Source organism: Triticum aestivum, chromosome 2B (assembly GCF_018294505.1).
Source record: "Triticum aestivum cultivar Chinese Spring chromosome 2B, IWGSC CS RefSeq v2.1, whole genome shotgun sequence".
NCBI lineage: Eukaryota > Viridiplantae > Streptophyta > Magnoliopsida > Poales > Poaceae > Triticum > Triticum aestivum.
In genome coordinates, this window is record NC_057798.1 from 149,786,105 (window position 1) to 149,858,193 (window position 72,089).

At 46.5% G+C, this 72,089-nt stretch overlaps 1 protein-coding gene and 1 pseudogene across 1 annotated transcript; one reads left to right on the forward strand and one right to left on the reverse strand.

Annotated features, from left to right (window-relative positions):
- Positions 1–26,453: 26,453 nt before the first annotated feature.
- Positions 26,454–29,711, forward strand: LOC123044001 (gamma carbonic anhydrase 2, mitochondrial). The gene is made up of 5 exons (XM_044466616.1): positions 26,454–26,754; positions 27,672–27,815; positions 28,028–28,153; positions 28,396–28,547; positions 29,128–29,711. The coding sequence occupies exons 1-5, from the start codon at positions 26,640–26,642 to the stop codon at positions 29,413–29,415; spliced, it is 825 nt and encodes a 274-aa protein (XP_044322551.1). The 5' UTR covers positions 26,454–26,639; the 3' UTR covers positions 29,416–29,711.
- A 476-nt stretch (positions 29,712–30,187) lies between these two features.
- LOC123039126 (probable glutathione S-transferase GSTU6) lies at positions 30,188–30,943 on the reverse strand (annotated as a pseudogene).
- Between the last annotated feature and the right edge of the window lie 41,146 nt (positions 30,944–72,089).

Below are 72,089 nucleotides of genomic sequence, written 5' to 3' on the forward strand. Positions count from 1 at the left end.
GGCCATGTGGTTTGGATCAGTCTTCGGGTACCGCGTCTTCACCATGGCCCAGGCCTCCCTGGCGCCTTGACGGTAGGCCGATATCTTCCACAGACGGAGACGCTGCCACACTCCCTGAAGCTTCTCAGCAAGCCCTCCAAGACCTTCGGGTAGGGAGGCGGAAGGCCATAAAGCCTGAACGACGCCGCTCATCGCCTGCCGAACACGTTCGTGCAGTTGCAGCAGCTCGAGAAGAGGGCCTCCCGTGGAACCAGGCATCTCCTCCGCCGGACGACCCGTGAGCAAACCTACAGACAGATCTCTGTCAACCGACTTCCTCGCCGAACTCTTCTTTTACGGAGTTTGCTCAAGCACTTACTATAAATGCCGCGACGAAGCCGCAGATTCTCCTTTACGGAGTTAGACAGCTGGACCCGAACATCTTTTAGCTCTTCGCCCAGCTGGGTGTTGGCATCTTGGAGTTTATTCCTCTCCTGCTGCACCCTCATAAGCACCTTCTCGCCGGCTTTTAGCTGGCGCCGCAGATGTTGCTTGTCTGGATCTAGTCTCTGCAATTTTATTGTCAGACTGTACACAAATGCTGCACTTCATAAACTACTCTTCTTTTCAAAATATGAATTACCAGAGGGGGTCTCTGTGGCTCCCCCGGCAGCGGCCAGTGTGGCCTCAAGTTGGGCCTTGCATTCTTGAAGCTCCTGGGACAGGTGGGTATTCTTCTCTGTAAGATCCTGCATAACAAATGATCCTTAAATCAGTTAGTTTAACTATTTTAAGTCTCGGGGGCTACTGGCATATATAACTATTAAAAATTCCTCACCCTTATGTCTTTTACATACTGCTCCGTGGCTCTGGTTAAACCATCTTGAGCAGCACGGAGGTGCGCGTCTCCCGCATTAAAGGCATTCAACGCCTCCGGGGAGAAACACGCGTCATGAAGAACTGTCCGACGGCGCCGGTGATTCATGGCGCTCTCCACCTCACACCTGGTGGCGGATAGCCTGTCGGCATCCTCCGTTGGAGGAGCATCCGGCTCGCGCCTCGCGCTCGCCTCCCCTTCCGGACCAGGCGTTGCAGCCTGGCTGGCGGAGGCATGGTTGGCACCCTCTCCGGACTCAGTCCGACGAGCGCTCTTTCTCCTGGAAGAATCATGAGCATTAATATACCTCCCAGGGTTCCTCCCCCTAAAAGACGACGGTGCGCCATACCTTTGCGGCGACGTTTCGATTCACGCCGCACTCCTCTTTCGCCTGCTGGACCGCACCGGCCTTGGTTGGTCAGTCGCTACGGGCTCGACTTCCCGCCGTAAAGGCACCTCCTGCGAAGCACCGTTGGCATATGGTGGTCAGACATAAGCGTTAGAAACATAATGGTGTTGTGACTTCGGTCGTACTCACCTGGAAGCCGGAGATAAACCGGGGTAGTCAGCCATAATGGCGACTAAAGCGTTATCTATGCTGAGCTGGTGGAACACCCCGTCAACCAGTTCCACCGCTAAATCTGGGTCCTCTCCGGAGGCCGGATCAAGGGACCTTTCCGGATCCTCGGGTTGTGGAGCCGGGCTTTTTATGTCCTCCACGTCCCAGCGCAGTTCCTGCGTCGAAATCATGAAATAAGACACTTGCCTTTGAAGGCACGGATCAGATATGCAAACATCCGTTTACCCAGCTCCGAGGGTTATTCATGGAGAATCCATTCAATGGATTCGTACGGAGGAAGTCCTCCTTCTCCCCCTTGTACAAGCCGGACAGGATCTTCACCAGATCTTCGGTCGAGCCTGGCCCCTTGCGGCCGTGACGGGTGGCGTCATTCTCCCCGTTGAAATCCCACATGGGGTGGCCCCTATATTGGAGCGGCTGAACCCCTCGCATAATGCATGTTGCCATGACTCCGATCATGGTCAATCTGGAATGGGCTAGTAGCCGTATCCGGCCCATCAAATAATGGACGCTCCTATCATCTTCCCGTTGAGGGCTCCGTGGGCGCCAACTCAGGCGCTTCTTTAGAGGAGCGTTGCTGAACTCCGGGAGGCCAATCCGAACTGGATCCGGCAGCGGGGCGTCTTCCATGTAAAACCACTCCGAAGGCCAGTCTTCGGACGCCTTCTTTGGGGTTTCGGACAGATATCCGGTCCCGGCGATGCGCCATATTTCGGCTCCGCCCACTTGATATATCGACTGTTGGGGAACGTTGCAGAAAATTAAAAATTTTCCTACGGTTTCACCAAGATCCATCTATGAGTTCATCTAAGCAACGAGTCAAGGGAAGAGTTTGCATCTACATACCACTTGTAGATAGAGTGCGGAAGCGTTCAAGGGGATGGTGATAATGGAGTCGTACTCGTCGTGATTCGGATCACCGATGACCAAGTACTGAACGGACAGCACCTCCGCGTTCAACACACGTACGGGACGGACGACGTCTCCTCCATCTTGATCCAGCAAGGAGGAAGGAGAGGTTGAGGAAGGCAGCTCCAACGGCAGCACGACGGCGTGGTGTAGTTGGTACAGCAGTACTCCGACAGGGCTTCGCCAAGCATGTACGGAGGAGGAGAGGTGTTGGGGAGGGGAGGGGCTGCGCCTTGAGTTGTCGTGTTGCAGCCCTCCCCTCACCCCTCTATATATAGGAGGAGAGGGGCAAGGGGGCCGGCCCTCTAGGGGAAACCCTAGAGGGGGGCGGCGGCCAAAGGGTGGGGGGCTTGCCCCCCAAGCAAGGGGGGTGCGCCCCCTTTAGGGTTTCCCCCCAACCCTAGGCGCATGGGCCTAAAGGGGGGCGCGCCAAGCCCACTAGGGGCTGGCTGCTATCCCTACGCAGCCCAAGTGCCCCCCCCGGGAGGGGTGGTCCCTCCCGGTGGACCCCCGGAACCTTTCCAGTGGTCCCGGTACAATACCGGTATGACCCCGAAACTTTCCGGTGCCCGTTTAACAACTTCCCATATATAAAACTTTACCTCTGGACCATTTCGGGACTCCTCGTGACGTCCGGGATCTCATCCGGGACTCCGAACAACATTCGGTAATCACATACTTGTCTTCCTGATAACCCTAGCGTCACCGAACCTTAAGTGTGTAGACCCTACGGGTTCGGGAGACATGCAGACATGACCGAGACTCTCCGGTCAATAACCAACAGCGGGATCTGGATACCCATGTTGGCTCCCACATGCTCCTCGATGATGTCATCGGATGAACCACGATGTCGAGGATTCGATCAAACCCCGTATACAATTCCCTTTGTCAATCGGTACGTTACTTGCCCGAGACTCGATCGTCGGTATCCCAATATCTCGTTCAGTCTCGTTACCGGCAAGTCACTTTACTCGTACCGCAATGCATTATCCCGTGACCAAACACTTGGTCACCTTGAGCTCATTATGATGATGCATTACCGAGTGGGCCCAGAGATACCTCTCCGTCATACGGAGTGACAAATCCCAGTCTCGATCCATGTCAACCCAACAGACACTTTCGGAGATACCTGTAATGCACCTTTATAGTCACCCAGTTACGTTGTGACGTTTGGTACACCCAAAGCACTCCTACGGTGTCCGGGAGTTACACGATCTCATGGTCTAAGGAAGAGATACTTGACATTAGAAAAGCTCTAGCAAACGAACTAACCAACCTTTGTGCTATGCTTAGGATTGGGTCTTGTCCATCACATCATTCTCCTAATGATGTGATCCCGTTATCAACGACATCCAATGTCCATAGCTAGGAAACCATGAATATCTGTTGATCACAACGAGCTAGTCAACTAGAGGCTCACTAGGGACATATTGTGGTCTATGTATTCACACGTGTATTACGATTTCCGGATAATACAGTTATAGCATGAATAAAAGACTATTATCATGAACAAAGAAATATAATAATAATACTTTTATTATTGCCTCTAGGGCATATTTCCAACAGTCTCCCACTTGCACTAGAGTCAATAATCTAGTTACATTGTGATGAATCGAACACCCATAGAGTTCTGGTGTTGATCATGTTTCGCTCGCGAGAGAGGTTTAGTCAACGGATCTGCGACATTCAGATCTGTATGTACTTTGCAAATTTCTATGTCTCCATCTTGAACATTTTCACGGATGGAGTTGAAACGACACTTGATGTGCCTGGTCTTCTTGTGAAATCTGGGCTCCTTCGCAAGGGCAATAGCTCCAGTATTGTCACAGAACAGTTTGATCGGCCCCGACGCATTGGGTATGACTCCTAGGTCGGTGATGAACTCCTTCACCCAAATAGCTTCATGCGCTGCCTCCGAGGCTGCCATGTACTCCGCTTCACATGTAGATCCCGCCACGACGCTCTGTTTGCAGCTGCACCAGCTTACTGCTCCACCATTCAACATATACACGTATCCGGTTTGTGACTTAGAGTCATCCAGATCTGTGTCGAAGCTAGCGTCGACGTAACCCTTTACGACGAGCTCTTCGTCACCTCCATAAACGAGAAACATGTCCTTCGTCCTTTTCAGGTACTTTAGGATATTCTTGACCGCTGTCCAGTGTTCCTTGCCGGGATTACTTTGGTATCTTCCTACCAAACTTACGGCAAGGTTTACATCAGGTCTGGTACACAGCATGGCATACATAATAGATCCTATGGCTGAAGCATAGGGCATGACACTCATCTCTTCTTTATCTTTTGCCGTGGTCGGGCATTGAGCCGAGCTCAATCTCACACCTTGCAATACAGGCAAGAACCCCTTCTTAGACTGATCCATTTTGAACTTCTTCAAAATCTTATCAAGGTATGTGCTTTGTGAAAGACCTATGAGGCGTCTCGATCTATTTCTATAGATCTTGATGCCTAATATATAAGCAGCTTCTCCAAGGTCCTTCATTGAAAAACACTTATTCAAGTAGGCCTTAATGCTGTCCAAGAATTCTATATCATTTCCCATCAGGAGTATGTCATCTACATATAATATGAGAAATGCTACAGAGCTCCCAATCACTTTCTTGTAAACGCAGGCTTCTCCATAAGTCTGCATAAACCCAAATGCTTTGATCATCTCATCAAAGCGAATATTCCAACTCCGAGATGCTTGCACCAGCCCATAAATGGATCGCTGGAGCTTGCATACTTTGTTAGCATTCTTAGGATCAACAAAACCTTCCGGCTGCATCATATACAGTTCTTCCTTAAGATGCCCGTTAAGGAATGCTGTTTTGACGTCCATCTGCCATATCTCATAATCATAGTATGCGGCAATTGCTAACATGATTCGGACGGACTTAAGCTTCGCTACGGGAGAGAAAGTCTCATCGTAGTCAATCCCTTGAACTTGTCGATAACCCTTAGCGACAAGTCGAGCTTTATAGATGGTGACATTACCATCCGTGTCCGTCTTCTTCTTAAAGATCCATTTGTTTTCTATCGCTCGCCGATCATCGGGCAAGTCAGTCAAAGTCCATACTTTGTTTTCATACATGGATTCTATCTCGGATTTCATGGCTTCTAGCCATTTGTTGGAATCTGGGCCCGCCATCGCTTCTTCATAGTTCGAAGGTTCACCGTTGTCTAACAACATGATTTCCAGGACAGGGTTGCCGTACCACTCTGGTGCGGAACGTGTCCTTGTGGACCTACGAAGTTCAGTAGCAACTTGATCCGAAGTACCTTGATCATCATCATTATTTTCCTCTTCAGTTGGTGTAGGCATCACAGGAACATCTTCCTGAGCTGCACTACTGTCCCGCTCAAGAGGTAGTACTTCATCGAGTTCTACTTTCCTCCCACTTACTTCTTTCGAGAGAAACTCTTTTTCCAGAAAGGATCCGTTCTTAGCGACAAAGATCTTGCCCTCGGATCTTAAGTAGAAGGTATACCCAATGGTTTCCTTAGGGTATCCTATGAAGACGCATTTTTCCGACTTGGGTTCGAGCTTCTCAGGTTGAAGTTTCTTGACATAAGCATTGCATCCCCAAACTTTCAGAAACGACAGCTTAGGTTTCTTCCCAAACCATAATTCATACGGTGTCGTCTCAACGGATTTAGACGGTGCCCTATTTAAAGTGAATGTAGCTGTCTCTAGAGCGTATCCCCAAAATGATAGCGGTAAATCGGTAAGAGACATCATAGACCGCACCATATCCAATAGAGTGCGATTACGATGTTCGGACACACCGTTACGCTGAGGTGTTCCAGGCGGCGTGAGTTGTGAAACGATTCCACATTTCCTTAAGAGTGTACCAAATTCGTGACTTAAGTATTCTCCTCCACGATCTGATCATAGGAATTTTATCTTTCGGTCACGTTGATTCTCTACCTCATTCTGAAATTCCTTGAACTTTTCAAAGGTCTCAGACTTGTGTTTCATCAAGTAGACATACCCATATCTACTCAAGTCATCTGTGAGAGTGAGAACATAACGATATCCTCCGCGAGCCTCAACACTCATTGGACCGCACACATCGGTATGTATGATTTCCAACAAGTTGGTTGCTCGCTCCATTGTTCCGGAGAACGGAGTCTTGGTCATCTTGCCCATGAGGCATGGTTCGCATGTGTCAAATGATTCATAATAAAGAGACTCTAAAAGTCCATCAGCATGGAGCTTCTAAATGCGCTTGACACCAATGTGACCAAGGCGGCAGTGCCACAAGTATGTGGGACTATCGTTATCAACTTTACATCTTTTGGTATTCACGCTATGAATATGTGTAACACTACGTTCGAGATTCATTAAGAATAAATCATTGACCATCGGAGCATGACCATAGAACATATCTCTCATATAAATAGAACAACCATTATTCTCGGACTTAAATGAGTAGCCATCTCGTATTAAACGAGATCCAGATACAATGTTCATGCTCAAACTTGGCACAAAATAACAATTATTAAGGTTTATAACTAATCCCGTAGGTAAATGTAGAGGTAGCGTGCGACGGCGATCACATCGACCTTGGAACCGTTCCCGACGCGCATTGTCACCTCGTCCTTCGCCAGTCTCCGCTTATTCCGCAGCTCCTGCTGTGAGTTACAAATATGAGCAACGGCACCGGTATCAAATACCCAGGAGTTACTACGAGTACTGGTAAGGTACACATCAATTACATGTATATCAAATATACCTTTAGTGTTGCCGGCCTTCTTATCCGCTAAGTATTTGGGGCAGTTCCGCTTCCAGTGACCCTTCCCCTTGCAATAAAAGCACTCAGTCTCAGGCTTGGGTCCATTCTTTGACTTCTTCCCAGCAACTGGCTTACCGCGCGCGGCAACCTCTTTGCCGTCCTTCTTGAAGTTCTTCTTACCCTTGCCCTTCTTGAACTTAGTGGTCTTATTGACCATCAACACTTGATGTTCTTTCTTGATTTCAACCTCTGCTGACTTCAGCATAGAAAATACTTCAGGAATGGTCTTTACCATCCCCTGCATATTGTAGTTCATCACAAAGCTCTTGTAGCTTGGTGGGAGCGATTGAAGGATTCTGTCAATGACTGCCTCATCAGGGAGGTTAATATTCAGCTGGGTCATACTGTTGTGCAACCCAGACATCTTGAGTATGTGCTCACTGACAGAACTATTTTCCTCCATCTTACAACTATAGAACTTGTCGGAGATGTCATATCTCTCGACCCGGGCATGAGCTTGGAAAACTAGTTTCAGCTCTTCGAACATCTCATATGCTCCGTGATGCTCAAAACGCTTTTGGAGCCCCGGTTCTAAGCTGTAAAGCATGCCGCACTGAACAAGGGAGTAATCATCAGCACGAGACTGCCAAGCATTCATAATGTCTTGGTTCTCTGGGACGGGAGCGTCACCTAGCGGTCCTTCTAGGACATATTGTTTCCTGGCAGCTATGAGGATGATCCTCAGGTTCCGGACCCAGTCCATATAGTTGCTACCATCATCTTTCAGCTTGGTTTTCTCTAGGAACGCGTTGAAGTTCATGTTGACATGAGCGTTGTCCATTTGATCTACAAGACATATTTGCAAAGGTTTTAGACTAAGTTCATGATAATTAAGTTCATCTAACCAAGTTATGAACTCCCACTCAGATTAGACATCCCTCTAGTCATCTAAGTGTTACACGATCCGAGTCGACTAGGCCGTGTCCGATCATCACGTGAGACGGACTAGTCATCGTCGGTGAACATTCTCATGTTGATCGTATCTTCCATACGACTCGTGTTCGACCTTTCGGTCTCCGTGTTCCGAGGCCATGTCTGTATATTCTAGGCTCGTCAAGTTAACCCTAAGTGTTTTTGCTGTGTAAAACTGTCTTACACCCATTGTATGTGAACGTAAGGATCTATCACACCCGATCATCACGTGGTGCTTCGAAACGACGAACTGTAGCAACGGTGCACGGGGAGAACACTTCTTGAAATTGTTGTAAGGGATCATCTTATTTACTACCGTCGTTCTAAGTAAACAAGATGCATAAAACATAATAAACATCACATGCAATTATATAAAGTAGTGACATGATATGGCCAATATCATATAGCTCCTTTGATCTTCATCTTCGGGGCTCCATGATCATCTTGTCACCGGCATGACACCATGATCTCCATCATCGTGTCTTCATGAAGTTGTCACGCCAATGACTACTTCTACTTCTATGACTAACGCGTTTAGCAATAAAGTAAAGTAAGTTACATGGCGTTCTTCAATGACACGCAGGTCATACAAAAATAAAGACAACTCCTATGGCTCCTGCCGGTTGTCATACTCATCGACATGCAAGTCGTGAATCCTATTACAAAGAACATGATCTCATACATCACAATTCATCATTCATCACAACTTCTGGCCATATCACATCACATGATCAATCGCTGCAAAAACAAGTTAGACGTCCTCTAATTGTTGTTGCATCTTTTACGTGGCTGCAATTGGGTTCTAGCAAGAACGTTTTCTTACCTACGAATAACCACAACGTGATCTTGTCAACTTCTATTTACCCTTCATAAGGACCCTTTTCATCGAATCCGCTCCAACTAAAGTGGGAGAGACAGACACCCGCCAGCCACCTTATGCAACTAGTGCATGTCAATCGGTGGAACCGGTCTCACGTAAGCGTACGTGTAAGGTTGGTCCGGGCCGCTTCATCCCACAATACCGCGGAAGAAAGATAAGACTAGTAGCGGCAAGCAAGTTGACAAGATCTACGCCCACAACAAAATTGTGTTCTACTCGTGCAAAGAGAACTACGCATAGACCTAGCTCATGATGCCACTGTTGGGGAACGTTGCAAAAATTAAAAATTTTCCTACGGTTTCACCAAGATCCATCTATGAGTTCATCTAAGCAACGAGTCAAGGGAAGAGTTTGCATCTACATACCACTTGTAGATAGAGTGCGGAAGCATTCAAGGGGATGGTGATGATGGAGTCGTACTCGTCGTGATTCGGATCACCGATGACCAAGTGCTGAACGGACAGCACCTCTGCGTTCAACACACGTACGGGACGGACGACGTCTCCTTCGTCTTGATCCAGCAAGGAGGAAGGAGAGGTTGAGGAAGGGAGCTCCAACGGCAGCACGACGGTGTGGTGTAGTTGGTACAGCAGTACTCCGACAGGGCTTCGCCAAGCACGTACGGAGGAGGAGAGGTGTTGGGGAGGGGAGGGGCTGCGCCTTGAGTTGTCGTGTTGCAGCCCTCCCCTCACCCCTCTATATATAGGAGGAGAGGGGCAAGGGGGCCGGCCCTCTAGGGGAAACCCTAGAGGGGGGCGGCGGCCAAAGGGTGGGGGGCTTGCCCCCCAAGCAAGGGGGGTGCGCCCCCTTTAGGGTTTCCCCCCCAACCCTAGGCGCATGGGCCTAAAGGGGGGGCGCGCCAAGCCCACTAGGGGCTGGCTGCTATCCCTACGCAGCCCAAGTGGCCCCCCCGGGAGGGGTGGTCCCTCCCGGGGGATCCCCGGAACCTTTCCGGTGGTCCCGGTACAATACCGGTATGACCCCGAAACTTTCCGGTGCCCGTTTAACAACTTCCCATATATAAAACTTTACCTCCGGACCATTCCGGGACTCCTCGTGACGTCCGGGATCTCATCCGGGACTCCGAACAACATTCGGTAATCACATACTTGTCTTCCTGATAACCCTAGCGTCACCGAACCTTAAGTGTGTAGACCCTACGGGTTCGGGAGACATGCAGACATGACCGAGACTCTCCGGTCAATAACCAACAGCGGGATCTGGATACCCATGTTGGCTCCCACATGCTCCTCGATGATGTCATCGGATGAACCACGATGTCGAGGATTCGATCAAACCCCGTATACAATTCCCTTTGTCAATCGGTACGTTACTTGCCCGAGACTCGATCGTCGGTATCCCAATACCTCGTTCAGTCTCGTTACCGGCAAGTCACTTTACTCGTACCGCAATGCATGATCCCGTGACCAAACACTTGGTCACCTTGAGCTCATTATGATGATGCATTACCGAGTGGGCCCAGAGATACCTCTCCGTCATACGGAGTGACAAATCCCAGTCTCGATCCATGTCAACCCAACAGACACTTTCGGAGATACCTGTAATGCACCTTTATAGTCACCCAATTACGTTGTGACGTTTGGTACACCCAAAGCACTCCTACGGTGTCCGGGAGTTACACGATCTCATGGTCTAAGGAAGAGATACTTGACATTGGAAAAGCTCTAGCAAACGAACTAACCGACCTTTGTGCTATGCTTAGGATTGGGTCTTGTCCATCACATCATTCTCCTAATGATGTGATCCCGTTATCAACGACATCCAATGTCCATAGCCAGGAAACCATGACTATATGTTGATCACAACGAGCTAATCAACTAGAGGCTCACTAGGGACATATTGTGGTCTATGTATTCACACGTGTATTACAATTTCCGGATAATACAGTTATAGCATGAATAAAAGACTATTATCATGAACAAAGAAATATAATAATAATACTTTTATTATTGCCTTTAGGGCATATTTCCAAAATCGACCCCTCGTGAGAACGGGGGACGAGGCAAAACAGTCTCTTCCATAGCGCAAAATGGGGCTCGATGCCCAGAAACAACTCGCAAAGAGCTACGAAGCCCGCGATGTGCAAGATGGAGGCAGGTGTGAGGTGGTGAAGTTGGAGTCCATAGAACTCCAGGAGCCCCCGGAGAAACGGATGTATAGGAAATCCGAGTCCCCTTATTAAGTAAGGGACAAAGCATACCCGCTCTCCTTTGGAGGGATTGGGGATGCTCTCCGCCTGTTTCCCACCCTTGTAGGTGGCCAGTCCGGCTCGAACCGGAACCATAAAGGCTAGGGGAAGGTATCCCTCTGCTTGGAGCGTCACTAATTCGCTATGCGGGACTGAGCATCTCCTCCAATCTCCTGGCTGAGGACTGGGAGCGCGAGAAGAGGAGCCGCATCGACTATCCATGTTGGAATGGGTTTTCGCTAGATGCGCTTCGATGAGTACTCACGGAAGGAGGATGGTGTGATTTGGATCTAGATCTTTGCCTCTCTTATAGGCGACTTATTCACGCAGCTAGGGGTAAAACATAAAGATACCTTGGCTTTTCACATTCATGCGACACGTGGAAGAGGGTCATTATTGGACGCAGAAGCCAGGGAGCACAGCATTTATGAAGCCGCCGGACACTATTCGACAAATACAGGGAACGTGGAGGAGAACCCGCCTTGCAAACGCCAAAGACAACACGCGCGCCGGACTCGTCATCATTGAAGCCTGGTTCAGGGGCTACTGAGGGAGTCCTGGATTAGGGGGTGTCCGGATAGCCGAACTATCACCATCGGCCGGACTCCAAGACTATGAAGATACAAGATTGAAGACTTCGTCCCGTGTCCGGATGGGACTTTCCTTGGCGTGGAAGGCAAGCTTGGCGATACGGATATGTAGATCTCCTACCATTGTAACCGACTCTGTGTAACCCTAGCCCTCTCCGGTGTCTATATAAACCGGATGGCTTTAGTCCATAGGACGAACAACAATCATACCATAGGCTAGCTTCTAGGGTTTAGCCTCCTTGATCTCGTGGTAGATCTACTCTTGTAACACACATATTCAATATTAATCAAGCAGGACGTAGGGTTTTACCTCCATCAAGAGGGCCCGAACCTGGGTAAAAACATCGTGTCCCTCGTCTCCTGTTACCATCCGCCTAGACGCACAGTTCGGGACCCCCTACCCGAGATCCGCCGGTTTTGACACCGACACCCTGCAAAAGTAAGTTAGACGTCCTCTAATTGTTGTTTGCATGTTTTACGTGGCTGCTATGGGTTTCTAGCAAGAACGTTTCTTACCTACGCAAAAGATACAACGTGATATGCCAATTGCTATTTACCCTTCATAAGGACCCTTTTCATCGAATCCGATCCGACTAAAGTGGGAGAGACTGGCACCCGCTAGCCACCTTATGCAACAAGTGCATGTCAGTCGGTGGAACCTGTCTCACGTAAGTGTACGTGTATGGTCGGTCCGGGCCGCTTCATCCCACAATACCGTCGAAACAAGATTGGACTAGTAACGGTAAGCATATTGAACAAAATCAACGCCCACAACAACTTGTGTTCTACTCGTGCATAGAATCTACGCAATAGATCTAGCTCATGATGCCACTGTTGGGGAACGTAGCAGAAATTCAAAATTTTCCTACGAGTCACCAAGATATATCTATGGAGAGACTAGCAACGAGAGAGAGGAGTGCATCTACATACCCTTGTAGATCGCGAGCGGAAGCGTTCAAGAGAACGGGGTCGAGGGAGTCGTACTCGTCGCAATCCAAATCACCGAAGATCCTACCGTCGAACAGACGGCACCTCCGCGTTCAACACACGTGCAACCCGGTGACGTCTTCCGTGCCTTAATCCAACAAGGAGAGAGGGAGAGGTTGGGGAAGACTCCGTCCAGCAGGAGCACAACGGCGTGGTGGTGATGGAGGAGCGTGGCACTCCAGCAGGGCTTCGCCAAGCACCGCAAGAGACGAGGAGGGAGAGAGGTAGGGCTGCGCCTTGGGAGAGTTCATCTCGTCTGTTTTGCAGCCCCCAATACCTCAAGTATATATAGGGGAAGGGGAGGGGCTGCGCCCCCATCTAGGGTTCCCTCCCTAGGTGTGGCGGCAACCCCAAAAACCCATCTAGGGTGCGGCCAAGGGGGGAAGAGAGGGGGGCGCCCTAGGGTGGGCCTTAAGGCCCATCTGGACCTAGGGTTTTGCCCCCTCCCACTCTCCCTGCACCTTGGGCCTTGGTGGGGGGCGCACCAGCCCACCTGGGGCTGGTCCCCTCCCACACTTTGCCTATGCAGCCCTCTGGGGCCGGTGGCCCCACCTGGTGGACCCCCGGGACCCTCTCGGTGGTCCCGGTACGTTACCGATAGCACCCGAAACCTTTCCGGTGACCAAAACAGGACTTTCCATATACAAATCTTTACCTCCGGACCATTCCGGAACTCCTCTTGATGTCCGGGATCTCATCCAGGACTTTGAACAACATTCGGTAACCACGTATATCTATTCCCTATAACCCTAGCGTCATCGAACCTTAAGTGTGTAGACCCTACGGGTTCGGGAACCATGCAGACATGACCGAGACAACTCTCCGACCAATAACCAACAGCGGGATCTGGATACCCATGTTGGCTCCCACATGTTCCATGATGATCTCATCGGATGAACCACGATGTCAAGGATTCAATCAATCCCGTATACAATTCCCTTTGTCTACCGATATAGTACTTGCCCGAGATTCGATCATCGGTATCCCGATACCTTGTTCAATCTCGTTACCGGCAAGTCTCTTTACTCGTTCCATAACACATTATCCCGCGATCAACTCCTTGATCACATTGTGCACATTATGATGATGTCCTACCGAGTGGGCCCAGAGATACCTCTCCGTCACACGGAGTGACAAATCCCAGTCTCGATTCGTGCCAACCCAACAGACACTTTCGGAGATACCCGTAGTGTACCTTTATAGCCACCCAGTGACGTTGTGACGTTTGGTACACCCAAAGCATTCCTACGGTATCCGGGAGTTGCACAATCTCATGGTCTAAGGAAAAGATACTTGACATTTAGAAAAGCTTTAGCATACGAACTACACGATCTTGTGCTAGGCTTAGGATTGGGTCTTGTCCATCACATCATTCTCCTAATGATGTGATCCCATTATCATTGACATCCAATGTCCATGGTCAGGAAACCATGACCATCTGTTGATCAACAAGCTAGTCAACTAGAGGCTCACTAGGGACATGTTGTGGTCTATGTATTCACACATGTACTGCGGTTTCCGGTCAATACAATTATAGCATGAATAATAGACAATTATCATGAACAAGGAAATACAATAATAACCATTTTATTATTGCCTCTAGGGCATATTTCCAACACTTGGTTGGTATGATTGTATATTTTATTTATGGTATTGTCCTACGGTGCCCTCCGTCTCGCGCAAACGTGAGGGATCCCCGATGTAGGGTGTTGCAATACGTTCATGATTCGCTTATGGTGGGTTGCGAGAGTGACATAAGTTTAAACCCGAGTAGGTGGGTTGTTGTGTATGAGATAAAGAGGACTTGATACTTAATGTTATGGTTGGTTTCACGACCTTAATGATCTTTAGTAGTTGCGGATGCTTGCTAAGGGTCCAACCATAAGTGCATATGATCCAAGTAGAGAAAGTATGTTAGCTCATGCCTCTCCCTCATATAAAATTGCAAAAATGATTACCAGTACTTGTTATCGATTGCCTAGGGACAAATGAATTTCTTATTGACAAAAACTATCCACTTTTATTAGCTTGCAATTTATTCATAGTTTTATTCTCGCAAAGTACTCGTAGTTTTATTCTTGCAAAATAGTTTCATACTTGTCTTAGGTAAAGCAAACGTCAAGTGTGCGTAGAGTTGTATCGGTGGCCGATAGAACTTGAGGAAATATTTGTTCTACTTTTAACTCCTCGTTGGGTTCGACACTCTTATTTATCGAAGAAGGCTACAAACGATCATCTATACTTGTAGGTTATCATCCATCTCCGGCACTTGTTCCAACATGACCGGCGATGAGATCCGTCGGAGGGGATTGAACGTGCGCGACCTCGATGGTGACGGGGCATGGTAGGGAGTCATCCATGGCAGAGAAGAACTGTCGGGGTAGAAGCATCGGAGCAGGCAGTGGCGGGGGCAATGGTGGCGGTGTTGGAAATATGCCCTAGAGGCAATAATAAAAGTATTATTATTATATTTCCTTGTTCATGATAATTGTCTTTTATTCATGCTATAACTGTATTATCCGGAAATCGTAATACACGTGTGAATACATAGACCACAATATGTCCCTAGTGAGCCTCTAGTTGACTAGCTCGTTGTGATCAACAGATAGTCATGGTTTCCTGGCTATGGACATTGGATGTCGTTGATAACGGGATCACATCATTAGGAGAATGATGTGATGGACAAGACCCAATCCTAAGACTAGCACAAAAGATCGTGTAGTTCATTTGCTAGAGCTTTGCCAATGTCAAGTATCTCTTCCTTCGACCATGAGAGCGTGTAACTCCTGGATACCGTAGGAGTGCTTTGGGTGTATCAAACGTCACAACGTAACTGGGTGACTATAAAGGTGCACTACAGGTATCTCCGAAAGTATCTATTGTTTTATGCGGATCAAGACTGGGATTTGTCACTCCGTGTAAACGGAGAGGTATCTCTGGGCCCACTCGGTAGGACATCATCATATGCGCAATGTGACCAAGGAGTTGATCACGGGATGATGTGTTACGGAACGAGTAAAGTGACTTGCCAGTAACGAGATTGAACAAGGTATTGGATACCGACGATCGAGTCTCGGGCAAGTAACATACCGATAGACAAAGGGAATTGAATACGGGATTGATTAAGTCCTTGACATCGTGGTTCATCCGATGAGATCATCGTGGCGCATGTGGGAGCCATCATGGGTATCCAGATCCCGTTGTTGGTTATTGACCAGAGAACGTCTCGGTCATGTCTACATGTCTCCCGAACCCGTAGGGTCTACACACTTAAGGTTCGATGACGCTAGGGTTATAAAGGAAGCTTGTATGTGGTTACCGAATGTTGTTCGGAGTCCCGGATGAGATCCCGGACGTCACGAGGAGTTCCGGAATGGTCCGGAGGTAAAGATTTATATATGGGAAGTCCTATTTTGGCCACCGGAAAATGTTCGGGATTTTTCGGTATTGTACCGGGAAGGTTCTAGAAGGTTCCGGAGTGGGGCCCACCTGCATGGGGGGACCCACATGAACGTGGGTAGTGGGGGCAAGGCCCCACACCCCTGGTCAAGGCGCACCAAGATCCCCCCTTAGAAGGAATAAGATCATATCCCGAAGGGATAAGATCAAGATCCCTAAAAAGGGGGGATAACAATCGGTAGGGAAGGAAATGATGGGATTTCTTTCCTCCCACCTTGGCCAACGCCCCAATGGACTTGGAGGGCAAGAAACCAGCCCCTCCACCCCTATATATAGTGGGGAGACACATGGGAGCTCAAGACGAAGTTCTGGCGCAGCCCTCCCCCTCTCCCAAGTCGTCCTCCTCTCCCGTGGTGCTTGGCGAAGCCCTGCAGGATTGCCACGCTCCTCCACCACCACCACGCCATTGTGCTGCTGTTGGATGGAGCCTTCCTCAACCTCTCCCTCTCTCCTTGCTGGATCAAGGCGTGGGAGACGTCATCGGGCTGTACGTGTGTTGAACGCGGAGGTGCCGTGCGTTCGGCACTTGATCATCGGTGATTTGAATCACGACGAGTACGACTCCATCAACCCCGTTCACTTGAACGCTTCCGCTTAGCGATCTACAAGGGTATGTAGATGCACTCTCCTTCTACTCGTAGCTGGTTTCTCCATAGATAGATCTTGGTGACGCGTAGGAAAATTTTGAATTTCTGCTACGTTCCCCAACAGTGGCATCATGAGCTAGGTCTATTGCGTAGATTCTTTGCACGAGTAGAACACAAAGTAGTTGTGGGCGTTGATTTTGTTCAATATGCTTACCGTTACTAGTCCAATCTTGTTTCGATGGTATTGTGGGATGAAGCGGCCCGGACCGACCTTACACGTACTCTTACGTGAGACAGGTTCCACCGATTGACATGCACTTGGTGCATAAGGTGGCTAGCGGGTGCCAGTCTCTCCCACTTTAGTCGGAACGGATTTGATGAAAAGGGTCCTTATGAAGGGTAAATAGCAATTGGCATATCACGTTGTGGTTTTGCATAGGTAAAAAACGTTCTTGCTAGAAACCCATAGCAGCCACGTAAAACATGCAACAACAATTAGAGGACGTCTAACTTGTTTTTGCTGGGTATGCTATGTGATGTGATATGGCCAAGAGGAATGTGATGAATGATATGTGATGTATGAGATTGATCATGTTCTTGTAATAGGATTCACGACTTGCATGTCGATGAGTATGACAACTGGCAGGAGCCATAGGAGTTGTCTTTATTTATTGTATGACCTGCGTGTCATTGAACAACGCCATGTAAATTACTTTACTTTATTGCTAAACGCATTAGCCATAGAAGTAGAAGTAGTCGTTGGTGTGACAACTTCATGAAGACACGATGATGGAGATCATGATGATGGAGATCATGGTGTCATGCCAGTGACGATGATGATCATGGAGCCCCGAAGATGAAGATCAAAAGGAGCAAAATGATATTGGCCATATCATGTCACTATTTGATTGCATGTGATGTTTATCATGTTTATGCATCTTGTTTACTTAGGACGACGGTAGTAAATAAGATGATCCCTTACAAAATTTCAAGAAGTGTTCTCCCCTAACTGTGCACCGTTGCTACAGTTCGTCGCTTCTAAGCACCACGTGATGATCGGGTGTGATGGATTCTTACGTTCACATACAACGGGTGTAAGACAGTTTTACACAGCGAAAACACTTAGGGTTAACTTGACGAGCCTAGCATGTACAGACATGGCCTCGGAACACGGAGACCGAAAGGTCGAGCATGAGTCGTATGGTAGATACGATCAACATGAAGATGTTCACCGATGATAACTAGTCCGTCTCACGTGATGATCGGACACGGCCTAGTTGACTCGGATCATGTGATCACTTAGATGACCAGAGGGATGTCTATCTGAGTGGGAGTTCATAAGATGAACTTAATTATCCTGAACATAGTCAAAAGACCTTTTGCAAATTATGTCGTAGCTCGCGCTTTAGTTCTACTGTTTTAGATATGTTCCTAGAGAAAATATAGTTGAAAGTTGATAGTAGCAATTATGCGGACAGTAGAAAGCTTATGTCCTTAATGCACTGCTCAGTGTGCTGAACCCCAAACGTCGTTTGTGGATGTTGCGAACATCGGACATACACGTTTTGATAACTACGTGATAGTTCAGTTAAATGGTTTAGAGTATAGGCACCAAAGACGTTTTCGAAATGTCGCGGAACATATGAGATGTTTCGAGGGCTGAAATTGGGATTTCAGGCTCGTGCCCACGTCAAGAGGTATAAGACCTCCGACGATTTTCTTAACCTGCAAACTAAGGAAGAAAAGCTCAATCGTTGAGCTTGTGCTCAGATTGTCTGAGTGCAACAATCACTTGAATCGAGTGGGAGTTGATCCTCCAGATGAGATAGTGATGTTTCCCCAAAGTCATTGCCACCAAGCTGCTAGAGCTTCGTGATGAACTATAACATATCAGGGATAGATATGATGATCCTTGAAATATTCGTGATGTTTGACACGCGAAAGTAGAAATCAAGAAGGAGCATCAATTGTTGATGGTTGGTGAAACCACTAGTTTCAAGAAGGGCAAGGGAACAAAGGGATACTTCATGAAACGGCAATTCAGCTGCTGCTCTAGTGAAGAAACCCAAGGTTGAACCCAAACCCGAGACTAAGTGCTTCTGTAATAAGGGGAACAGCCACTGGAGCAGAACTACCCTAGATACTTGGTAGATGAGAAGGCTGGCAAGGTCGATAGAAGTATATTGGATATACATTATGCTAATGTGTACTTTACTAGTACTCCTAGTAGCACCAGGGTATAAGATACCGGTTCGGTTGCTAAGTGTTAGTAACTCGAAATAAAGAGCTACAGAATAAACGGAGACTAGCTAAAGGTGAGCCGACGATATGTGTTGGAAGCATTTCCAAGTTTGATGTGATCAAACATCGCACGCTCCCTCTACCATCAAGATTAGTATTAAACCTGAATAATTGTCATTTGGTGCTTGCGTTGAGCATAGACATGATTGGATTATGTCTATCGCAACACGGTTATTCATTTAAGGAGAATAATGGTTACTCTATTTATTTGAATAAAACCTTCAATGGTCTTGCACCTAAAGGAATGGTTTATTGAATCTCGATCGTAGTGATACATATTTTCATGCCAAAAGATATAAGATAGTAATGATAGTACCACTTACTTGTGGCACTGCCATGTAAGTCATAATGGTATAAAACGCATGAAGAAGCTCCATGTTGATGGATCTTTGGACTCACTCGTTTTTGAAAAGTTTGAGACATGCGAACCATGTCTATTGGTGTATATGCATGAAGAAACTCCATGCAAATGGACCGTTCGGACTCACTTGATTTTGAATCACTTGAGATATGCAAATCATACCACATAGGCAAGATGACTGAAAAGCCTCGGTTTCAATAAGATGGAACAAGATAGCAACTTGTTGGAAGTAACACATTTTGATGTGTGCAGTCCAATAAATGCTGAGGCATGCAGTGAATATCGTTATGTTCTTACTTCACAGATGATTCGAGTAGATGTTGAGAATATTTACTTGATGAAACACAACTCTGAATTATTGAATGGTTCAAGTAATTTCAGAGTGAAGTAGAAGATCATTGTGACAAGAGGATAAAATGTCTATGATATGATCATAGAGATGAATATCTGAGTTACGAGTTTTGGCACACAATTAAGACATTGTGGAAATTGTTTCATAATTAATACCGCCTGGAACACCATAGTGTGATGGTGTGTCCGAACATCATAGTTGCACCCTATTGGATATGGTGCGTACCATGATGTCTCTTATCGAATTACCACTATCGTTCATGGGTTAGGCATTAGAGACAACCACATTCACTTTAAATAGGGCACCACGTAATTCCGATGAGATGACACCGTATGAATTATGGTTTAGAGAAACCTAAGTTGTCGTTTCTTAAAGGTTTGGGGCTGCGACGCTTATGTGAAAAAGTTTCAGGATTAAGCTCGAACCCAAAGCGGATAAAATACATCTTCATAGGACACCCAAAACAGTTGGGTATACCTCCTAATTCAGATCCGAAAGCAATATGAATCGGGTCCTTTCTCGAGGAAAGGTTTCTCTCGAAAGAGTTGAGTGGGAGGATGGTGGAGACTTGATGAGGTTATTGAACCGTCTCTTCAACTACTGTGTGGCAGGGCACAGGAAGTTGTTCCTGTGGCACCTACACCAATTGAAGTGGAAGCTTATGATATTGATCATGAAACTTCGGATCAAGTCACTACCAAACCTCGTGGGATGACAAGGATGCGTACTACTTCAGAGTGGTACGTAATCCTGTCTTGGAAGTCATGTTGCTGGACAACAATGAACCTACGAGCTATGGAGAAGCGATGGTGGGCCCGGATTCCGATAAATGGCTCGAGGCCATAAAATCCGAGAACGGATCCATGGACTTTGGTGGACTTGCCCGATGATCGGCAAGCCATTAAGATAAATGGATCTTTAAGAAGAAGACGGACGTGGATGGTAATGTCACCGTCCATGAAGCTCGACTTGTGGCGAAAAGTTTTTCACAAGTTCAAGGAGTTGACTACGATGAGATTTTCTCATCCGTAGCGATGCTTAAAGTCCGTCGGATTCATGTTAGCATTAGCTGTATTTATGAAATTTGGCAGATGGATATCAAAACGAGTTTCCTTACCAGTTTTCGTGAGGAAAGGTTGTATGTAATACAATCAGAAAGTTTTTGTCGATCCTAAGGATGCTAAAAGGTATGCTAGCTCCAGCGATCCTTCTAAGGACTGGAGTGAGCATCTCGGAGTTGGAATGTATGCTTTGATGATGATCAAAGATTTTGGGTTTGTACAAAGTTTATGAGAAACTTGTATTTCCAAAGAAGTGAGTGGGAGCACTATAGAATTTCTGATGAATACATGTTGATCAGAAATGATGTAGAATTTCTGGAAAGCATATAGGGTTATTTTGAAAGTGTTTTTCAATAGAAAGCCTGGATTAAGCTACTTGAACATTGAGCATCAAGATCTATAAGGATAGATCAAAATGCTTAATAATACTTTCAAATGAGCATATACCTTGACATGATCTTGAAGGTGTTCAAGATGGACCAGTCAAAGAAGGAGTTCTTGCCTGAGTTGTAAGGTACGAAGTTAAGACTTAAAGCTCGACCACGGCAGAATAGAGAGAAAGGACGAAGGTCGTCCCCTATGCTTAAGACGTAGGCTCTTCAGTATGCTATGCTGTGTACCGCACCTGAAGTGTGCCTTGCCATGAGTCAGTCAAGGGGTACAAGAGTGATCCAAGAATGGCTCACAGGACAACGGTCAAATTTATCCTTAGTAACTAGTGGACTAAGGAATTTTTCTCGATTATGGAGGTGGTAAAAGAGTTCGTCGTAAAGGTTACGTCGATGCAAGCTTAACACCTATCCGGATAGCTCTGAGTAGAGAGACCGGATACATATAATGGAGCAATAATTTAGAATAGCTCAAAGTAGAACAGTTATTTGGAATAGCTCCAAATAGAGCGTGGTAGCTGCATCTAGGAGATGACATAGAGATTTGTAAAGCACACACGGATCTGAAAGGTTCAGACCCGTTGACTAAAACCTCTCTCACAAGCAACATGATCAAACATAAAACTCATTGAGTGTTAATCACATAGTGATGTGAACTAGACTACTGACTCTAGTAAACTCTTGGGTATTAGTCACATGGCGATGTGACCTGTGAGTGTTAATCACATGGCGATGTGAACTGGATTATTGACTCTAGTGCAAGTGGGAGACTGTTGGAAATATGCCCTAGAGGCAATAATAAAAGTATTATTATTATATTTCCTTGTTCATGATAATTGTCTTTTATTCATGCTATAACTGTATTATCCGGAAATCGTAATACACGTGTGAATACATAGACCACAATATGTCCCTAGTGAGCCTCTAGTTGACTAGCTCGTTGTGATCAACAGATAGTCATGGTTTCCTGGCTATGGACATTGGATGTCGTTGATAACGGGATCACATCATTAGGAGAATGATGTGATGGACAAGACCCAATCCTAAGACTAGCACAAAAGATCGTGTAGTTCATTTGCTAGAGCTTTGCCAATGTCAAGTATCTCTTCCTTCGACCATGAGAGCGTGTAACTCCTGGATACCGTAGGAGTGCTTTGGGTGTATCAAACGTCACAACGTAACTGGGTGACTATAAAGGTGCACTACAGGTATCTCCGAAAGTATCTATTGTTTTATGCGGATCGAGACTGGGATTTGTCACTCCGTGTAAACGGAGAGGTATCTCTGGGCCCACTCGGTAGGACATCATCATATGCGCAATGTGACCAAGGAGTTGATCACGGGATGATGTGTTACGGAACGAGTAAAGTGACTTGCCGGTAACGAGATTGAACAAGGTATTGGATACCGACGATCGAATCTCGGGCAAGTAACATACCGATAGACAAAGGGAATTGAATACGGGATTGATTAAGTCCTTGACATCGTGGTTCATCCGATGAGATCATCGTGGAACATGTGGGAGCCATCATGGGTATCCAGATCCCGCTGTTGGTTATTGACCAGAGAACGTCTCGGTCATGTCTACATGTCTCCCGAACCCGTAGGGTCTACACACTTAAGGTTCGATGACGCTAGGGTTATAAAGGAAGCTTGTATGTGGTTACCGAATGTTGTTCGGAGTCCCGGATGAGATCCCGGACGTCACGAGGAGTTCCGGAATGGTCCGGAGGTAAAGATTTATATATGGGAAGTCCTATTTTGGCCACCGGAAAATGTTCGGGATTTTTCGGTATTGTACCAGGAAGGTTCTAGAAGGTTCCGGAGTGGGGCCCACCTGCATGGGGGGACCCACATGAACGTGGGTAGTGGGGGCAAGGCCCCACACCCCTGGTCAAGGCGCACCAAGATCCCCCCTTAGAAGGAATAAGATCATATCCCGAAGGGATAAGATCAAGATCCCTAAAAAGGGGGGATAACAATCGGTAGGGAAGGAAATGATGGGATTTCTTTCCTCCCACCTTGGCCAACGCCCCAATGGACTTGGAGGGCAAGAAACCAGCCCCTCCACCCCTATATATAGTGGGGAGACACATGGGAGCTCAAGACGAAGTTCTGGCGCAGCCCTCCCCCTCTCCCAAGTCGTCCTCCTCTCCCGTGGTGCTTGGCGAAGCCCTGCAGGATTGCCACGCTCCTCCACCACCACCACGCCATTGTGCTGCTGTTGGATGGAGCCTTCCTCAACCTCTCCCTCTCTCCTTGCTGGATCAAGGCGTGGGAGACGTCATCGGGCTGTACGTGTGTTGAACGCGGAGGTGCCGTGCGTTCGGCACTTGATCATCGGTGATTTGAATCACGACGAGTACGACTCCATCAACCCCGTTCACTTGAACGCTTCCGCTTAGCGATCTACAAGGGTATGTAGATGCACTCTCCTTCTACTCGTAGCTGGTTTCTCCATAGATAGATCTTGGTGACGCGTAGGAAAATTTTGAATTTCTGCTACGTTCCCCAACAGGCGGAGGGGTGGGGAGCGGGAACGACCGCGCAGAAATGTCCATCCCACCAAATCTCGATGCGGATAGGGGGCGAGCCCGGGTCGGTCTCCCGCCCCGTGAATCTAAAGGTTGGGGGAGATCTTTTGCCGCGCCCCGCAAAAATATTTACGGGTCAGACCGATTTGCGATGTCTGGTCTGGCATGATTTTCCACGCCGACCCGTATTTTGACGGCTATTATGCGGGTCGCGGCTATATGCGGGGTCTGCTAAAGATGCTCTAATGTTAGACGGGGATTCCTATGCGGTGCGTAGGTCGCCCGCGAGCGACCGGGCGTGTACCCACCTCGTGCGTTGGGTGTTCGTATGGGCCGGTCCATTTTCCCTTTCGTTTTTTCCTTCCTTTTCTTTTTCCTTTTTCTTTTTTCTTTTTCTTCTTCACTTTTTCACTTTTTTGCGAATTATATTTTTTGTTCAACGAATTCAAAAAATATTCATCAATGTAAAAAATGTTCAACAATTCAAAAAATTGTTCATCTAATTCATTTATTGTTCATCAGATTTATAAAATGTTCATGAATTAAAACAATATTCATCCAATCCGAACAAATTTCATCAATTTCAAAAAGGTTCATCAAATTAAAAATGTGCTCGTCCATTTAAAAAGAGGTTTTGAAAAAAATGTTTATCAAGTTAAAAACATGTTCATTGAATCCAAAATTTGTTCATAAAATACAAAAGAATTTCATCATTTTTAAAAAATGCTTATAAAAAATTGTTCATTCTTTTGAAATCGTGAAATTTTTTGAAATCAAGAATTGTTCTTGAATTTGGTGAACATTTTTTGAATCCATGAATGTTTTTTGAGTGTCGAATCTTTTTCTGAAATCTTGAAAAAATGCAGGGGGCACCTCAAGCCCCACATGGGCTGGCCCAGAAGGTGCGGAGGGGGGGGGGGGGGGGGGGGGGGGCTGCGCCAGGGGCGTATCCACTAAGGTGGATGGGTGTACATCTGTACACCCAAATATTTTTGCAACAAAAATCGAATATATGTGTCTAATGCATAAGTGGCAAAAATACTAGCGGAGGAGGCCACTAGCCCGACAGAAGTTCAGGAGCAGCCCACTTCTGTCCACGCGTTTCTCAACGTCAGGAGGGGAGCATTCTACTGTAGCAATTTACAAACATCTCAAATTGGTTCTAATCCTACCACTAGTATCAGCCCCAGGATTGAGAAAATATTCTCTTAAATTACTTTCTTGAAAACCAATCACCTGCACAATTTTTATATTTTATTTCTGTTGCCCTGAACCAATTGGCGTATCTGTTAGGAAGAGAAAAAAAAATAAACACCCAATGTTGAATTTCTGGATCCGCCACTGGTGTGCGCGCCCGTTCCTTGGCGCGCAGGTCGCCAAATAGGAGCACCCATGTTGGACAGTTTCTTCTCATTTCTCAATCTTCCACTATGTGGGCTTCTCTTCATGGGCTTCTTTGTTTCATTGGGCTCCTTTTGTCTTTGGTGGCCTCTTTGACTTGGTATTCTTAGCTTTTCTTCCTGTTTGACATGTTGATCATGACAACTAGCTTGGCTTTGGTTGATTTGGCAAGTAGGATTAAGTGGGACCTCATGGGTATAATTAAATATTCACACAACAAACCAAGTAGCAATGGCGGTGTGGCCTCGAGAGCGCCCCCACTACTTTCGCTATCCTATTTCTTTTTTTCGGAAATTTCATAAAGTGTACCTAAGTGTATCCCAGAGAAGCATACCCTACTGAAGTGACTTAGGTTTGATTTAAATCCGAAAATATACAATATTTAATCACCCCCTTAGATGGTTTTCGAGTTGACGTGTCAACCATTTAGGACGTTTTAGTGTTTATTGGCTCCCATTTGACCAACTCTAAGATTGGACACATACAAACTCCCTGGCGACTTGAGATTTGACATGTTAGGCATGCGACGATGGTCGCATGAGGGGATGTCATCATTGGGCAGCATGACATTGAAGGAGATGTTGAATGTGGATTGTGGCCTCCCGTTCTCCACTATGTGTGGAGCCCTCTACCTCGAGGAGTACGAGTTCAAGCATGGCAGTGCCACCTATCGTCTTTGCTCACCACCACGAGTTATCTCTTGTTTGTTGCACGATGTCACTTGTTGGTTTTCTTAACTCCAAGGACCAGTTGACCTCCAACATCAACAATTCGGTGTGCACAAGGCACCATCTGTTGACACAAGGGAGTAGAAGACAACTAAGCTACTGGAGGGTATTTCCTAATGCATGCAAGTAGTAAAATTGTGTGTGTGTGTGTGGGTGGGGGGGGGGGCTTGGAAGAAGGCGGCGATAGTCAGATCGGTCAAAGGAGGTTAAAGTCCTAATCAACATATATTTGGCTTAAACCCACATCAATCTACACCACATCATCTTGTAAACCTCCTAAGGTGATGATTTATTAGATATTATATATTTGAAATTGAAAACTGATTTTTTCTCCCATTTTATTTTTAAGGAAACTTTTTTTAGGTGTTTTTAAGGAAACTTTCTTCCATTCAATGTTTTGTTTAGAATATTCGGTTTTTCCAAAAAAAAAGATTTTTTTTAGAGATCCAAAAAACTGAGTATTCTTCCTACCAGGCCGGCCTGTAATACGAACCCGCTAGTCAACAGCAAGGCCCATGTAATTTGGGCCCAGAGCTATTGACCTCCCTCTCTCTCTCTCTCTCTGTCTCTCTCTCTCTCCCGCAGCTCCACTTCCTCCTCGGCCGCAGCCATTGTCTTCTGGCTCATATCTCCCCTTCCCCTCCCCTCCTCGTTCCCCTCAGACGCGATTAAACCCCACCTCGCCTAAGGCTGCCGGCGGCGAGCCCCGACCGGAGCAGGGATCGAGCGAGCAGAAGGGGGAAAGACATGGGGACCCTCGGGCGCGCGATCTACACGGTGGGCAAGTGGATCCGTGGAACGGGGCAGGCCATGGACCGCCTCGGATCCACCATCCAGGGCGGCCTCCGCGCCGAGGAGCAGGGTAATCATCCATCTCCGCCTCCGTCTCCCCCTCAGTCCGGTCACCCCTTGCTCCCTACGGGCTCTCTATCCATTTCGATTTGGCGCAGCCGTAGTATTGGCTGGTAGCCGGTCGTCAATTGTCGCACTCAATAGTTTCGGAGATGTTCGGTAGCAGATCAGGTTGACTCAGGGCACCCGTATTCTTTGATAGCCTCAGAACTTTTGGGATTCTTATGGGGGCGAATGAAACTGGAATAGAAATTGGTACTGCCATACTGGTAATGTGACTCGAGAGTTGAAATGGGCCTAACATTTAGGGTTTGGTGCTATCGCTCCAGGTTTGCTGTTCTGTTTGTTGACTTGCAGTATTGTCAGTTATCGATAAAATGTAGTATCGCAATCTCTTATTCTCACCTTCTAAATTAGCTGTAAGTTAAGCATAATAAGGCATTGTTATGGTGACCATACTGACTTTTGTGGGAGTGCTGTATTTCGCGTGTCTGTCAAATTGATTATCTATTTAACTTATGTCCCATAGCATCACGAACAACGCCATTTCCTGTTTGAGTTAGGCCCAGTGCTATAGTTGGTGGAAATTAACTGTCAACATGCTTTATCTGGTAAATGACCAGGAATTGAATGCATGGATAACAACAATGGGTAGTAGTTTCCCTTCACTATTTGAAGGCTCCTGTGTACCTATCTTGATCGATCATTGTAGAACCATGAGGCATGAGCTACTTTGGTGAGATTCAAAAAACTTAATTTCTGACCTATGGATAACAACAATGGGTAGTAGTTTCCCTTCACTATTTGAAGGCTCCTGTGTACCTATCTTGATCGATCATTGTAGAACCATGAGGCATGAGCTACTTTGGTGAGATTCAAAAAACTTAATTTCTGACCTGTGGTTACCCTTTTCTATGTCTTTATCAGTGTCAAGGCATCGTACAGTCATGAGCATATTTGATAAGGAGCCAAGGATCAACAAAGATGTTTTTGTTGCTCCCAGTGCATCTGTCATTGGTGATGTTGAGATTGGACATGGATCATCGATCTGGTATGGCTCCATTTTGAGAGGTAAACACTTCACCTGGCTAACCATGGTCATTCATTATCCTGATTATTTTCTTCTCTTGTTCGCATCAATGATTATTTTTGAACCAGGAGGTTCTCTAGGTGTCGATGTATTACATAAAATTTTATTTTCTAAATGAACATGACTTTGACCGTATGGTGCTCAGAATGGATAGTAGTATGACCATTTTGTTGTTTTCTGTTCTTGCCTTCAGGTGATGTCAACAGTATTCGTATTGGATCTGGATCAAATATACAAGACAACTCCCTTGTACATGTTGCAAAGACTAACATTAGCGGGAAGGTCCTTCCGACAATCATTGGAAGCAACGTTACAGTAGGTCAGTAATCCTAGCTCATTCTATATTTATATATGTAAGCAACTACAACATGCTACCAATATTTTGGTTTACCTCATTTTCAAGACAATTATGCTATGGCGTCATTTACAAAAATAAATAAATATAAATCTGTTCTATATCTCATCCTCGTGATTGATTTGTGGATTTAAAACGCTGAGCTTCATTTTGTCTTGATGATTGACTCTATTATAATACTGCCTAAAGTAATAAATTTCTGCCAGGTCATAGTGCTGTTTTACATGCATGCACCATTGAGGATGAAGCTTTTGTTGGTATGGGCGCCACTTTGCTTGACGGAGTGGTTGTTGAAAAGCACAGCATGGTTGGCGCCGGATCTCTTGTCAAGCAGAATACAAGGATTCCTTCTGGGGAGGTTATTTTCTTGTTGTCTTGATAAGCCAGTTTTTAGATGGTCATTATGCATCAACTGTCATCATTATGTTATTTAACAGTATTGGCTGCAATCATGCATTATACTAAGATGTCATTCTTCACGACATGTTGATTAGAAGATTGTCATACTCCTGGCTGAAAAATGACATATATAGATTTAAATGGTTTTAGATTAGAGTTATGTTCTTGCAAAGAACAGTTTGTAGTTAAAACTCTTTAGGAGTACAGTTAATAATGTTCAGGAAACCTTTCTATTGGAGAACAATCAATCTGGAAGCTCAATAATGTTTAATACTAGCTCAATTTCTAGGTTAGACTTACGTTTTTGCAAAGAACAGTTTGCTGTTAGAACTCTTTATGAGCACAGTTAATAAATCTGTCTGGTGTCAGGAACCATTCTGTTGAAGAACAATTTGTCTGGAAGCTCATATTCTGGATTTATTAATTAATTTAACTGGTTATTCGGCAACTCGAAGACAAGGATGTTCAGCTTTATATTTTGAAATGAAAAATCTATCTTGTGTGACTCTACTGAATCATACGTCTTCCTTCATGATTAGGTCTGGGTTGGTAATCCTGCCAAGTTCCTAAGGAAGCTGACAGAGGAGGAGATCACATTCATCGCCCAATCGGCAGCCAACTACATCAACTTAGCTCATGTTCATGCCACTGAGAATTCCAAGAGCTTCGACGAGATTGAGCTCGAGAAGAAGCTGAGGAAGAAGTTTGCTCACAAAGACGAGGAGTACGACTCAATGCTCGGAGTGGTCCGTGAGATCCCGCCGCAGCTCATCCTCCCCGACAACATACTCCCAGACAAAGCACCGAAAGCAGCTGTCGCTCACTGAGATCAAGCCCCTCGTAGGGATGCTTTGATTTTGATAAGTGGCGACCTGGAACATTTGACGTATGTTTTGGTCTTGTTCTCTGTTTTTTCATGCCCAATAAGATTTGGGTCGAGCGCTGTTGTAGGATCGACCGCATACAGTACCTCTCTTTCACATTGCAATGAAGAGGAGCCCGGGATCACTTTTACACCTTCTGTATGAAGTGCACATTGTTCAAGCAGTCCTGTCTTGTACTCTAGAGTGCATCTTAATTGTGATCTGTTTGTTTTTAAATGGCTTACAGTGATTCAATCTTCTATCTTTGCCCCTTGTTTTTTACTGTTTACCAATTGGCTTCCCTAATGATCACCAAATTTTAGAGACATCGGCAATGTTGAAACATGCTGCTGCTAAATTTCAATTTTCAGTTTCATCCATTTTCAATTAAAAGTCAAATTAAATCATGTGGATAGTATTGGATTCAAATTTGTTGTGAATACTAGATTTTAGCAACTGGAGTATTTACAAAATGTTGTTTACTTGTTTTGTGATGTGTATATCTTATTTGGATTTGAAATTTTGTTCTAAGTTATATGCATGCTGTGTTGATATTGTGTACATTTATTGAGATGAGATTTTTTATGATTATCAAGCATGCTAAGTATGCTTTTACTGCACTAGGACACCTCAGCAACATGATTTATTTGCTCTCTTTTCTTACACAAAACTAAATCTCATTCAACTACCTCTGACCAATAGCAGTAAAGCTCTAAACTCTCAAGCCCCTGCCCTCTCACTTGCCGGCAGCCATGGCAGCAGCCCGGAGCTTCTTGGCGTGCTCCACCGCCATGTCGACGAGCGCGTCCGTCACCACCCCGTTCGCCGCCGCGGCTTCACCGAACCGCCCCGCCCACGCGGCCAGCAGCGGGGTCCTCCCCTCGTCGACCAGCCGCACGCCGAACAACCTCCGCAGCGCCTCGAACCAGAACAGGTTGCTCCCGAGCACGACGTCGACGTACCCCACGGCGTCACCGCCGAAGAAGGCGCGGCCATCCGAGCACTCTTTGAAGGCCTGCTCCAGTCGCGCCACCATGTCGGCCGCCTCGCCTGCCGGCTCCGCGCGCTCCTCCTAAGTCGCGGCCATCATGACGCGGCCCCACGCCGGGAACAACTCGCCGTCGACGTAGGCGGCCCAGAACCGCGCGGCGGCGCGCTCGCGGGCGCCGGCGGGGAGGAGGGCCGGCGCGCCGGGCCACGCCTCGTCGACGTAGTGCAGGATGACGAGCGACTCGCAGACGGGTCTGCCGGCGTGGATGAGCACGGGGACCTTGCGGTGCACCGGGTTGGACGCGAGGAGCAGGTCGCTCTTGGCGGCGAGGTCCTCCTAGACGTACTCGTAGCGCACGCCCTTGGCGTCCAGCGCCATGCGCACGCGCGCCACGAACGGGCTCAGCCGCAGGCCCAGCAGCTTCACGTCTCCTTCGCCACCCGCCATTGCTGTCGTTTGTTTCCTCCTCCTCCCTGTCGATCCCTTGGCTCCTGGTCTGCTTTCAGTCAGTTCTCTGTGAAAGAATTAGTAGTAGCGAGCACCGAATTTCTGCTGGTATTTTTATAGCAGAAAGTTAACTGCTTTGGCACTCGGTAACTAGTCAGCATTTTCTCCATGGAATTTCTGGGACTTTGGTGATTGCTGTTTGACACTCGTCTCCTCCAGACGTTTATGGCACTCTCCTGATCGACTGACTCTGAAGTCTGAACCTTCAACTTGTTGGTTTCAGGCTTTCGTCAAAAGCAGGACAAAGGACTTGGCTGTGTTGAAGTGATGGCGGAAATTTTTAGAGAAGAACAGACGGACAAACGAAGCTGAAGGTTCAGGCCAACTCCAATTTGTTGGTTTCAGGCTTTCGTCAAAAGCAGGACAAAGGACTTGGCTGTGTTGAAGTGATGGCAGCAATCTTAGAGAAGAACAGACAGACAAAGCTGAAGGTTCAGGTAACTCCAACGCACGACCATAAATGAACTTTCGTTTCGTCCGGACTTCGTTCTTTTGGGGCAGGAAAACGGTCACGGTCGTCCGCTTGCAGTCGTGCGGCCGACGATGCGCCTAACAGGCCGACTGCACCCTAAACTGTCCATTTTTTCGGACGTGAATGTAAACCCCTAAAAAAACCCAAATAAGCATTGGAAATAACTAAAAAACATTTATACACATTAAAACGTCCGCATTACCCAAATTCAGCACATTAATATAAATAAAAACATTTAAAAAAACTAGATCAGGGTCGTCGTCGCCGCCGTGGCCTTCCGTAGCCGTCGTCTACTCATCTCGTTGTCATCGTTGCCGATGAGGTCGACGAATGGAGGTGGCTGTCAGAGGTGGGATGGCTTCCCCTGCCAGGGCGGAGGCACCTGCACGACCTTTTTGCGCGGCAGGTATGGTGACCACTGGCCGGCGTCCGCCTCGGGTGTGCACGGCGCGGTCTCCGTCCACGTCCAGGACTACCTGACCAATGTCGGGTTTCATTCCGTCGGCTCCTCCGTCGCCACCTCTGGCGGTACCTCCTCCATGGCCTCCTCCTTGATATAGGCGTCGAGCTCAGGGGAAGCGACGTCACCGGCCGCTGACAGGGCCATCATCTCCTCGAGGCCCTGTCATTGGCGCTCGTCGTGGGTGTGGAGGGACTCCTCCATCACATGTCTCATGAGGCTCTCCTGCGGCGGCCGTCATTGGCTCGGGTGGTGGCAAGGACGGAGACGACGATGGTGTAGGGGTGAAGCCGCGAACCAGCCCGCACCCGCGTTGCTAGGGCGTGCTGGGAGCGCGCGCACGGTGGTCAGAGCGCGCTCTGTGGGCGTCCTACAAAGTACGACTGCCGCCGGATGCCGTGCTCGTCGGGGAGCCACGTATCCCATAGCGGCGAGTCGACGGCGTACCTCCAGTCGTCGATGAGGTCCGGGGGCAGGCGAGCGCGGCGACGATTGATCTCCTCCTAGCGGGCGCGGCCGCTCACCGAGGCCGAAGGGATAGGCACCCGATCCGCGAAGAGGTGCCAGTTGTTGGGGAGGGGCACTTCGTCCCACGGCAACAGCGTGCACGTCTCCCGGTACCTCTTGCAGACCTCCGCCTTTACGTACGGCCGTTGGCGAGGTGGGGCGCTGTCCAGCGAGATATGGAATGCGGGCGGTGGAGGTGGAGTGAGGGAGCGGTGACGACGACCCGACCTCGTGGTCGTGCTCGTCTTGCGGCCGGGGAACCAGTAGCCCACCATTGTCGCCGGCGGGGAGGTGGAGGAGCGGCGAGCTAGGGTTTGGCTGTCGGGCTATGAGGGGGCACACGTCGCCGAAGTGGGGAAGTGGAAGTGTGGACTCCCACCGATCCACAGCTTCCACATTAAAAAAGACGATAACCGCTTGGCCGGGTGGCTGCCAAGTGGGGCCGCCCGCACATGCGCCGTAAATGTGGGCGGTGGGTGGTAGGTGGGCGGCTGCCACGCGGGCCTGAGGCGGGATGCAGAGCAAGCGCGTGGGCGTCCATTCGTCGTCCATGTGAACAGAAACCCGACGGAAGTTTGTGCCGGAAATGGACGGGCCGAACGTGAAACGGACAAAAAATGAGGATGGGGTCGCGCGTTGGGCCATGTGGTCTCTCAGTTTTGGCTTAAATGGACAGGCACATACAGGATGGGATCGCCAGTGGCGGAGGCAGGGGGGTGCTGGCAGGGGCCTTGGCCCCCCTATGCTCTCACAAATACACCTATATGTACTCATAATTCTTCATTTGTCAGACAAAATTAGCTATGTTTAGATGATTTGATCCGCTCTAACATTATATGACATGTTTTGGCCGCCTCTATATTCAGTTTCTAGCTCACGTGTTGGAGTTGGCCTCATAGGACAAGATACAGAGTACAACACGGGTGTCAAGGTGTGCATAGCTAGAACTACAACGGAAGGTTCACGCAAGGTTCAGCATCACACCACATTTCTAGTTGTTCACAAAGAGAATTACTCCACTGGCACAGCTAGGACTAGCACCGAAAATAAAAGAAAAAGTTCTTTTTTTGAAAATAAAAAAGAAAAAGTTCTATGAGTAATAGTAGTGCACATTATCGGACATGGGTGTGCACATGCCAAGCCACCCTCACTTCCCGGCCAATGGCAGCAGCTTGGCGTGTTCCACCGCCATGTCGACGAGCGCGTCTGTCACCAACCTCTTCGCCGCCGCGGCTTCACCCAACTGCTCGTCCCACGAGGCAAATACAGTAGTGGAGTGTTTATATAGCACAAAATTAACTACTTAAACATTTCTTGAGTGCTCCATCTTAAAATACTTGTCGAAAAAATGATAAAAATGAATGTATCTAGAATTAAGATATGTCTAGATATATTTATTCCTCCGACAAGTATTTCTGGACGGAAGGAGTACTATTGTCTGGAATATGCACCGCACCTTGTGAGCCAGGCCGCAACGGCTAATTAGTCAACCCTAGTAGTAGTACACTAAAGTACATTAAAGTACTTACGCCAAAGTATAATGTCCAGAATGCCACACCAATGGACGAATGATATAACGACATCTCCAACGCAGATCTTACTTCTCCTTCAAATGTCCAGTCTGGACAAGTTTAGGCCTTTAAGAGCAACTCTAGCAGACCCCGTAAAAAGTCCCGACACGCAAAATAACCGTTAAAATGCGGGTCGGCGCAGAAAATCCCGCTCGAACAAACCTCGCAAACGCGGCCGGGCCGCAAATTTTTTTGAGGGGCACGGCAAATTTTTTACCCCAACCCATGAATACGCAGGCCCCCCTCCCCCCGCGGCCCCGTCGGTGCTCTGCATTTAGCGGGAGCAGTTGGTGGGGAGGACATTTCAGCCCGCGCTTTCCCCACCAACCACCTCCCCTCTCCCCCTCGCCCCGCCGCCGCCCAAGATTCCGGCGAAAGTAGCTGGCGGGAGCACGCCGAAAGGCTGCCACACGCACGAGGTTGCCCTCCGCCCCCTCCCCCTCCTCCTGCGTTGGCGGGCCGGGAAGTTGCAGACCTGCGGCCCTTCATCGCGGGCGGCCAGATTTGGCTTTCCCGACCGCTAGTGGCGCCGCCAAGCGATGGAATGATCGGGGAGCATCTTGCGCAGCCCCGGCAAAGGCGCATCGCCGCATGCAGGTGCGGGTTCGTCCTCTCGCCGCCGCCGACGGTTTGCGGGCATGGATTCGGCTGGCCGTCCGCCGGGCTCGGCGCTCGCGCAGAGGCTCTGTGGCTCGCCGATGCCGCTCATACAGTGCGACGATTGCGCATGGACAGCGCTACGGCTGACTTCGGGCATGCCGAAGCACCCGGGATGGGTGTTCTTCAAATGCGAAAACGATGGGGTACGTGCTGTTTTCATTCGGCTCATTTCGATAGCTCATTCTTTGGTTCAATTGCATTAACTCATTTCTAACATCATCATGCGTATAGGAAGATGGATGCTCATTTTGGTTTTGGGAAGGCGAATACATTGATTTATTGATAGAAAGAAACTTATTAGACGTTCGTGCACTCCTTAGTACAATCGAAGGCAATGAAGCGCCTGCATGTGCAACTAGAGGGGAAGCAACATCTACTTCTTTAGAACCAAAGAAGAAGAATGAAGAATGCAAGATCAAGAATCCGCAGATCAACAATGAGTGCATGGAGAAGATATTGCTTCAACTAGTGGGAGCAGTTATGGAAGCTGGAAATCTTCTAAAATGCATAATTGTGGTTCTTGTTTTCTTTGATCTTACTATTCTAGCAAAGATTTGGTGATGTCCTATGTATCCAATATTGTTGAAAAAGCAAAGAAATGCATTATGTTGTATCAAATTGAGGTGCAAATTTAGGTTTTGCGGGCCGGGGGGAACGTCGCCAGACCAGACCCCACAAAACCGACCAGTAAAAGAGAATATTCATGGAAGATGCTCTTTTACGGGTTGGCTTTGCGGGGTCTGCCTCTGTGGCCATTCGCGCCGGCCTGAAAACTGTTTTTCCGCGAACTGCAAACGCGTTTTGCGGGTCGGCGGGATGCCGGGTCTGCTAGAGATGCTCTAACATATACCCCTACTTTAGGTCAGACTCATTCGGATGACATAAATACGTCAATCCGGCCCCAAATATCGAGACGCGGAGTAGGGGAATTTGTCGCCTAAAACTCAGACAGACCGGCCCACCCATAAAACTTTCAAAGCTCGCGATTTCACAAAAACCATTGAAACTCAATGCTCTGCCTACCCGCATTCATGGCACGATGATCGATGCACCGTCCAAGGAGCCTCCCTCGGCTATAAAAAGTCGGCTGACAACCCTAAACCCTAGCCACCTTCCCTCTCCCCCCTTTCCCTACTCATCCATGTCATAGTCGCCTAGAGCTGAGCTCGCCTGTTGACCTCCCCCCACCGAGATGCCATGCCGCCACCCAACCTATTATGTCATGCTCTTGACCAAGTGGCACGTGCAGCTTGCCGTCGAGGAATGCACCTAAGTGGCGGGGCACGCGACATTGAGTTGCCACCGGCAAGGAACCGAGCCTGGAGGAGGAGAATGAGGACGACAACCCCATGGATCCCTTGGAGCAGGAGGGTGAGGAGGAACGGCGAGCCCATTGATCCCGTGGAGGAGGAGGATGAGAAGGAGGACGTCGATCCCATGGATCCCATGGAGGACATCGACCCCTATTGATCCCGTGAAGGAAGAGGATGAGAAGGAGGACGTCGACCCCATGGATCCCATGGAGGACATCGACCCCATGGGGCTCATGGAGGAGCTCGTGATCACCATCGATGCTACAGCCAAGGGTAGCGCGACACCATCTGCCTCCTCTTGTGGGAGGAGGCGGAGACGCAATACCACACAATGCGGGCTGAGGAGGCTGAGCACCTCGCGACATAGGTGCATCTCCCCGCCGAGCATGTCAACGCCATCACCCGTGGCTGAGCTCATCGCCGACCCCGTTGTTGTCACTGAAAAACCGCACTATCCTTGAGTCCCTTTAGTCTCACCGCGTGGTGGAAGCGAACCGCTGCGATATGGTCATCCACCATGCCGAACAGGAGCAACTTTCCACGAAGGAGGACTCTGATGATGAGAAGATGCCAGCAATTCACCACACTACCAATGACCATGAGATCGTTGTTGGGAAACGTAGCATGCAATTTCAAAAAAATTCCTACGCTCATGCAAGATCTATCTAGGAGACGCATAACAACGAGAGGGGGAGAGTGTGTCCACGTACCCTCGTAGACCGAAAGCGGAAGCGTTTGACAATGCAGTTGATGTAGTCGAACTTCTTCTCGTTTTGACCGATCAAGTACCAAACGTACGACACCTCTAAGTTCTGCACATGTTCAGCTCGATGACGTTCCTCAAACTCTTGATCCAGCAGAGTGTCAAGGAAGTAGAAGAGTTCCGTTAGCGCGACAACATGGTGACGGTGATGGTGAAGTTATCCGCGCAGGGCTTCGCCTAAACACTACTGAATATGATCGGAGGCGTAAACTGTGGAGGGGGCACCGCACATGGCTAGGAATCAATGTTGTGTGTTCTAGGCGCCCCCTTCCCATGTATATATAGGTGGGAGGGGGAGAGAGGCAGTCTAGGGCGCACCCAAGTAGGAGGAATCCTACTTGGGCCCCTAGTCCAATTTGGCCTCCCCCTTTCCTTTTACCGGAAGGGGGAAAAGGGAAGAGAGGGAGGAGGAAGGAAAGGGGGGGACGAACCCCCTCCTCCTTCTCCTATTCAGCCTCCTTCCTTAGGGGGCGCGCCACCCCTTGTGGGCTGGTGTGATCCCCTCCTATGGCCCATAAGGCCCATTATTCCCCTGGGGGGTTCCGGTAACTCCACCGGTACTCCGATATGTACCCGGTACACTCCGGAACACTTCCAGTGTCCGAATACTATCATCCTATATATCAATCTTTACCTCTCGACCATTTCGAGACTCCTCATCATGTCAGTGATCTCATCCGGGACTCCGAACAACATTCGGTCACCAAATCACATAACTCATATAATACAAAATCGTCATAGAACATTAAGCGTGCGGACCCTACGGGTTCGAGAACTATGTAGACATGACCGAGACACCTCTCTGGTCAATAACCAATAGCGGAACCTGTATGCTCATATTGGCTCCCACATATTCTATGAAGATATTTATCGGTCGAACCGTTATGATATTTGTCGGTCCGAATTGGACAAGGGGTGGTGTAGGATCGAAAGTATGTCTAGAGGGGGGGTGGGGTGATTAGACTACTTGACCAAATAAAGCCTTAACCTTTTCCCAATTTTAGTTCCTGGCAGATTTTAGCAACTTAGCACAAGTCAAGCAATCACAATACAATTCAAGCAAGCATGCAAAGAGTATATGAGCAGCGGAAAGTAAAACATGCAACTTGCAAGAAAGTAAATGGGGGGAGTTTGGAGGGAGTAAATGCAATGTTGACAGAGATTTTCGGCATGGTTCCGATAGGTGGTGCTATTGTACATCCACGTTGATGGAGACTTCAACCCATGGAGGGTAATGATTGCGCGTGTCCACGGAGGGCTCCACCCATGAAAGGTCCACGAAGAAGCAACCTGTCTATCCCATCATGGCCATCGCCCACGAAGGACTTGCCTCACTAGGGTAGATCTTCACGAAGTAGGCGATCTCCTTGCCCTTACAAACTCCTTGGTTCAACTCCACAATCTTGACGGAGGCTCCCAAGTGACACCTAACCAATCTAGGAGACACCACTCTCCAAAAGGTAATAGATGGTGTGTTGTTGATGAACTCCTTGCTCTTGTGCTTCAAATGATAGTCTCCCCAACACTCAACACACACACACACTCTCTCTCTCTCTCTCAGATTTGGCTATGGTGGAAAGATGATTTGAGTGGAAAGCAACATGGAGAAGGGTAGAGATCAAGATTCATATGGTAGGATTGGAATATCTTGGCCTCAACACATGAGTAGGTGGTTCTCTCTCAGAGAATGAGTAGTGGAAGTGTAGGTTTGTTCTGATGGCTCTCTCCACGAATGAAGAGTGGGTGGAGGGGTATATATAGCCTCCACACAAAATCTAACTGTTACACACAGATTCCCAAACTCGGTGGGACCGAATCAGCAAACTCGGTCAGACTGATTTAGTTCAAAATGTGAACATTAGGATTTTCGGTGGGACCGATATAGTCATCTCGGTGAGAGCGATATGCTAGGGTTAGGGCATAATGTAATCTTGGTGTGACCGATCGCATAAACTCGGTGGGACCGATTTCAGCAAATAGGTACACATAGGGTTGGTCAGGCAAACTCGGTGGGACCGATTCGCTCACTTCGGTGGGACCGAAGTGTTACGAAAAGGAAACAAGGAGTTTGCAATGCAAACTCGGTGGAACCAATTTGCTCATTTCCGTGAGACCGAAATGTTACAAAGGGGAAACAGAGAGTTTGCAATCCCATCTCGGTGAGACCGAGATCCCTATCGGTGAGATGGAAGTAACTAGGCTTTGTGGCAGTGGCTATGTCAAGTGAAACTCGGTGGCGCCGGATAGATCAAATCGGTGGGGCCGAGTTTGACATTTAGGTTTAGGACATATGTGGAAATGAGAAAGTGGTTGAGGGTTTTAGAGCATATCACAAAGCATTTTGAGCAAGTAACTCATTAAGCAACACCTCATCCCCTTTTAATAGTATTGGCCTTCCTATGGACTCAATGTGATCTTGGATCACTAAAATGAAAATGTAGAGTCTTGAGCTTGTTGCCAATATATGTCCTTTGCATTTTGAGGGGTCCACATCTCTAGTCCATGCCATGCCAATCATTGAACTTTATGAAATGGTTATCTTGAAATAGCATTAGTTTAATGAACTATATGTTGTTAAGAATTACCAAAACCACCCAGGTATTTGTTGCACTTCCAATCTCCCCCTTTTTGGTAATTTATGACAACATATAGATCAAAGCTTCGACAAATGATAATAAGAATTGAAGTACATTGTCGCTTTGAGAAGTATGTGATAAGTAAGAGCTCCCTCTAAATTTGTGCATTGTTAAAATTTGCTTTGGACTGCAAATGCACAATCTGTTAGGATCATGGGTTACTCTTCCATGTCACATACATCTTGGTGGAGCACTAAAAATTATAATAAATAAGAACAAGAACTCATCACCAAGGCAAAGTGAATGATCGTACATGAGATAGAAAATGTCAACATCCAAGCATAAGTATAAAGAGTAATATGATCAAGCACATGATCATACAAAGTATCTCACACACACACAGACATAATGTATCTCAAACAGGCAAGCAAAGGAAATAAGTAGCAAAAAGAGACAACTCTCTCTCTCTCTCTCTCTCTCTCTCTCTCTTTGAAGCCTATGATCTATACACTTTCTCCCCCTTTGACAACAAGTTACCAAAAAGCTCGAAAATGCATAGTGCTATGCGTCTCTCTAGGCTTGATCTTCGGGAGGTGGTGTTGAGATGACTCCAAGGACGAATGCTTTTGTAGATGTTGTTGGAGCTGGAGGGGTTGCCACTGGAGGGGCAACATGAGCTGTGGGAGCTGTGGCTGCAGGTGCTGAAGTTGTAGCTCTAGCTAGTGTCTGTCACTGGCACTGCCGTAGACCTCTGTGCCCTAGGCACCCTGTGGAACACCTGTGAAGTAGCTTTGCCCTTCCTCTCCTGAGCTTCTTCCTGGAGTTCTTCAACAGCTATCTGAATCTCAGTTACTTTCAAGTCCAAATCATAGAATTTTGTCTCTATTATCCTCTCCAAGCTCTCCTGGTTCCGCTTCAGGGTCGCTAGTCCTTTCTCAACCCTCAGGATTGATTGAATCAAAAACCCAAGCTGGTCTTGTTTGGACTTGAGAAAGACTTTTGAAGCCTCTGTTGCACTTGGCATCTTTGCTGCTTTTGCTTCCCTGGCCTTCTCCTTCTTCTCATGAGCTGCAACTGAAGATGGATCATTAGCATCCATGACAACTTTGTTGTCCTCAAATTCAGGCAGCAAAGGAAGGTGTGCTTTGTCCAAAAGATACACTCCTTGCTTCATCTTGGAATTGATTAGCTCTTGGATGTGTGGAGCATATCCACAAGATCTCTTCTGGTCAGCTTCCATCCTTTTGATTGTCTCTACAATCAGGCTCATGACCTTGAATTTCTGTGGCACAACATCAAACAACTGCATCAAGTTGATGGAATGGCCTCTGATCATCCTGCGATCTCTAGATTTGGGCAACAAAGTGTGCCTCAAAATAGTGTTTATAGTGGCCAAACTAGATAGTAGATAGTAGACTGATCCAAACTTGTGTGTTTCCAAGGCCTCATCTTGAATTTCCTTATACATATTAGCCATGGTGTTTTGATCCTTCTTCTTCTCAGCATACACATCTATTTGATGTTCTTCTTCTTTGGGGGCATTTATGAGCCTAGCCCACTCATCAACAGTTGATTGGTGCCTCTGTCCTTCTGTCATCCACACAAATCTTCCATCTGGGTAGAAGTGAGCTGTTGAGTAGAATTGCATAATGTGCTCTGTTGGAAATATGCCCTAGAGGCAATATGATAATTGTCTTTTATTCATGCTATAATTGTGTTATCCAGAAATTGTAATACATGTGTGAATACATAGACCACAACATGTCCCTAGTGAGCCTCTAGTTGACTAGCCCGTTGATTAACAGATAGTCATGGTTTCCTGACTATGTACATTAGATGTCATTGATAACGGGATCACATCATTAGGAGAATGATGTGATGGACAAGACCCAATCCTAAGCATAGCACAAGATCGTGTAGTTCGTTTGCTAGAGCTTTTCCAATGTCAAGTATCTTTTCCTTAGACCATGAGATCGTGTAACTCCCGGATACCGTAGGAGTGCTTTGGGTGTACCAAACGTCACAACGTAACTGGGTGACTGTAAAGGTATACTATAGGTATCTCCGAAAGTGTCTATTGGGTTGACACGGATCGAGACTGGGATTTGTCACTCCGTATGACGGAGAGGTATCTCTGGGCCCACTCGGTAATGCATCATCATAATGAGCTCAAAGTGACCAAGTGTCTGGTCACGGGATCATGCATTACGGTACGAGTAAAGTGACTTGCTGGAAACGAGATTGAACGAGGTATTGGGATACCGACAATCGAATCTCGGGCAAGTAACATACCGATTGACAAAGGGAATTGTATACGCACTACTAGGAAAAGGGCTATAGATGGGATGGACACTAATGGCGCACTGTACATGTGGTGCGCCATTACTAAATACTAATGGCGCACCATGTGTTGGTGCGCCATTAGTGTGCAAATACTAATGGCGCACCACATCCCACGGTGCGCCATTAGTATTTTTTTTCAAAACTACTAATGGCGCACCGTGGGAGTGGTGCACCATTACTAGTTGAACTAGTAATGGTGCACCATCCCACGGTGCGCCATTAGTAATTTGGCCCAAACATTCCCCCGAATGCACCCCTCCCCTCATGGACCGCCTTTTCAGTTTCAAAAAAAATAAAAGAAAATGATAGAAGTGTCAAAAAAATAAAAGAAAATAAGATTCCCATGTGATATGTGGTCTAGTTGTTAGCAAAATTTACAAACATGAATTTTCGACTTTTTTGCAAAATCTCTCGAGAATTTGTAAAAATGGGCATAACTTTTGCATACGAACTCGGATGAGAAAGTTTTTTATATGAAAAATCATCTACTCAAAAAGTTACATCCGAATTTAACTGGGGGTACCCCGTTAAACATTTTCAAAATCCTCAAAAACATAACAAAAAAAAAGATACGGGGCTTTTAAGATCTGGAGAGGCAAAAAAAATTCAAAAAAAATTCAAACTTACTAATGGCGCACCTGCCCATGGTGCGCCATTACTATCTTCCCGCCTTCAAAATTCAAAATAAATCAAAAAAATAATAGTAATGGCGCACCTGCCCACGGTGCGCCATTACTATGCCGTATATATGGCTGGGCGTGTCCTCTCCTCCTTACCTCTTCATTCTTCTCCTCCACTCCACCTCTCCTCCACTCCACCTCTCCTCCACTCCTCCACTTCATCTTCCCTTCTCTCCTCCACCATAATACCCTCCTCCTCTCCGGCGACCTCCTCCTCCTCCTCTCCGGCGACCTCCTCCTCCTCCTCCTCCTCTCCGGCGACCTCCTCCTCCTCCTCTCCGACGACCTCCTCCTCCCTCCTCTCCTCTCCTCCCCTCCCCTCCCCTCCCCTCCCCTCACGGTTTCTCCTCCCTCCTCTCCGGTGAGCTCCTCCTCCCTCATCTCCGGTGAGCTCCTCCTCCCTCCTCTCCGGTGAGCTTCTCCTCCCTCCTCTCCGGTGAGCTCCTCCTCCCTCCTCTCCGCTGAGCTCCTCCTCCCTCCTCTCCGGTGATCTCCTCCTCCCTCCTCTCCTCCCATACCCTCATGGTTTCTCCTTCCTCCTCTACGATGCTCCGGTGAACTCCTCTCTGGTGACGTCCTCCTCCTCTCCGGCGACATAGGCGAGCGCCTCTGCGGTCACCTCCTCCTCCTCCTCTTCGGCGAACTCCTCTCCGGCAAAAGAACACGACAAAAGAACGTACAAGATCCAAAAACAGGAACAAAATTTGAAATAATATCGTGCAAAAAAACGAGCAAAAAATGGGCAAAAAAATCACGATCCAGATCCAAATTCAAAATTCAAAAATAGCAATGGCGCACGGTGGGGGTTAGACGGCGCGCCACTACTATTTTCCCGCCTTCAAAATTCAAAAATACTAATGGCGCACCATGTCCTATACTAATGGCGCACCAGTGGCCTATCCTAACGGCGCACCATGGCCTATACTAATGGCGCACCAGTGGTGCACCATTAGCATACCAAATACTAATGGCGCACCACTGATGCGCCATTAGTAAAAAATACTAGTGGCGTGATACTAATGGCGCACCAGTAGTGCGCCATTAGTAGGCAAAACTGGTGCGCCATTAGTAGGCCTTTTCCTAGTAGTGACGGGGTTGCTTGAATCCTCGACATCGTGGTTCATCCGATGAGATCATCGAGGAGCATGTGGGAGCCAACATGGGTATCCAGATCCCGCTGTTGGTTATTGACCGGAGAGCCATCTCGGTCATGTCTATGTGTCTCCCGAACCCGTAGGGTCTACACACTTAAGGTTTGGTGACGCTAGGGTTGTAGAGATATTAGTATGCAGCAAACTGAAAGTTGTTCGGAGTCCCGGATGAGATCCCGGACGTCACGAGGAGTTCTGGAATGGTCCAGAGGTAAAGGATTATATATGGGAAGTCGAGTTTCGGCCATCAGGAAAGTTTCGGGGGTCACCGGTATTGTACCGGGACCACCGGAAGGGTCCCGGGGGTCCACCGGGTGGGGCCACCTATCCCGGAGGGCCCCATGGGCTAAAGTGGGAGGGGAACCAGCCCCTGGTGGGCTGGTGTGCCCCCCTTGGCCCCCCTGCGCCTAGGGTTGGAAACCCTAGGGGTGGGGGGCGCCTCCACTTGCCTTGGGGGGCAAAGGCACCCCCTTCGCCGCCGCCCCCCCTTGGAGATTCAATCTCCTAGGGCCGGCGCCCCCCTGGGGACCCTATATAAAGAGGGGGGGGGGAGGGAGGGCAGCCGCACCCTTGCACTTGGCGCCTCCCTTCCCCCTTGCTGCACCTCTCCCTCTCGCAGACGCTTGGCGAAGCCCTGCCGGGATCCCTGCTGCATCCACCACCACGCCGTTGTGCTGCTGGATCTTCATCAACCTCTCCTCCCCCCTTGCTGGATCAAGAAGGAGGAGACGTCTCCCTGACCGTACGTGTGTTGAACGTGGAGGTGCCGTCCGTTCGGCGCTAGGATCTCCGGTGATTTGGATCACAACGAGTACGACTCCCTCAACCCCGTTCTCTTGAATGCTTCCGCTCGATCTACAAGGGTATGTAGATGCACTCCTCTCTCTCATTGCTAGATGAACTCATAGATTGATCTTGGTGAAACCGTAGGAAATTTTTTATTTTCTGCAACGTTCCCCAACAAGCTCATCATTCCATTTGGTGAGCTTCTGACCAACAAAGTCACCAACATCATTAGCTTTGAAGCTTTCATGCACTCCTGGGAAATGATCAGCATTAGCATCAATGAATTTCAAGTCCACCCATCTCATATCACTGACTATGGGTTACTTGTCCAGCAACACCGTCTCATAGAAATCATGTTGCTCTTTGGTGTGAAACCTCTAGTCCACTGCAGTCCTCCTCACAGCATAAGGATCAGCTTGTCTCCACTTCCTGAGACCAGCATCCTTTCTTTCCTTGATATTTTTAGCCACTGGATGACTGTCATTGTGGTCTCGAATCTTGGGCTTGAGCTTTCTAAGCACTTGGGCTTCAACTTCTTCAGCAGCTTCAGGCACTGGGGCCTTGCTCTTCTCTGTAGCAGGTATATTTCTGGTACTTCTCTTTGGAGCTTGAGCTAGAGCTTTGGGGGCTGTCTTGGGCTTTGAATGAGCTACCCCAGACTTGATGGCATCCCCCATCAGCTTCTGTGCCTTTGCAGGAGGTGCTTGAGCAGCAACCTCTTCTTCTCTTCCTCTTCACTTTCAGAATTCTTCCCCATTGAAGGTTTTCCAATCACTCTAGCTGTTGTTTTTCTGACCCTCTTCTTCCCTTCATCACCTGCTTTTGGCTCAAGTGAGAAGACCATAGTTTCTTGAATGGAAGTTCTGGCCTTTGACATGGGAACTCTCCTAGTAGGTGCCTTTTTCTGCATTCCAGGTTTTGTTGCAGCAGAAGTTCCATATTCCTTTTTCAGCACTTTCTTCTTGGAGCTAACTTCCTCCTCAGCAGCCACATAGTCTTCATCCTCTGAATCCGAGGTTCTCTTCTTCCTTGTCCTTGTTGCTGCCTTGGGAAACTTGCTTGGAATGCTCCTGCTGCCATCATCAAAACTGCTAGAGGGACTAGTGCCCTCACTCATGTGCACTTCCTCTGCTAACTTGTTCTGGCTATCACTCTGGTCAGACATTCTGCACAACAAACTGAGAATTGTCCCTATGAATAGATGTAGATGAGGTAGAGTAGATGAGGATCACAAAGTGCAGAGTTTTTGCAAAAGGAATGAATCAAAAACATAGTTTTAGTTTTCTACAGGAAGCATTTCGGAGCTACCGATCTGTAAAACTCGGTGACACTGAAGCAACTTTGGAGTCTAAACATGTGGAATCGGTCAGACCGAGGCACAGTTCGGTGACTTTGAGTTTGATAGGGTTTCACAAAGTCCTGGTATCGGTCACACCGATTTGCAATTTTTGGCCGGACCGGAAATCACTTGTGCTTTGGCCTAAGCCAAATCGATGGAACCGATTCCTACAACTCGGTCAGCCCGAGATGAGTCAAGGCGGAAACCTAACCCTAAATTTTCAATTCAAATCTAGTCTAATGGAGATTCTCTGTGGATGGATCGATCTCATACGTGGAATAGAACATTGCATTGACCTTGTGCATAGAATCGGAAGTAAAAGGAGTGCACAAGGGGTCGAACTCATACCCTAGTTCGGCGATGAGTTCGCTATGGCGACAATGGTGGCGAAGAAATCTGTACGGCGGCAGAGACCAGCGGCGGGGGGGGGGGGGGGTCGCTGGCGACAAGGTGACGATTCAGAGACTCGAGAGGCAGAGCAGGACACGTGCGGGCGACAGGGTTTTGATGTGATTTCCAAAATCTGGCCCGTCAGTATTTATATCTTGACACTGTCAGTTTGACCGAGTGGAACAACTCGGTGACACTGAGATGCAGAATCGCAAGCGGTTACTACAACTCGGTAAGCCAAAAGGTTCTAATCGTTTGCACCGAGGTTGAAACTTGATCAACCCAGTGAACTCGGTGTGACCGAAATGGAGAAGTTGGTCAGACCGAAATACACAGTGAGGTTTTGGAAGTTTTAAGTCTATGACAAAATGGGACTCCTAGTGTTCCTCACTCAGAGGGTTTGGATATGACTTAGATCAAACTTTGTGATGTAGCACGAATAGAGTTTGAGAAGATAAAAGCATAGATAGCTAGAGGGAGTTATTAGGCATTCTTGTCCATTCATTTGGCAAAAATAAGAAATTCCAAACATGCCCACGCAATAAAATGGCAAATAAAATATGTGGCAAAGCATGCACAATCACTCTAGCATCTATCAAGCAATTGGCGATGACTAGGTCATCTATATATGAGTATATTGACTTAGGAGTCAAATGAGAACATTTGATCATAGGTCATACTCATCGTTTAAGCACAAGTGGGGTTACCACTTCTACATAAAGCATTGTTATGTTCACACCATTAGAGTTGCTTTAGCTCAATTCTTAGAGTAAAGCTCCCCCTAGATGTGATATTCCCCCTAAGAGGGATCAACAAACCTTGGGTTTTGTCGATGATGACTTCATGTAGATATCGAAGATGTGGATGCTCATTGTTGATGTAGATCATTTGAAGCAATCCATTGGAGTGAGTTGCACTTTCAATATCTACACGGGTTAGTCCCACAAGGAACAAACAAGGATATCCATAGACATAGAGTGAAGCACACACATGATGATGTCCATGAAAGCATTAGGTTACCTTGTCCCTTGTCTTAGCAACAAGAGGGTTTGTGACTCCTTGAACTAGTGCAAGATGTGGAATTTGTTTGTACTTGTCCTTGCCAAAATAAATATGAGTGAAGTATGTTGGTGTAGTCACCCTCAAGAACTCTCTAGTTCTTATTCTTCGGGATCCACATCATCTTGATGGGAATCCTTGGAGTTGTAGATGTACTTGATGAAGTAGAACTCGATTTAGTCTTGGGAACCCACTTGACCAAGGCCTCCGGAGCATCTTCAAATGCATCAATCTCTTCTTGAAGCTTGTCCTTGCCTTTTAGCTTGTGGTCTTGTGGTGGAAGATCATCGTGAGCTTGTGTCCCTTTGAAGGAAGTAGGGTCATACTTCTCCTGTGGAGGAACAAACTTCGTCTTTGGGTATTGATCTTCTTCCCATTCAACTCCATTGGCATTGAACTTTCATTCAAAACCAACACCTTGATTCTTCCGGTGCCTTCCTTGCTTGCGTACAATTTCCTCAAATTGCTTACTTCCGGCAAGGCTTTTGTAAACACCTTTCTCTATAATTCCCTTCAATAAGCTATTTTCTTGCTCAAGTGTAACTTGGCTAAGAGAATCATTAGTAAAATCAAGAGAACTACTAGAAGCAACAATATTGGATTTAGCATGATAATTATTACTACTAAAAGAAGAATATTTCTTGTTCTTGTTGCCAGACTTTACTTGTGGCATGTAAGTAGACAAGAGTAAACGCTTGGCAATGTAAGAATAACTTTTCTTCCGAAGATCATCATTGATGGCCTTTAAGAACTCATGCTCTTGCTCAAGGTTGAGCTTTTTGAAGCGTAACTTCTCATGAGTTTTTAAAATTTCTCGATGATCTTCTAAAGTAGTTTCATGAGCTAACTTAAGAGTGTTTTGTTCTTTAGTTAGATGCTCAATCTTCTCCTAATCATTGTCATTCGTTTTAGCATGATTAATTGATGTTTCATCATAGTATTCATCACTAGAGTTGTCAACAAGTAAATCATCATCACCTAACAAGTCATCTTCATCACTATTCAAATCAACATACTCGGGGTGTGTTACCTTGGGGCCTTTAGCCATGAAGCATCTCCCAATTCCTTCATTTAGTGAGTCCAATATGTCGTAGGAGTTGGTTGACACAAGTGCTAGACCGGCAACACCTTCATCTTGAGTATATTAGGAGTTGGAGTGATAACTTATCTCGGAGTGGTGGTCGGAGTCGGAGTCGGATACCCATTCACCAACATGAGCTCGATGTCTTTGTTTTGTGTAGCTCCTCGATGACTTGTCCTTCCTTTCCAAATCCTTGCTTCTTCGAGAGGTTCCTCATTCATAACGATCGTCTCTACTCCTTCTCACTCTTGGAGGTGATTCTTCTCTTTTGCTTCTTCTTTTAGGTGAGTCTTCTCTTCTTTTATAGGGAGGCGTACACTCATTGGAGTAGTGTCCAGGTCTTCCACAATTGTAGTAGAGCTCACGACTAGAAGATCTTTTGTCATTGTAGGATCTTGACTTGGAACTTCTTTCCTTGCTTCTACTCTTGTAGAATTTGTCGAAGTTCTTCACCATTAAGCTTAGTTGTTCATTGAAGGCTTGTATCTCACTTGATGATGTAGGAGCATCACTTGAGGCTTTGTAAGCACCACTAGACTTGATGTGAAGCTCTTCTTTGTCCTTGAGTGACATCTCATGAGCAACAATTCTTCCAATGACTTCGGTTGGCTTGAGATCTTTGTAATTTGGCATCATTTGGATCAATGTGCACATGGTATCATATTTTCCATCCAAGGCTCTCAAGATCTTTTTGATGATGAATTTGTCAGTCATCTCTTCACTTTCTAAGCCGGCTATCTCATTTGTGATGAGAGCAAGCCTAGAGTACATTTCGGCGACACCTTCACCATCCTTCATTTTGAACTTGTCAAGTTGACTTTGAAGCACATCCAACTTGGCTTCCTTAACGGAGTCGGTACCTTCATGCATATCAATCAAAGTATCCCAAATTTCCTTTGCATTCTCAAGATGCCTGATTTTGTTGAATTCTTTGGGGCACAATCCATTGAAGAGGATATCACAAGCTTGATCATTGTATTGCAACATCTTCAATTCTTCTGCGGTAGCTTCACGGTTTGGTTCTCTCCCATCAAAAAATTCACCTGGCAAGCCAATACACACAATAGGCCAAAACGGCGGGGTTATGTCCAAGAATATGCATTTTCATCTTATGTTTCCAACTAGCAAAATTAGTACCATCAAAGTAAGGACCTCTACGGTGGTAATTTCCCTCGCTAGACGCCATACTCTCCTAGGTTGTGAAACCAAGGCTATGATCACCAAAGCTATGGAAATCAAGGCAAATGGAGACCAAAGCTCTGATACCACCTGTAGGATCGAAAGTATCTCTAGAGGGGGGGGTGATTAGACTACTTGACCAAATAAAAACTTAACCTTTTCCCAATCTTAGTTCTTGACAGATTTTAGCAACTTAGCACAAGTCAAGCAATCACAATAAGCAAGCATGCAAAGAGTATATGAGCAGCAGAAAGTAAAACATGCAACTTGCAAGAAAGTAAATGGGGGGATTTTGGAGGGAGCAAATGCAATGTTGACACATAGATTTTTGGCGTGGTTCCGATAGGTGGTGCTATCATACATCCACGTTGATGGAGACTTGAACCCACGGAGGGTAACAGTTGCGTGAGTCCACAGAGGGCCCCACCCACGAAGGGTCCACAAATAAGGAACCTTTTCTATCCCATCGTGGCCATCACCCACGAAGGACTTGCCTCACTAGGGTAGATCTTCACGAAGTAGGTGATCTCCCTGCCCTTACAAACTCCTTGGTTCAACTCCACAATCTTGACGGAGGCTCCCAAGTGACACCTAACCAATCTAGGAGACACCACTCTCCAAAAGGTAATAGATGGCGTGTTGTTTATGAACTCCTTGCTCTTGTGCTTCAAATGATAGTCTCCCAAACACTCAACTCTCTCTCTCATATTTGGCTATGGTGGAAGATGATTTGAGTGGAAAGCAACTTGGGGAAGGCTAGAGATCAAGATTCATATGGTAGGATTGGAATATCTTGGCCTCAACACATGAGTAGGTGGTTCTCTCTCAAAAAATGAGTAGTGGAAGTGTAGGTTTGTTCCGATGGCTCTATCCATGAATGAAGAGTGGGTGGAGGGTTATATATAGTGTCCACACAAAATCTAACCGTTACACACAAATTTCCAAACTCGGTGGGACTGAATCAACAAACTCAGTCAGACCTATTTAGTTCAAAATGTGAACGTTAGGATTTTCGGTGGGATCGATATAGTCATCTCGGTGAGACCGATATGCTAGGGTTAGGGCATAACATAATCTCGGTGTGACCGATCGCATAAACTTGGTGGGACCGATTTCAGCAAATAGGTACACAGAGGGTTGGTCAGGCAAACTCGGTGGGACCGATTCTCTCACTTCGGTGGGACCAAAGTGTTACGAAAAGGAAACAAGGAGTTAGCAATGCAGACTCAGTGGGACCGATTTGCTCATTTTGGTGAAACCGAAATGTTACAAAGGGGAAACTGAGAGTTTGCAATCCCATCTCGGTGAGACCGAGATTCCTATTGGTGAGACCGAAGCAACCAGGGTTTGTGGCAGTGGCTATGTCAAGTGAAACTCGGTGGCGCCAGATAGATCAAATCGGTGGGGCCGAGCTTGACATTTAGGTTTAGGACATATGTGGAAATGAGCAAGTGGTTGAGGGTTTTGGAGCATATCACAAAGCATTTTGAGCAAGTAAGTCATTAAGCAACACCTCATCCCCTTTTAACAGTATTGGCTTTCCTATGGACTCAATGTGATCTTGGATCACTAAAATGAAAATTGTAGAGTCTTGAGCTTGTTGCCAATATATGTCCTTTGCATTTTGAGGGGTCCACATCTCTACTCCATGCCATGCCAATCATTGAACTTTATGAAATGATTATCTTGAAATAGCATTAGTTCAATGAACTATATGTTGTTAAGAATTACCAAAACCACCCAGGGAATTATTGCACTTTCAGGTGGGGGCGCGACCCCCCTCTTTCCTTCTCCCTCTCCACCTTTCCCCTCTCCCCTCTCTGGAAAAGGAAGGGGGAATCCTACTAGGACCGGGAGTCCTAGTAGGTCTCCCCCCTTGGTGCGCTCCTCTAGGCCGGCCGCCTCCTCCCTCCCCCCTTTATATACGGGGGCAGTGGGTGACTCGTTGGATGATATTCATCATGAGATAGTTATAACCTAGGGCGATATGGCACTAGCTCCAAGTCATAAATATAATGCAGGCATGTATTCCATAAATAGTCATACGTGCTTATGGAAAGCACTTGCATCACATCTTTTGTCCTACCCTCCCATGGCAACGGGGTCCTATTGGAAACTAAGGGATATTAAGGCCTCTTTTAATAGAGAACCAGAACAAAGCATTAACACATGGTGAATACATGAACTCCTCAAACTAGGGTCATCACTGGGAGTGGTCCCGACTATTGTCACTCCGGGGTTGCCGGATCATAACACGTAGTAGGCGACTTTAACTTGCACGATCAAATCTAGAACATGGATATAATGGTGATAACATAAACGGTTCAGATATGAAATTATGGCACCCGGGCCCAAAGTGACAAGCATTAAGCATGGCAAAGTCATAGTAACATCAATCTCAGAACAAAGTGGATACTAGGGATCAAGCCCTAACAAAACTAACTCGATTACATGATGAATCTCATCCAACTCCTCACCGACCAGCGAGCCTACGAAGGAATTACTCACTCCCGGTGGGGAGCATCATGGAATTGGCGATGGAGATGTGTTGGTGATGACGAAGATCGAAGATCCCCCTCTCCGGAGCCCCAAACAGACTCCATATCCATCCTCCCAATGAAAAATTGGAGACGGTGGTGGCTCCATTTCGTGAAACGCGATAATTCTTTCTCCCCAATTTTTTTCTAGAAATATGGGATTTTATAGCATTGGTTTAAGGGTCAGTGGGGCCACCACGTGGGCAGCACCCACCAGGGCGTGCCTGGGGGGGGGGGGGGGCTGGCGCGCCTTGGTGGGTTGTGCCCACCCAGGTGCCCCCCTCAGGTACCTCCTGGCTCCAGAAATTCTCTTATTTGATATAAAAAATCCCCACAAAGTTTCGTTTCATTCCGAGAAATTTTATTTCTACACAAAAACAACACCATGGTAGTTCTGCTGAAAACAGCGTTGGCCCGGGGTTAGTTCCATTCAAATAATGCAAATGAGAGTCCAAAACAAGAGGAAAAGCATTAGGAAAAGTAGATACGTTGGAGACGTATCAACTCCCCCAAGCTTAAACCTTTGCTTGTCCTCAAGCAATTCAGTTGATAAACTGAAAGTGAAAAAGAAAAACTTTTACGAACTCTTTTGCTCTTGTTTCATAAAGAAGCTTAAATAGCACCCAGGTTTTCAACAAGGATTATAACTAACCATGTCGACAATAACTCTTAAAAATTATATTAACTCATATCAATGACATAAACAACTAGAGAGCAATAATAAGATATCTCAAATAACAACACGTTGTCAAAACAACCATGATATAATATGATAATAGTGGTATCTCGCTAGCCCTTTCCGAGACCGCAAAACATAAATGCAGAGCACCCCCAAAGTTCAAGAAATGACTAAACATTGCAATTCATGGTAGAAAAGATCCAGTCATGATGCACCCAACATTAGCTATACACAATGCATCAGCATGACAACAATGCTCTCAGGTTCTGGCGCTTATTTGAGAAGGTGATGACACAACGTAAAAGTAAATAGATAGTCTCTTCACAGAGGGAAGCAGTGATTTGCAGAGGTGCCAGAGCTCAAGTTTTTAAAACAGAGGTAAATGATATTTTGAGACATGCACCCTTCTCATTCACTTCACGACCATCAGTTATCAATATCTTCCATGCTAAGCACGCTAGTGGCGGTTCCCAAGCGGAAATGTAAAGGTTATGACTCCATTTGGAGTTTTTGTTTGATTATTTGTAATCTATTTTACTTTTGCAGTTTGGGACCGGGCATGCCTATTACTGCCCTTTTCTCGTGCGATGGCGAGTGAATAAACACTTGACCTGAGAATAACCTGCTTAGCATGGAAGATACTGACTACCTCCTGTCGTTCCATGAATGATCCAGGAACACAAAAAGGATATTTATTTGAAGTTTTTTTAGAGGTGGCACATGCAAATTTACTTAGGACGGCAGGGTAATACCGTATATAGGTAGGTATGGTGGACTCATCTGGAATAACTTGGGTTTCAGGTCTTTTGATGTACAAGCAGAGTTCCCACTTAGTACAGGCGAAGGCTAGCAAATAGGTTGAGAAGCGGCCAGCTAGAGAGCAAGAACAGTCATGAACATGCACTACAAAAAAAATACACTTCCGTGATGATACGTGTTTGACACAGTAGGTCGCGTTTTTTGCCATGCATGTACATCCATGACAAATTTATGACAGAATCAAGATAGTCATACCTGTGCTGTCGTAGAAGTGTTCCATGACATTATCAAAATTATCATCACGGAAGTGTCCACTTCCATGACGATAAATCGCGCGTCACAGAAGTGCTTTCATCAAGGGTGACCGACACGTGGCATCCACCATAACGGAACACTGTTAAGCTATCGGGTCGGATTTTGGATCCGATAACCCGTTAACAGCCCCGACCATTGGGAAATTTCCATGTGTAAAATTCTGATTGGCTGAAGGGAACACCTGTCAGCTCGTTAGTGGGCCAGATGTCGCCCGTTCATTGGAGGAGACATGCCTATGGTACGTCAACACGTGGCTGGGCCCAACAGAGGCCCATATAGGTTAAAAAGGCCGGCCCAGTCAAAGGCCTGTAGAACTTAATCAGGTACTAGTGGGCCAGCCCAATAACGGTCTGCTTAATAAAGGCCCATTTACGGCCCGAAATCAGATCTGGCCCGTTAATTGTTCACCCAATATTTGGGCCCATTTACGGCCCAAAGCCAGATCCGGTCCGTTAATTGTTCGCCAATATTTGGGCCCATTTGCGGCCTGAAGCCAGATCTGGCCTGTTAATTGTTCGCTGAATATTCGGGCCCAACTACAGCCCAGTGACTTTCGGCCTGTTAGAGGCCTGATGTAGACATGGGCCCATTTCAGTCCGGTGTGACTTTCGGCCTGGGAATGGCCCGTGCTGCCCATGGGCCATATATGGTCCGACGAGACATCGGGCCCACTAACAGCCCGTGCTAAAGGTGGCAACAGTTAAGCCCAACGTGACTTTGGACCTGTTAAAGGCCCGTCGCGTAATTCGGCCCATTGATGCTTGTACTAAGCTTTCGGCCTCTTAAAGGCCCATGATATCAGTGGGCCAACTAAGGCCCGAGATATGTTTTGGCCTGGTAACTGCCCGTGAGCTAACTGGGCCCATAACGACCCGGTCTACATTTCGGCCTGCTGAAGGCCCATCGACGACTAGTGAAAATTGAGGCCCAACATGCATTTTGGCCTGCTAAAGGCCCGTGGTTTCATCTCGGCCGTAACAGGCCAGTACAATATTCAGCCTGTTAATGGCCCAACGCTACCTGGGCCAAACTAAGCGCTGGGTCGACAAAAGGCCCAACTAAAATATAGGCCGGTGTAAGTTTGGGCCTGGCGCAATGTGTGAAGGCCCCAATCATTCGGGCCCAAGAAAGACGCAGGCCGGCCCAATTGTGGCCCGCTAAAAACCTGGCCCGTTAGAGTCGAATGTTTCGGCCCGGTCGACTACATCTGATTTTTTTCAGATAGCGAATGATGGCAGTAACTAGTAGGAATTAAGAACAAACCTACTCTATACAATAAAGAAATTACGGCATAGTAACTAAGAATAAACCTACACTATACAATAAAGGATTTAAGGTATATTACATCCACTGGGCATCGAAGTTCGCCACCAGTGATCATAAAGCGCAACGAAGAAGCAGATTACAAAACTGGGCACCATTGCAGTGTAACAAAATAATACTGAACCGAGACCACTTCCAAGATAGTTCAAGAAAGGTTAGCCTTGCGGGGGAACTGCTGCGCAAGCTGCTGAGCAAGGCTGTGAGACCGGCCTAGCATGTCGGTCATAGCTTCCAGGTGTAGCTGTTTAGCGATGAGGTTCTCATTGGTGTTCTCCGCAATCTTTCTTAGAGATAGGACTTCAAGTCGAAGTTGAGTTGCAGAATGCCTTTCTGCTAGAACTTGGGACTGAAGAAGTCGAACTGATTCAGACAACGAATTCTGTGAGCTTGTCTGACTGTTAGTCTCAAGTAACTTGAACACTGCATCAAGACAAGACTTTGGGGTTGTCTCGCTATCTTCAAGATGTTTTGCCTTCTTTGCTGCAATATATGTTGGGTTTGTCTCACAGCCTTCAGCAGACTTGTGCATGCCATCAGGCATATCACCCTGAAACAAAGCAGAGAGATGACAGGTTTTGCACGTGTATAAACAAAGATGATAACTGTTCTGTCAATTCTATCCAATTTCAAATTAGAAAATAAAGAGTAAGTTCAAAATATCAATAGCATAATTTGGCATTGTTCATAATGCGGGGAGCTTCACCACACTACTGGATTACCATGTCAACATAACAAGCATAGATGAAGGGCAAAGAAAATCATTGTATCTATTTTGGATAATGTGCATGGCATGTTGTTCATATCATCAGCCACATCAGTAAGATAAAACAGGAGATGACAAGGTGCAAACGTGGGCTGCTTCACCACACACTGGATTATAGATCCACAAAACCAAGCATACATATAGGGAGTATTAAGTAATGTGCATGGTATGAATAAGAAATTTGGTTTTACAAGTAAAACTTAGAACTTACGGTTCTTACGAACATGCATTTTGGTAGAAACAGCAAACTAAACAGCAGTAAACGATAGGGAGTATGAGCAAATTAAACAGCAGTTGAGGATAAAGGCTTTAGAAGGACTGACTTACATTAACAGTTAACACCGGCTTTATAATGCCCTTCTCCATGTCAAGGGAAGGATAACTCAAGAATTTCAGCACAAAATCTTCTTCATAAGCATTGCCTGTACTCTACATTTTGTAGAGAGTAATTATAGATATGATAATACTGGAAGGGATAGAGGATAATGAAGATAAGATGCAGATTGATGCTACATAATCAACTACCAATCCCTGGAAGTACAAGCGTTACAGGACAAAATGTACTGACAAGAGCAATGGGCTACACTTCTGCACTGGCATTGTGTGTGTATTCTACTTGTTGGTAAGATTAAATATAGATCTGATCTTTTTTAGTAAATGGTGGGCGAGGGAGATAAGATGCAGAATGCTACAAAATGAACCAATCCCTCTTCCCATAATACAAGAGTGTTTTGAACACTGGTGTACTGTACAAAACGTTCTTATATTATGGGACGGAGGGAGTAGCTGTTAATGTAAGTACAGTGATAGACCACGTTCAGTCCTTACAAGAGGACTGCAGAGCTAAACCTCTTCAAAAGCATTGGGTTGATTCTAAATTTGTGTAAGAGTCCATACGGATCTTATAATGTCCACCAAATGGACGATTACGAGGCTAACATGTGTAGTGATGCTACATAATCAAACATCTATGAAAGTAAGTATGGTCATACAGGGCAAGAGGTACTCACAAGAGCAATGCAGTGTGCAGTATAGTTGCGAGATTCTGTGGTCCCTTGAGAACGAATGTTCTTCTGCTAACAGTTTTCGTACAAGTGAGACATTAAGGCAAATGCAGAAATGTAGTTCAAATTGTGATGTGATATCATAGGCAGTACCTTATGCTGCAGCCGAGACGAATGTGTAACAAGATTATTCCAGTCACCGTTGGATAAATGTAGCACCGGAGACTTTACAGAAATTTCGTTCAGAGGCTTGCCATCGAAGTGCGCTTGCCTCAGGTAGGAACGATACTTCATCAATGAGTGCTTGAAAAGCGCAACCAACTCTTGCTCGTCATCACAATCCAGTTTGCTCCTCGCCTATTTAAAAGAATGAAATCTTGTGTCTTCTGTCAGCAGAAACATATGCAATAATGACCATGAATAACATTAGTACATTACTTACCGTAAGTTGCGGAGGAAGACTGGAAATTGTTCTGTGTCTGCAGTATAATCTTTCCATGAAGGGAAGATGCGCACAAAGTTCCTGACAACAACATAAGCTTCATCTTCTAAACTGGGAAGAAATGGAACAGGGGTCCTATTTGCTGCAATTGGGGCTCTCTCTGGTTCGAAAAGGGATTTGGCAACTGGATTTGGTGTACTCTTTGCTGGAATGAGGGTTTTGCGTCATACAGCTGGTGCTATGTCAACTGGCATAATCATACTGTTTGCTGCAGTTGGGGTCTGCTGAGTTGGGGCATCAGAAATGACCAGTGTAGTAGGGCTAGAGTCTGCTAGAGTTGGGGTATTTTGTGGGTCAGGTGATATTGCAACTACACCTAATGGGCTATTTGATTTATCAGGTGCCACTACCTTTTCCAAATACTTTGCTTGTGCTCCTCCATGATCAGCAATCGCCCTCTTCCTTTTGAACGTCTGATACACAAGAACAACATTTGAATGGATAAATATGGTATGATGATAGATGTAATATGTACTGAAAATGGATAGGCAGGGCGTATTCACATACACAATGTGTAAACTAAGCTAATGGTAGTTCAACAAAGTAGAAACAATGCAAAGCATCAGTTGCAAGATATGTGCGAGCAATGTAACCTTGGAAAGTTAGAGCAAGTACCTTGATGGGTGAATAAGATAGGGCATCTTCCTCTGACTCCTCCACTAGGGAGCTACATAGACTTAGGTCTCCCTCTAGCTCAGGATCACTGTTAGGATCATATTCTGAGCATGAATCTGTAGGTGGAGAGCGTTTGCATTGCATTGCATCAGACTTGATTTCAGTCCCTTAATGCCAAGTTTGACAGCCATGGCATTGTTCTGCTTTATTCTTTTCATGCGCGCAAGCTCATAATCATTATGATGCTTTTTAGAATCTAAGATTCATGAAAACATAAAAAGTAGTCAGATTATCTATGGAATGCATTGCGGATTCAACTCGGAGAGTGTCTCCCTATAGACCCTTGCATATGCAAAGTTCACCTCCCCAACCGTGCTAACCAGACCACACACAGAAATACAAACCCCTTATGTCTCTATAACAGGCAGGCACACATTCCAAAACTGAAGTAGGAACATTAGAATCATATGAAATTCGTATTTGAACAAATAAACTAAGCAATTATGAGTGGCGTAATGTTTAGCTTCAAGGGTGGAGTGTTGGTAGTGCGACACAAAGCAAGTAGGCAGATTGTATTCCATGTAAAAGGTCAAAACCTATGTAAAAGCTGGAAATGACACTTTCTTTCTATACAATGCAGTGTTCGTTACCCACACATGATGGAAGAGATCACATAGAGAAATACTATTCACTCATGTCTACTGTTCCAATATTTAGAAACAGGGTGGTCCACCCTAAAAGAATATTGACAACAAATATGACAAGGCAGACATAGATGTAGTGAATCAATCATTTACTTGTGAGCTTATTAGGACAAGTATGCAGAATTGTAACTGCAATAAGAGACCGTCCAAAATATGAATGAAGAAGTTTGTCTAGCACTTATTGTTTGCAACTAATTGACGTGAATAATTGGATATTATATCGAATGAGTAAGAAAGACAACTAAAATTGTCAACAAACCTGGCTTGCAGTAGTAATCTGGGTCAATGTCACTACGACCAACAATCCAAAATGACTAGTTTCTATTCCGAGGGCCAGAATTTTGAAAACCCTGTGAACTTTAGAGGTACTAAAGATTACCGAAATACATCTGAACCATTAAGTGTAGGTAGCACTGAGCACACAACAAACCCTAATGACAGTCCTGCCTAATGAGTAATGAATCAAATAGAAAATGGGTGATGAGGAGTGGCTGCTGAATGTTGAGGATGTATCTCAGGATAAATCGGGTTGGCTTGGTGGGTGCTGCACGCCTGAGCCCTGAATGGACTGGGAAGGTAGGCACGACGGCGCGCCCGGGCAGCGGTGACGCTGTTGGGCGAGCGGGTCCTGGCCTCCTGTTAGTCCGGCGTCTCCTCCTAGAGTCATGCCGTTCGGGGACGGCAAGTCGTCGGCGAGGCAGGCGGCTGGGGGCGAGTAGAGATCGGAAGCACGCAGGAGAACAAAGGGGAATCGGGTCCTGGGACGACCCAAAATACCAGGGTGGGCCGGCCCACCGTGGGCACCCTGTAGAGATACACACCCGAGCAGCGAACATGCATTTTCAAAACTAATTTAGGAATATTTAGCTGACCAATTAAACAACTCTGTTTTAATAATATCAGATTCATATTTGAACATCTAAGCTTGTTTAGCTTGATGGGTGGAGCAGTGTTATTATGACACGAAGCACGTATTCTGATCGTATAGTGATCATAAAAGGGGGAAACTCTAAGCATATTTTTTTAGCAAAAGAGGGTTTCCCCTCCGATTTCTATTAAAGAAACCACCACGGAACCAACATGATCAATTAAACCCTAAGCATGATCAATTAAACCATATTATGGCTGTGCCATGGCAGATTTGAAGCTGCAAACCGGAGAAATGATATTTAGCATCCATTGTTTGCTTTGAACTAAGAACTAAATTCTAAGAGCTGAAAAGAAAGTAGAGTAACCAAGTTAAGATCTATTTTCTGGTTGAGATCAAAAAGTTGAGGATATATGAAGTACCACCTCTCTTGCGGCGCCGTCTAGGCATCGGGGGTGCGATGGCTATCGGTGGTGTTGAAGCAGATCTGCGACGGTAGACGGGTGCATCGGGGGATAAGTCCCGTTGCGGTGGAAGAGAAGGTCGTGTGAGCGGCCCCGGCAAAGAGGACGACGACGCCGATGAAGCAAGAGGACGCGATGCAAGGCTATTGGTCCGTCACCGTGGATGAGAAACATCCATCTCTAGCAGTGGACGACGCGGTCTTGGTAGGCGCTCCGGCATGGTGGAGGACGATGGCGATGGACGTGGGGGAGGACGGCGGCGATGGATGGGGTGGCAGACGGAGGCTGGTGTGGGGATGGGGTGTTCTAGCGTGGACGGTGTATGAATGGGAAAATGGAGGGAGAGGTACGGGGAACCATGTTTTTGGGACGCGCCTGTCTGAAATATGGGAAAGTTATGAACTTAGCCCCCGTTTAAAATTTGGACGTCTCGTCGGTTGGGGATAGGACGGTAATCTCGCATCTCGCCAATATTTGCCCAGAGCGATTTCGGGCGAGGAGAGGGTGGTTGGCGCCCATGGTGTATGAACGGGGCTGACAGGTAGGGCGGTTGTGTCACGTCTGAGTGAAGTTACAAACCTGCCCCTATTGAAAATATTTGCCTACATCGATTTCGGTCGAGTCGAGTTTGTTTTGCCGCCCACCGTGTATGAATGAGGAATGGAGGGAGAAACAGAGGTCTTTTGGACGAGCTTGAATCAAATGTGTTTTGCCGCCCATGTTTGACACCCACCGTGTCGGAATGGGATCAGAGGTGGTCGTGTCACGTCTAATTGAAGTTACTAACCTACCCCTATTTAGAGCAGTGGAAATCGGGCCGATGGATTGTCCGTGTAATGGGTAGACAGTAATTTCCATCTCCCAAACACTTGGCTTCGGGCAGCTGACGTGGGAGTGGACATTTTGCTGCTTCTTTCGAATTTTGGGACAATAAGCATCCACGTTTACCCTGGCAACTAAATTCGAATCCACTTTGTATTCCTATATGAATCTTTATAAATCATTCTATGTGTTTTTATATATCTTCAAAAGGACGACAAAGATGTATTCCATTGTCATATATGAATATGGTTTACAAATGCCGATACTCAAATTCAGAAACTAGAATCCAGTTTAACGTGAATTCAAATATTTGGAACACTTCATGTCCAATTCAAATGTCACACGCAGCATAATGTGTACTCCCATTTAGATATGTACACAAGCGATGTATCAAGATTCAAATACCGAGTCAATCAACCAAGAATGTATAGAACTAACAGACATATAAACACTTATAGAGTATATGGATCAATAATATCAACTAACATACACAAGCCAGGCCGCTGTACTTTTTTTGGCTACAACAGCATCCTTTTTTTAGCCAGCATCTTGGCCCTTTCCGATGTGTGCCACTTATGGTCCATCTATACTACTACTATTGCTGAATGCACATTCAGCCCGATTGGCATATTTGTAGGTCTGGCACAGCAATCCAAATGAAATGTCTCCGAGTCTTATCAATTAATACAGACTTGTGCTCTAAAATTACAAACCAAAAAACAAAAAAAACAATCATTACATGATCTCTAAAACAATTGGTTTGATTGATTACATGAACAGACAACACAAAGGTTATTCAACTATGGAAAGAACATTTCACCTATGATTTACCAAGTAGGAATTTAATTTCCTTTTTTCCTTCAGGACCTTAACAATCTGGTCAGTCTCAGCTTGCTTCATTTTGAAATCCACCAAATATTTAATGGTTGTCTTGAGTACTGCTTGTGATTGTGCTGTTTGCTTCCTCAACATGTCAACTTCATCTCTAAGTGCAGAAGTAGAATCTCTTTGTACCACTAGTTTAGCCTCTAGAGCATCAGCAGTTGGCAATTCATAATGCACGATTGGGCCGGTGCAACTATTGTGGGATGATGCAACGTCCATGGGGACCACGCTCTTTGATCTTGGGCTAACCTATTTTGCCATTAAAGTTCCGATTGGATTCAGAAAAGTTGAAGTTAGCAAAACATCTCAACTGGGAGTTATAACAGCAAACCAGTTAAACAAACAAGGAATTAAAGAGTTTCAATTGGATGCTGAAGAGTACAGTAGTTATTAACATCACTGTAACCCGCTGTTGCAGCAGCAAAGCAGTTAAACAAACAAGTAGATATTTAAGTTAAGGCAAACAGGTAATTCTTAACAGTAAGTATCAAACATATAGATAGGCGTAGTCTAAAATATGATTAACAGGTTGTGCCATTATGTAATCAGTAGCAAACTAAATTAAGCCAAGCAACATAATTGAACAATTTTGCAATAAGTGGCTAACTAAAATTCTGAGAAGCAGGTAACTGAACTTACGCTAGTTCTTTGTACAGGCACACTGCAACTTATTTTTCGCTTACAAGGTTGTACAAAGGAGTCCATGTCATCAATTGCTTGGATACGCAGTCCCAATACTTCTTTCTTCCCACACTGCATGGGTAAGTCGAATGGTTAATCTGGTAAGATGGTGCGTCCTTGATATGTTATATGAGGACGTGTAGTCAGACTAGTTATAGCCAAACACATCACACTGGCTTTTACTGTATATTTCATGCGATTAATTTTGGCATATCGAGATCTAAGAAATCTACAATAGGATGAAAAGACTGGCATCCTTCACATTATTGGCGAACTCAGTTCATAGAAATAAGCAATTCAACCATTCTGTGGGTAAATCAAAAGCGCCACTGGAATATTTTTCACTATCCAATCATACACGCAAAAAGGGGCGACGCCACCATAGGGGCTGGTATGGGTGGCCGCCTCAGGTGGCTGGAAAGTGTTCACCTAGTTTTGTTCGTCCCAACGCACGAGCAGGCAATGTAAAAAATGAAGAAAAATGTTTCAATTTGGATGGGCCAATAACATAAGTGCAAGGCAGGCCCTATAGCAGGCTCGCGGCCCATACGAGCGCCTCCCATATCGACCGACAGCAGGAAAAATCCCAATTCATTAGCTCCAGCCTCCAGTCTGGTTCGCTCCTAATCTAGCCGCCGTTGGACAGACCGACACAACACTTCCTCGCGCCCTCATTGGAGGGCGGTCGCCGGGCTTCAAGCGAACGGAAGGACAAGAAGATGAAGATCCAACCCTTGGTGTAGCCTGCGTGGGAGGGAGCGGCGGCAGCACGGGCACGGCATCGAGCTTGCGCAAACGGACAGTCGTAGCTTGCAAGAGTAGCATGCGCAACGACTAGGTACATCACATCCCTGATTATATCTAATTCAACTCTTCAATTTCTGGCCAATAGTTAAACCTAACGGTGTTGTAAAACTGCTTGTATGTAGGGAATCTATGAGAAAATGAAACCAATTTCTACTTATTTTATAACTCCCCCAATCAATACTGAACTGACTGAATCTAATGTATCTAATCAAGTTTCCGGTGCAAACATACAAGCTCATGTTGTTCTTGAGCCTGAAGTGTCTAATGAACAGACTGCTAATAAAGGATTTGATGCAAACATTTTACATGATCCTGGTGATGAACATATAGTGTCTAATGAGGGATCTAATGCAAGCATTTTGCAAGCTCATTGAAGGATTTAGTGTCTAATGATGATCTACTATGTTGAGAGAGACAGAGATTTGTAGGCATTGATGACAAGCAAATTATAGTGCATTTTCATAGCTTGAGGAAACGTCGAGGCCATCTACCAGAAAGTCCCCGTATCATGACAACATAGCATAAATACTTTTCTAATCTGTTGTTTGAAACTATTGGCATACTTGTGCAGTATAGATATATTGATATGCAGTTTGCGCACTGGTTATACGTGCAATTACACTTCAATATTTTCAGCCAGAGAACGAATAATTCAAGCAGGTACAAACCATGTTTGTAGTCCTTGTACACCATGTTGCATTTTGTGTTTTTTGGTGCTTGCATCATTTAGTGTTTATAATCTGAACTACTTTGGATCATTAGCTGGTTTTCAAAGTGCATGTAGCTTCACATTTCTCAAGTTATGTTGATTTTCGGAGTGCAAGTGCCTTCGTATTTTTAAGTTAAATGTTCGCCCCTGGTAACTTGAATTCGTGGATCAGCCACTGCACACAAATCATACACGAATGCCAGTACGAATTAAATGAAATGCAGGGACTTACGCTAGCTCGTTGTACAGGCTCACTGCAGCTCTGCTTGCGCTTGGGATGTTCCATGTACAAGCCCATGTTACCACTTCCTTGGATGTGCAGGCCTTGTGCTCCTTGCATCCCCCTCTGCATTTTTGACACGGTGAATGGTTGATCAAATAAGAGGAATCGACCTTGATGTTGTACCGGAGGACAGATACTTGCAAGGTTATACCGATGTGCAGGATGTGTACCAGATCCCGTAGCACCGTCATGCTTCACAAAAAAATGGATTTGCTTGTTTCAGATGATATCTCCAGAAGAAATAAGAGTTAAAGTCAGAGTTGCATAGGTGTGTAAGCTAAGAGAGTAGTGAAAGGATATCCAAACATCGTCGGAACAGTGCACAAGGGAGTGATGTGTGGTTACCTAGTTCGGGCCGGCGTTTGGGCATGCTCGCCTAGCTAGAGTGCGGGTCACTTCAGAGCCGTTGAGGGTGATGCGCTGTCGTTGGCTAGCCGTGCACGGATGCAGATCTTCAGTGGCAGTGGAGTGCTACGATGCGGTGGACGAGACCGTTGGTGAAGCTCCAACGGCCTCGGGGGGCGGAGGTGCGACGATGTGCTCGGTGAAGTAGCCCCGGTGAGCTGGGAGACGACGTCGGTGAAGCGCACCTGATGCGGTGGAACTCGGTGTCTGTGAGGCACGTCGGTTGCGGCGGCCAACGTTGTCGGTGGACCACCCGGTGCGGTGGACGAGGGCATAGATGAGGTAGCTCCGGTGCGGTGGTGAAGCGCGACCATCGTCTTTGTCATCCTCGTATGGCACAGAGGTGGGGAACGGTGGGGAAAGAGATGAGACGAGGGGCGATTCGAGGGATGGCGGCGAATTAGGGATTTGAGCAATCTGGGCGCGGAAGGGGATGGTGGAGAAGAGAGATTTTGCAGGGCTGGAATTGGGGCCGCCAGATATTTCAATCCGAAACATGGAAGCGCGAACTTATATTGTTGTCGTCCTTTTTTGGGGGGGAGGGGGGTGGGTGGCTGGGTGCTACGCGTCCGTCCGACACACGCGACCACCCTGACAGGACTATGCTTCGGTGCCAACAGGTGGCTGGCCCACATGTCAGTCACCCAAGGGCAGTTGCCTTTAAGGCACCAAACCAGCGTCCACCCCGACACAACCCTGGTCTGCCTGGTGCGCTTACATTTGAGAATGCAAATGAAACGAATCTTCTTTCATTTGCAAACGAATCTTTATGTATTACCATGCCCATGCTTTCCTTGCAATAATTAGTCATTCGAAACGAGATACTCCATCCGTTCACTTTTGTAAGTCGTTTCAGACAACTTAAAATGAACTGTTTTGCACATTTTCTGAAATGTCTTCAAGGTCTTATAAAAGTGAACAGAGGGAGTACTATAAATTAATTAATGAGGAGTTATTTGAAAAAAAATCGAAACGGTACCCACGCTAACGTGGATTAGAGTGTGTCACATAATTAGTTATTTGAATTAGAGTGTGTGTCACATAGTTAGTTATTTGAATTAGAGTGTGTGTCACGTAGCGATCTCCAATTCTAACGTGGATTTCGCATTTCACTGTATCCATGCTACTTTTTTAATAAAAATTCATATATATATGATGAACACTATGGTAGTGAGAAAATTTTTGGATGGTTTCAAACATATGACCTACAAAATAGCACAACAAATTGAGTCAATGTCAACTTTTCGAAACTTAGTATGGCACGAATTCGAAATAATTACCCGTATGCGTGGTCCTCGGTTCAAATCTCACAATGTACACCGAATTGAAACATCGATATTAAGTCTCGTACTATGTTCATTCAAATGTTGTTTTTAGCCCCCCCCCCCCCGTGCACAAACACTACGTACTTCCTGTATCGGTCAATCTTCCTCTCCTAACCACCTTAGCAAGCTATCGGTTTCCAACACACGTTCATTCTTCTCTCCATGTTTCGATCTATAAGTCTCTCAACTACACAACCCCTTTTTCCACTCCTGTTACCAAATGTATTTACCTCACACACCCGCCATTGCACCCCATGCCGAGCTCTCTCTCTCCCCCCTCCCTCTCACCCTCTCGCGCTAAATACATGCATTGCCTATCTAGCCCCCAACCTCTCGTGCGCACGCATGCACGTTGTATATCTAGGTCACTCCCTCGAGACTGTCTCACTCTTTCTTCCGCACGGCGGGCCACACTCGCTCAATCTCGCTCTCTTTATCTGAGTCTCGTTTAACCTTGTTTTCTTTCACACACAAATGATATATCTCCCTGTTCGGGCCTCGATCGACACACTCTATACTCTCTCACACAGATTGTCTATCTAGGTCAGTCCATCCAAGCCGCTGCCACTCTTTCGACCTCATGGTGGGCCACGCTCACTCAATCTCTCTCTCTCTCTCTCTCTCTCTCTATATATATATATATATATATATATATATATATATATATATATATATATATATACAGACGGTCTATTCTGCTAATATTAGCAGAATAACTATTCTGCACACCACTTCCGCACTGCACGCTGAACGCAAGTGCACTGCATCTTCTTGACGACGAGCACTGCAATATAGACTAGTGAACTTCTCGTCGGAAAAAACTGCATGCGTTATTTTTTCGGTACTGTTTTTTGCTCTAATTTTTTAACCATTTATCGGAATGAGGCATGTAATATACCGTTGAAAAGCTATGGATTAGGCGCAACTTCGACATGTTGAACACTTTTCGAGATTCCACACGGTTTAAGAGCAGTTTTGAAAATGGTGCGGCGGATGACGAGTGGCAGCGAGTGTTTTTTCGTGTTTTTTTCTAAACCGCTTGTCGGAATGAAGCAAATGATACGCCGTTGGATAGATATCATCGAGGCGCATCTTTTCCATATATAAATATTTCTCTAATTCATTACAGTTTAGGAGCAGTTTCAAATTTACTAAATCGCGGAATTCTGTTTTTCAAGTTTTTTCAAATTTTCGGTATTGTTTTCATTCTAGTTTTTGAACCGTTTGTTGAAACGAGGCGTGTGATACGCCGTTGGAAAGCTACTAATGAGGCACAACTTTCATATGTTGAAATATTTTTGAGATTCCTTACGGTTTTAAGTTAATTTTGAAAATCATGCGGCGGACGACGAGTGGCAGCGGGTGTTTTTCGCGAAATTTTTGCAAACCGCTGGTCGGAATGATTCAAACGATACGCCGTTGAAAATATATCGATGAGGTGCAACTTTTTCATGTAGAACACTCTCCCTAATTCTTTATGGTTTAAAAGGAATTTCGAATTTACCGAAATGCGGACACTCTGTTTTTCGCGACACCCAAATTGACGTGGGTACTTCATCCAACTGAAAACCGCACTGCATCGGACGAAAAACCGCACTGCATTGAACGGGTAAGAGAACTGCATGGTTTTTTTTGTGGGACATAAATTTTTAAAGATGAGGAAGAAAACCGCACTGCGTCAGATGGACAAGTGCACTTCATCGTTTCATCGTTTCTTTTGTCAGACTTAATTTTTCTTAGACGAGGAAGTGAAATGCAACACTCTTAAAAGTGAACCGCAAGAACTCTCAAAAGTGAGCCGCATTAGTTTCTTTTTTCATTATTTTAAGCGTCTTGAACGGACACAGTGTAAACTTTTGTAAATACATTTTTTTCCAAATGATGTGGACTTCAAAGTCCTTCATAGTGGGCTTTTTATAAGACCAGACTGCACTGCATTTTCATTTTTCTTTTTTCTCTATGTAGTTTTTTGGTATTCCCTTAGTGCACTGCATATATATATTTTTGGTTAATATTGAATTTTGCACTGCGGGGAGGAGGCGGGTGGACTGCATTTTTGTTCCACACTGCATTGCATCTGTTTTTTCAAACTGCGGGAACTCACACAAAAAACATACGCACGCACAAATCAGAAACGAACTGCATGATTCACGCAACCACACTGCATGAAAAAACACAAAGCTCCCCAAAGGGGAGTAGCATGGGCATTGCACGACGGCCACAAGCGACCCAAGTGTCGTGGACTGCACACACTCACTTGCCGTGCTGCATGGATGCGCCGAAGGACTTCACGAGAGGGAGGCTCGCTCCAAACTGCATGAGGAAACTGCAAAAAAAATGCAACGCAGCATTCAACCCAACTGTGTCGCTTTTCTTGCTGTAAAAATAAGCAAGCTGGATCTCAAGAGCAAATAACAGCGGACTACATTGCACTTTTTTTCTTCTTCAGAAAAACACAAAATCAGTGAAGCAAATGACAAATCTCGTTGACACGGGGGTGAGCCGCCATGGATGCGCCATGGAAGGATAGCACCTCCTCTCGTCTAGCCGTCGGCCTACACAGAGGTGAGAAAGACAGTGAGGTCAAGGCATGGCAACGCAGCCACGTCGGGCGACCGTTGCATGCATCGCTCCACGGCGGATGAAGTCGAACAGAAAGAGGGACTCACCTGGCACCGTTAGGGGCTCTTCTCGTGTACTGTGGGGAAGGTGAACAACTACATGTCGTTGCACGCCGTACCACATGCCATCGCTGGCCGAACTGCATGTGAGCCGCCGGGATGGATGTGCACTGGGCCTTGCCGGAGGGAGTTTTGCAAGGAGAGGAGGCCCGTCGGAGGGAGTTTTGCAGGGACAGGGGAGGGGCGTCCTGCAGGTTGCTAGATGGGGAGGGAAGGAAGGGGTGCCCGCGGCCTGAAGACGGCGGCAGGGGGGCACAGGAGAGTCGGCGCGGCCTGGATCCGGCGGCAGCGCGCCGCGGGAGGGCCGGCGCGGCCTAGATCGAGGGGGCGTCTCGTGGTGGGAACCGGCTCCTCTGCCATGCTATGTGTGTCGTCGAGCCATTGACCGACGGCGACGGCGGCGTCTTGCGCCGTTGTTGGCGTACTCCTGGATGTTGGCCTAACTTCAAGGAAGGCCAAAATGTTCTGGACTTCGGAGCGAGTCAACTGGCGGGAGGAGGCGACTGTCGTTGGTGCAAGGAAGCGGTCGACGGCGGCCATCCATGCCGCTGAGGGGGGCACTGGCACCCGCGCGGGGACAGGCGCTGTTAACGGCGCGGTGGAGACATTCGTGTGCACGGGCACCGGCACGGGCAGGTGCACGGGCACCGGCACGGGCGTGCGCGTCAATGCATGCGCAGGCAGGTGCATGGGCGCATGAAAGTCGGCCGGGACCTCGTGGAACCCCGTGGCATCAAGCTCGGCGACAATGTGCGGCTCCCAGCCCATCAATGCCACGGGGATGGGCGCTGGTGCAGTCGGGGCGACGGGAGCCGGAATGGGAGCGTGGACAGGCGCGGCGTCTTCCCGCAAGGCCAGTTCAAGCTCGTCCCAAAGCGCCTTATGTTCTCGAGACTCCGGCTGGGTGTCTTCCTCATGAAACTGGAACACTAAGGGCAGACCATCGTGATGCGGCATGGCGTACATTTAGGTCAGGTTAGTTGGAGGTAGACGACAGGAGAATCGGAGAGGAAGAGAGAGGATTTTAGCAATACCGGGTAGTGCGGGGTTGATTTTAAACTGCGGCGCTGACGACATTAAAAGTGGGAGCAGTTGGGACGACGGTGGGCGGCGGAGCCTGGTCAAAGGGCTCGCCTCCCTGTGAGTCTGCACAGCGGTCTGCTCGCGCGCCTCCCTGACAGCCGGCGCAGCGGTCTGCTCGCACGCCTCTCGTCGACTCACACGCTTGCTGGGATGGCACCTGCCGATGAGAAGCGGGGAGTCGTGGCGGCACGTAAACGCCCACGGTTTCAATAGTGAAAGCGTTCGCCTTAACGTGACAGGTCTTTGTTCCAAAATACCTTGGCTCTTCATTTGTGCAACTTGTCATAAGCAGCTTGTCTCGAATTGAAGAAAAAACTTACGAAGTAATATTTGTGCCATATCACGTGACCATGCTCAGTTTCAAGAATTTATGCTCACTTTTGGATTTTCTGAAATTTAAGATCCAGGATTTGAAACAATATCATAACCTGCATCATGCAATAAATTTTCAAGCCGTACATCTGTCCTGTTGTATTTCTTAAGAATGGATTTGGTCAAACATTTTTCTTAGTTAAACCTCCTTTCCGGTTTATAGGGCTCAATTCAAAAATCTCACCAACCAAGGTAGATGGTGTGTGGTGGAACAATTGTTGTAGTTTGCAAAACCACTCAATTAATGCGCTTGTTTTCCTCAGAAATTGTGTTTACGAATGCATTAATTGCAATGCATGCATGCATAAAGTACATGCATTGGTCAATTTTCTCTTAATTCTTGCATGTACTGATTTATTGCACCTTGAAATCTGAACATGTGATGGGGAACAACCAAATTGAGACTTATAAAATGAGAAAACTCAAATTTTGAGATAAGCCCTGTAAAAGGATAATCCCTGCGTACCAGTGCATTGCCTGATATATTAACTCAAGTACTAGGCACGAACAAACGGGCTCAATTCTGTGCTCATCCTGGTGTAGTAGTAGTAGTACTAGGCAATGCAGTTGACGGGTGACCTTGACGAGCAACGACCGAGGGAATTGAACCGTGCTCGACACGGTAGGTAACATTGTCTAGTTACTAAAGCATCCCTCCGTTGTTCATCGGTAGTCATTATGGACCGGGGACATGAGTGGAATTTCCTAGGGCTGGAATTCTGGCCGCCAGATATTTCGACTTGAAACGCTGAGGCTCGACTGGTTGGGGTTGCCTAATGTGCGTACCACGCACGCCACCGAAGGACACGGGCCCGTTTTTTTAGGATCAACACGAGCCAAGGTCTAGCTGGTACGCCGTTGGGTCCTACCATTCAAGAATACGAAAGGAACCTTTTAAATTGCTGAACGAATCTATGTGTATTACAATACCCATATTTTCCATGCAAATACTAATCTCAACGTGGTAATTGATTTATGACGAGTTGTTGAATTAGAGTAAGTTTGTGATATAGTGATCTCAACGTGGATTTCACATTTCATGGTATCCCTAGTAAGTTTTCCAATGCAAATTCAAATTTAAAAGATGAACAATATGGAGGTGAGAAAACTTTCTATGTATCAAGCATTTGACCACACACACACACACACACACACACACACAGACAGAGAGAGAGAGAGAGAGAGAGAGAGAGAGAGAGAGAGAGAGAGAGAGACACGCACGAACACAACAACAATCCAATAAGTATAGTGCATCTATTTTTCCAACCCATGCATGTATGACACGAATTCAAAAATACTCCTTCCATTGGTAAATGTTAGTCTTTTAGAGAGTTCAACAAGTGACTACATATGGAGCAAAATGAGTGAATCTAGACTCTAAACTATGTCTATATACACGTATGTGCCAGTCCATTTGAAGCCTCTAAAAAGACTAATATTTAGGAACGAAGGGAGTAAAATGTAAGACATCCATGGTCCTCAGTTCAATATTGAAAATGAACATGAAACTGAAACATGAATATTAAGTCTAGTACTACAGTACATGCAAATGTTGTGTTTAGGCAGAGCTATGATTGTCGGGGGTCAACCCCTCGACCTTAGATAAAATTGTGGAGCTCTGTTTAGGGTTGTTTAGATTATATTTGTCCCCACCCTCCCAACCACCGATTGGTTGTGCACCCGCACCCCTCCTCCCCGGGAGAATATCATGTGCCCCCATACCTTAGATGCTATATGCCGATACGAGTTGCTTGGAGCTTGTAGATCTGAGATATAGCAGCTCACATGATGTGTCTTAATTTTTTTTTGCAGGAAACCTTGATGAGTTTGAGAATTGCACACAATTTGTACAAAAACTACTTAGATGCCCTTTGATCCCATATCCAACGACCTCGAAGCTCGTATCACCGTAGCATCTAAGATGAGGACATCATATTCTCCTGTATGTAAGAATATCATGTGCTACCACACCTTAGATGCTTTGGTGATACAAGCTCTTCGGAAGCGTTGGATTTGTGACCCAACACCTCCTCGGTGGTTCGAATGGTTTTTTGCAGAAAAGCCCCAAAAGAGCTCGGCCACTGCTTACAAGCACAAAGACTGCTCAGATGCCATTGGATCTCAGATCAAACGACCTCCAAGCTCGTATCATCGTAGCATCCAAGCCGCGATAGCACATTATGTTTTCTCGCACGGGAGAGTATGAGGTGCTCCCGCACCGTAG

Bases quoted from the DNA above. Each gene is read 5' to 3' on its own strand.
- LOC123044001 (XM_044466616.1), top strand. From the start codon at position 26,640: ATGGGGACCCTCGGGCGCGCGATCTACACGGTGGGCAAGTGGATCCGT. The intron at 26,755-27,671 runs GTAATCATCCAT...TGTCTTTATCAG, and splicing joins CCTCCGCGCCGAGGAGCAGG to TGTCAAGGCATCGTACAGTC. The intron at 27,816-28,027 runs GTAAACACTTCA...TCTTGCCTTCAG, and splicing joins GTATGGCTCCATTTTGAGAG to GTGATGTCAACAGTATTCGT.